The following is a 72089-nucleotide window of genomic DNA, read 5'->3' as shown; positions in this document are numbered from 1 at the left end:
CTTTAACTGTAGACATGCAGGTTCAATATTCAAATTAATTCATTAACACTCGAAAGGGAGTGGGAAGAATAAAATTTATTTTTATCCCACCTCTGTTTCTCATCAATAACTTTTGATTTTTCAGGCTTCCCCGTCTTAACATTTAAACCAGAACAATGAACAAAAGACCTATATCAAATTATAATAAAATTATTTTACAGTATTTTCATTTTATAACCACAATGTGTGTGAAATTAGGAACAATGTATATTGTCACCACGGGTGACAGTTAACTGTTAACTTACATTTATAATACATACCATCAATGGTAAGGACAACAATACCAGTCATATATCTTTGGAAGTAGATCTCCTTACAGACTATCAAAGTACTTGTAGGTGTTCTGAAGAACTGCTTCACTTCGTTTGTTCAACCCCTTCGACTGTGATCATGGTGCCTCTCTTTGATACATAGAAATACAATTAAGTGCTCAGAAAAAAACATTATAAATGTAAGACAGTGACAGCAGTTAGAAAGTCTTAATCCTGCTTTTATATATGTCCCACGTTTTTTTTCTCCAGTTGTGACTGCCACATGAAAGCATCCCTCCTAATAAAGCAAATGAATGGCACGTTTACGCACAGTAGATCTCTGGTTTGTTGTTGGCGTTTTATTTCCTTCTTTATTAATTTTCTTGTCTTTACCCTTTTTTTGACTAACAACATCCAGAAAGGAGTAACTGTAAAGTGAAAGCACTGAAGTAAGAAAATCTAGCTTTGAAACTTTGACACTTTAGACTTTTAAAATGGAAAGGGATTCATTAAAGGAGCCATTTTTAATTAAAAGAATTGAAATCATGACTTTTCACACCTTCTCATCTTGCAGCTTTTGTGCAAACCAACATAAATGAGGTCAAACATGAGTGGCTCACCTTTTACCGTCAGCAGAGGACATCGAGGTGAGGTGGACCCGTCTGGGAGCCACAGCTCGCCTCACTACAAAGGGACACTCCAGTTTCATAGAGTCAGCAGAGGTCAGCCGGAGTGGGGCGGGGTCAAGCGGTCCCGCAGGACACAAAGCTCCTCTGTAAGCGGTCGCTGACTCTACCAAAGGTGCAGGGGCAAACAGAGTTCAACATTTGACTTGATATTAAAAAATAATCGTAATAAAAGACTTCTGTTTCATCCGCCCGTCACGGCCAGGATGAAGTTATGTGACGAGTCAGGTGGGCCACTCATTCATCATTCATCCACCCTCTTTCTTCTCCATTCTCCGTTGTTTCACATCATTTCAGATTATTGTACTCTCCCCTAAAACAAACTGACAAAGCCTCTTTTATTAATGCAGTGCTGTCTTGGCTGGTTTCTGCGTTTTGAGGTTCAACTTTCCCAACAATTTAACCTAAATATAGTGCAGCACTTTTTAAACACATACTTTTTTTTAAAAAACAGCTATTTTTATTAGTTAAAGTAGGAACTGCTACTGAGGAGCTGTCGCAGAAGGAAATGGTTCTGCTGTGGCGCATTTTCCTTGCTATTGCCCTTGCTAGAGAACATTAGTGACAAAGCTGGATGCAGCAGTCCTCCAGCAGACGAGGCCCCTGCTCTGGCTGCAGAGCTTCAGGTATCCACGGCAGTGCTCCACGAGGATGTCAGGAATCATCAACCTGAAGAGGAAGCTGTGGATGGAGGTGACCCCAGCCTTACAGGACCGACGAAGCACATGGGTTGAGATTGAATGGTTGCCACAAGGTGGAAGACCCGGGTGATGCATCACAAGTCAACTGCAAGAGAATGTCCTTCAAAGTCAGACTGATTTACAGGAGGAGACCGAAGAGGAGGGGGAGAGGATAAATGAGAAGAAAGAACAGTCTCAGAACTTTCTTAAAGTCTTTGCATGTTTTAAGTCTTTACCGTTGCTCAGAGATGGCAGCAGTCTTTCCTATTTGGTGAAAATCTGAACTCGCCTTCAGTTTGCATCTGCAGCCTACGATACCACTGGTATTCAAATAAAAGTATGTGTTTTAAAACGATGTTTGGGCTCACGGGTCAGCCGGAGGACGGCCACTCTGATGTCCCAGATCAGTGTTTAGTCAGAGCACCTGCTGGTGCTGCCAGAGCCCTGAAGACGGAGCCGGCCGACATCCTGAGCTGCCTGATCGTAACCGGCACGGAGGAGCTGCTCACATCAAAGTTCAGGACGGGGCCAGATTCCCGCTCCCTGTGAGTTTTCCTCCACATGCAGCATCGCAGCAGCTCCAGGGACCTTGCTGTGAAGATGGTAAAGGAGGAGAGGAGGGTGAGCCACATCACCCCCCTAACAACAGAGGATGCGTACAGGGGCCAGAAGGTAAGGATGTTTGAAAATATCTTTTACCACTTATTTTTCATCATTTGTTGTCCATTTTCCCTTTTTCTTTTAGTCGTTTTAATCCAGACCCTGTCAAAATGGCATAGGTTAAAAAACTATACTATTCACAGAACATGCTTTAAATATAAATTCATATTTTCAGACATCTGTATGCTTTAAGGCTTTGGAAATCAGTTCATCGGTTTATTTGAGGGTAATGTGATTCACATTTTATAAATTATGTCTGGGAGGAAAGTCTTGAGAAATGAAGTCATAAATGTTGGATCACAGATACAGAAAGTGATACTTCGGTTATCTATCTAGATACAAAATCTAGCCTTTAATAAGCCACCCGACATCCGTGTAAAGTTGGCTAAAACAAAAACCTTTATTCCTCAAAATATCCACAGAATTGGCTCGGTTAATTGAAAACTGAACAAAACTGAACCTGGTATAAAAACCTTGTGTCTCTTTTAAAGCTACACAAACTCATTTTAAAACAGTGAAATAGCCTTTTCAAAACATAAAAGATTAACAGATGTCCAGATTCAATGACAGCATACTTTTCCATAAGGATTGGGCCATTAAGAATGTAAAGTCTACAGTATAGAAGGTATAACAACATTAGGAGAAATGAGTAAATGTGTACGCTCTACCTGGCCTCCTACAATAACAGATCATCTGGTTCTTGACAGTTCGTAACATTATGCAGAAACAGGTACAAGCTACACCCAAAGCTTGAGCTGTGGCCCAGATTTGAATATATATATATATATATATATATATATATATATATATATATATATATATATACAGAGCCGCCGCAAGGGATGTGCGAACCGTGCGATCGCACGGGGCCTCGCGCTATGGGCCATTTTTGAAAAAAAAAAAAATTTTTTTTTTTTTTTTTTTCTCGTTTTTTTTTTCGTTTTTTCCCTTATAAATATCAACAGTCACGTTCCATTACAGACCTAAATGTGTACTAGTCTGTGCATATCAATAAAATATATGTGCAATGATGCGCGTGTCTGTTGTTCAATACAACTGCGTCTGACCAAGCGCAGACACAAGCTGCTCTGATCCAGACGGTGGAGTTGGAACAAACTGTCACACAATGTCGAGAGAACGAGACAGAATCAGGAAATTTCCATCAGGGGATGAAAAAAGAAAAAAACTAAAGAAAATGGAAGAGTTTAATGCCTCTCTGAAAGGCTCGTTTGATAAATTTGTTAGAAAAATCACCAATCCGACCGGGTCTCAAGCAGCCGTGGGGCCCCGCGTCGAGGCAATTCAAATGATGATGAAGCAGGGGAAGGTGTCCAGTATTTTGCTAATTGGAGAGTTAAAATTGCGCATTTAGACACCCGATCCGACCCGAAAAAACCAAAAATTTCGCGCGCGCTCACTACGCTCACGCGCGAGGGGCCCCCCCCAGGCAATTTCGCACAGGGCCTCGCAAAACTCCCAGACGGCTCTGTATATATATATATATATATATATATATATATATATATATATATATATATATATATATATATATATATATATATATATATATATATATATATATATATATATATATAGTACATGGCAGAATATTTGGGTTTTAAAAGGAGTAACCCAGGGGTCATATTTGGGTTTTTAAAAACCGGAATATGAGCAAATTCGGGTTATTCAAAGGGGTTATTGGTGTTTACATGACCGTGCAAAACCGGGTTATTGCTAATATTCCGGTTTTAAAAGGGTTATTGACTGCATGGAAACGCAGTCAGTGATTCATTCCACATTCATGCACAATCCATGAGCAATAAATCCATCCTGATTGAAGATCACATCAGGCAGAAAGGACTGGACTTAATGTGCCTAACTGAAACCCGGCATCAGCCAGAGGTTTACTCTGCCCTCAATTAAGCTTGCCCCCCTGGTTACAGTTACCTGGAGGCTGCACGCAGCACTGGCCGTGGTGGTGGCAAAGTTGGAGGAAAAGTTGAGGAAAAGTTGAGGACCATAGCCAAAATGATGGTCCTAAAGGAGAGGGATGTCCGGAGAAATAAAAACCTGCAGCTTACTGAGGAAAACAAAGCCATGGTGAAAAAGTTGTTCGTTTCTGCACACGAAACTAAAGAGGTGAAGTTTGATCTCAAAAAAGCAAACAAGGAGATTGAGATGAGAGATGACAAGATCAGATGTCTTCGTCATCGCCTGTTTGATCTTGAGGAAAAGCGGGCTGAGGGGGTGGGCTCTCGTCGGCAGAGCCGCTTCGGCCGCAATCAGACTGAGACTGAGAGGGCGGGGAACATCACTGAGTCCGGCAGCCTCAGAGACGCAGAGTAAAGGTGGAAGGATAAAGTTTTTCAAATGGAAGAGCTGCTCCGTGGAAAAGAGCGAGAGATAAGCAGGGCCCTAGCAAAGAGGCGTAGACGCACACAAGCTCATATTGACACCTTGTACCAGCTGAACAAGACGGAGGCAGCCCTGAAAAAGAGTGAACTGGCTTACAAAGGCCTCACAGAGAGCCTTCAGAAGAAGCAGGCTGAGACAGAGGGGTGCTGTCAAAAAGAGCTCAAGATGAAAGAGCAGACATCCCAGATGGAGCGCTCAGCGGGATCCCACCATACCGGGAGGGAGCTTTCCGTGCATGAAACAGCACAGCAGCTGGAAGAAGAAAAGAGAGGACTAAAAGAGATACTCCTGGCCAAAGAGAAGTGCTGCCTCCATGAGGAAGGTGAGCCAAATCAGAAGGTCCCCCGAGCATCAAGGTGCAAAAGCTCCTGCTTCAGGTATTCTGCCACTGCCTTGCTGATTCAAAGTTAAATTTGACTTTAAACCTCAAGATGTGAAAAATGTATCTTTTCTTTTTTTTTACTCAATCTGAAAATGGAGTGAAAGGAGAAAAAGTGCTTCTTTAGGAAGACACTGTTGAAGAACCAAGACAGCTTGTCTGCCGGTCAGCCAGTTTAGGGCGGGAAACGTTTGCTCATCGGTCAAACCTCCCACCTGAAAGTCCCTTTTTATTGTGTAATAGTTCTTCAATAAATTTCATTTGCTTGCATTGATTCTGCATCTTGGATTGTTTTTTTTTGTTTGTTTTTTTGATGAGTAATGACGTGTCAGATGTCCTGGGGCCTTTACCCAGTTGGACATGTGGAAAACACCTCCCCACAGAGGTTTCAGGAGGCACCTTAGTCTGATTCTCAAACCATCTCAACTGGCTTCTCTAAATGTGATGAGCAGCAGCTCTGCTCCAAGTGTCCCCAGATGAAGAATTTCCACCCTCTCTCTACGAGAGACTTCAGCCACGCGGAGGAAACTCATTTCAACCACTTGTATCCGCAACTCTGTTGTTTGACCAGAAGTAAGAGTGGGAACATATCGAACAGAGAGCCGTTCCTTCTGGCCCAGCTCCCTCCTCACCACAACAGGCTGGTACAGAGTCTGCTTTACTGCAGATGCCACACCAATACGCCTACTCATCTCCCACCGTGGTCTTCCCAAGGAAGTTCCTAAGAACTCCACTTGAAGAAGCACCTGACTCCCAACAAGGTGAGGCGATTCCACCCTTTCCCGACTGAGAACCATGACCTCAGGTTTGGAGATGCTGGAGATGTCTAGAAATTCTGTCCTTAAAATTTCGGAACAGAATCAATGACAGGGCCGATGGAGTCAAATTCCCCACCTGAGACGAAACTGACCGATTACTGGGAAGACAAACCAAACTTTATTGTGTCTGCTTCTGGACAGAATGGCCGGTAGTAACATACCCAGTATCTCCTACTGCCGGAAGAGTACCACAATTGACATGCTCAAATGTCTTCTCCAACTCCATAAAACATAAGCAGGTTAGTCGGTCCTTCAGGAGCCAGCAGGGTTCAGTGTCCCACAGCCAGGACAGAACCTGCACTGCTCCTCTTGAGCTGACACCTAATCGTGGTGAAGTGTATGCCCAAATGATCCCAGGAGCTATGTTGTTATATTGCCCCCAAGTAGATAATATAAGGCATATTGGTCCTGCAGAACGAGCCAGACGAATGGCGGGTTAGAACAAGGAGAGCCTATAACGCCTCACCATGAAGACCAAAAGGAATAAATAAATAAAACCTCTCGAAATAAAGAAAAACTGTGAGCATGTACAGTCATGTGACAGTGACAGCAACACAATCAACCCGATGGAGAAAACTGTGAATCTAGGATCATATCTTTTCCAAGACTTTTCTAAGACTTACCTGCAATCAAAGTGAACTTATTTGCGGTTAAATAGCCGTCTTCACAGTCTGTGTTTGACATTTAATATCATCTTCATGACGTGAATGTGCAACTTCATGCACCAGCAGCAGGGGGCAGTCTTGTGCTTCACAAAAAGAGTTGAACCTGGAGTGGCACTTGATGCTCATCACATATTCAGCTCTGGAGCCAGACCATCATTTCTACTCTCCACTGCCCGCCAATAATGTTGTAAGAGACTTTCATTTGTCTATTGAGGCCATTGTTCTGTTCAATTGTCCTAAATTCAAAGTGTCTGTGTAGGTCAATAAACGTCTTTATTAGGTCTGAGTGCGCTTCTCATGAAGTGGAGAGGATGCTTTGTGTGAGATGGATCTATAAAACACCTGCAAAAGGGTGTATAGGCAGTGGGGGAGGACACTGGAACTTTGATTGTCTGGCTTTAACACATCCACAAACACACACACATACAGGCACGTGTCTCTTTCCACGTTCTGCATTCAGCCCATGTGTGTAAGCAGGACTCTGGGGGGTGAAAGTCACGCGGTCTCCCCTTTTTCTCTCTCTAACAGGCTTTGGCTCAGTGAAGCAGAGGCTTTTTTACAATTCGTCCCAGCAAGCTTACTTAAGCACCTGCATTATTTAACAGTCTTTCCTCACAGGGAGCTCCAGATCTGAGTCTCGGATCTCTGTGTGTTTGACGTGAGCATTTGCAGGGAGAAGGAGCCAAAAACCAAGCGAACAGAAGTCCTATCAGTCCTTTCAGAAAGTAAGCTGGTCAAAAACTGTAGGTTTGCACTGGTGACATAAGACCAGGTGAGTCTTTTAAGATCAAGTAGCCAACCGATACCGGCAGTGGCAGAGTAGAAGGTTATGTAACCTTCTGTGTAGAGAGTAAGATTTTTGCTGATGTGCATAATTTAGCTTGTTTATATTTAGCCACATGATCAAATGAAAAATGAAGTTTCTTGCCAGCTCCACATCAATAGCAACCTGCAAAAAGGAGATGCATGTTCACGTAGGCGTTCTGCACGTTTCCTTCTTGCGCGACCTTTGCAGAATGCAGACCGAACTGCAAACGAAAGTTCCCCACTAACGCTAAAGTAGAGAAAGTAAAAAAGAAAAGCTGTGCAAGATTTAAGGAATTGTTTAACATTCTAGCAAAATTTTTTTGTTTTGTTTTTAAGAGTCATATCGGAACTTTGATGTTACTTTTATGGCTGTGACTGTGTTCGATTACTTCCAAGTAAAAGACCTTTGAGACATGGAAATATCATTTCAGAGAATACCAAATCCTGTTCCTTAAAAAAAGGGGCAACACACTGATAAATCATGAAATTCAGATGCAAAAAAATCATTTGTTAGAACTTGAGAGTGTGAAATAGCAGAAAGACTTTTATTAAAAGTATTCAGATCATTTGCAGAAACATTTTTGTTCGTGAGGTAGTTCCTGTGTTTCCTGCAGCAGACGGTGGTCACAGCCCTCTCAGTCTGGAGAATCAACAACTCTGATGCAGAAGCGGGCTAATGGTTGAATCAAAACTGCAGAAAAATTATTTTCAGCATCAGAAGGGACTCCACCCACACACACACACACACACACACACACACACACACACACACACACACACACACACACACACACACGACACACACACACACACACACACACACACACACACACACACACACACACACACACACACACACACACACACACACACAGCCACTTAGTCACATGCATATACACAAACATACACAGCCACACAAACATATACATACACACACACACACACACACACACACACACACACACACACACACACACACACACACACACACACACACACACACACACACACACACACACACACACACACAGACACACGCATGATCATATACACACACACACACACACACACACACACACACACACACACACACACACACACATAGACATACACACTGGCTTGTTCACCTGCATGCTGGCTCTCTAGTTTTTGGGGTTAGGTAGCGGTAGCGGTAGCTTAGCTCAGACTACGATCAGATCTCAAGATTTAGGTCGATTGCTGTTATTGTTTTGGTTGGCTCCGTGCCGGTTTCGTGCTTTGTTTGTGGCTTTTTGTTGCAGATTTCCAGTGCTTGACGTGTGTTTCCGTGTGTTCCTGCTTCCTGGATTGGCAGTGGATGTCGTCACCCCCCCCCCAAAAAAAAAAAAAAATCACTGGGTTTGTATGTGTATATTTATGTATGTGTATGCATATGTATGCGTATATATATGTATATATATTAATTATAGTAATAATGCACTTATATATGCTTTTGGTTTCTACCGTCATGGTATCAATCATTAATATGTGTGCAGACAAGGGAAAAAAAAAAAAAAAAAAAAAAAAAGAAGGGACTCCACCCTCATACGGTGTGAACGCTGTGTCATGGACTTTCTCACCACATCACCTTCATGTCACACTGGTATGTGGACCGGGTCGGCGTGAGTTAGTGATTCAGTGACCATGCTGGAACACAGACATAGTGGTCATGTTGGGGGGCTCGCTCCGAAAGAGAGAACAATGAATCAAAATGTCTGACTTTGCATCAAATTAAACATATTAAATACATATTTAGAGCCTGGTTCAAAACAACCATTATAGTATCCATGGCCTGAGTTCACATCCAATACAGTTGTAATGGGGCAGGAAGGTTTTATTTGTTTTTTTTTTACCACATCAGGTAAAATTGTATAAAGCAACAAATGTATGTAGAAGTTAGGGAGTAGACTTTAGACTGACAGCCTGCACAACCTGGCTCACTGTCATCACTGTGGTTACATTCACTATATGGACTTCTGCACATACTGTAGCCTCTGAGCTGTAAAAAAAAAAAAAGACAGAGAATAAGCTTCATTTTATTAGTGTGGGTTGGTCTTGCGTTGTTGAAGGACAAAGCTTAGCTTAGAGCAGACGGCTTGTGCTAACTGGGCATCAGCAACAATGCTGCCGTCTTTTCTGATTTTGAAGCTGAAATGATCTTTGGTCCTGTCGCAAATATTCATTCTCAGTTCCACAGCTGGTATTGCGTGCACTTGCTGGAGAAGCTACGGTAGTTCATTTCATGGTCTTTCCATGTGCGAGTTCAAGTCTGCTAGCACCGGCTGCGTGTCAGGCTGCAGTGTCTGTGGGCGTTGCTGACTACCACGGTTGTAACGCCTGCAGCTGCAAGCCAAGTGACTGTGAATCCCTGCAGGGCTCTGCTCAGTCCTTGTTGCAGCTCACGCAGCACTCGTTTTAAGGTCTACACCAGAAATCAAGATGTTTGGACATATTTGCTAAGAATCAATGTAAATCAATTGCAATCCAAAACTTGTAGCACTCCATATGTCGGAGGTATCGTAGGTTAGCATGCTAAGCCAGCCAAGCTATAATAGCTAAATATGACTGAAATAAGGTGGATGTGCTCCAGCCAGCTTCCCAGGGCAGCTCATTCTGCCAATCTGTAACACATCACTGCACAAAAGAAAGGCTTCAAAAGCACCCATGAGTGATGTAGTGGGGGCTTGTCCAGTTCTTCTTACACAGTGTGTGGCAGTAACAGAAGTGTGGCCTTTATAAAGCTCTGCCAGACTGTTATTTTACCAGGTCCTTCCCATTTGTTATTGTGTAGGCTACGTGTGCTGGCCTAAATGTGCGGATACCTGCAGTCGTCTACTTTCTGAAACCCTGGTCTCATTTGTGTGTTTTGGTTCTCCAAGATGCCCAGGTTTACCAGGTGTGCGTGTGTGCGTGTGTATTTGTGTATTAGGTGTGTGTTAGGAGTCGTTATGTTGACAGCGGCTGCACACCCAGCCTCATAAAGCAGTCTTGACTTCTCAGGACAGGCCACATTTATTGCAATCTAACCTTGTCACACTCCATATGCTGGAGGCCAACTGCGGCCACCCAGTCTTCATTATCGCTCCGAAAGATAACGTCTGCTGCCGCTCCTGTCTGAAGGCATCACAGTCAAAACTAGTCTTTCACATCTACTGAATTAGGAGCATCATTTCCCTCCAATGTGATTAGCATCATGCAGTTTGATTATGTATTAGTTCTAATCAAAACACTATATTAACTTCAAAATAAACATCCTATTGCTTGAATACATTCAACAGTGACAAATATTCTTTAATATATAGTATTTTTTTTTATAACTAATAGTTTAAGCTATAAGTATAGAAAAGTAAATGAAAACAGAAATGTTAGACTACATCCTTGCCAGAGTGGACAGATGCCCTGAAGCTCAAAGTCTCCAATGCGTCCCCGTGTGATGGAGGGGACCCGCGTGATAATGTCGTTTTATTACTTCAGTTATATTTTGGACTTTCATGAGATTACCCAGAACTCATTTATGAGCAAACCCCGAGGCCAGGTGTGGCGGCAGCTGGCATTTACGCCTGAGCCAAGGTGGGGCCGGTGTGAGTTATGGTTCCAGTTCCATGGGTCTGTCTGTCAGCAAACCCCGGCAGAAGCCACCGAGCCGGCTCTCGTGGACCTCGGCGGGACACAGCAGGTGCTAGCTGACATCTGCTGGTGCTGCTGATTGACATTAGACCAAAGTTAGGACTTTAATCTACTCTGTCACAGAGTTCTGAAAAGTTGAGTGCGACACCTCAATGGTCATTAGGCACTTACTCAGAAAACATCTCTGGCTTCGGCAGAAACCCATCAGCTTCTCTCATGAAACACTGGGCCGGTATGGGTTTGGCTCAGCGACGGAGCAGATGTCCACCAGCTGGACGACTGATCCCAGCGTTCCGTGTTGAAAGGTCTCGAGCATCGTTCCCTTGTGTGTGTGAGAGGGTGCGATTGAAAATTTGTTCTCTGTGTATTCGATTCAACCTATTTATAAATGTACCATTTTTTCATCATAACATGCTTTGACAGCTAAATTTAAAAAGATGCCCATGTATGTGTACATGTGATTAATTTATGAGATATTTTCACTCCTTCTTATCAACATACTTCAACTTCAACTACTTTCCATAATTCAAGCTCCATGATAGGATATTTTCAGATTCAGATTCAGATTCAGATTACTTTATTAATCCCTTTGGGAGGTTCCCTCGGGGAAATTTACTTCTCCATCTCACTGTCGAAATAAAACCCCAAAAACCAACACCCATATAAAAGATGAAAAGATATAAATAGAATTAAAGCTGTAAGCAGCAATGAACGGGCCCTCGCACCCTTGTGCACATTCAGGCGTGCTCCAGTGGAAGCGCTTGTATGACTTGCATGTAGATGTCGACCAATCAGATGAAGGGGCGGGGCTTATTTGCAGCAATTATGTTCAAGGACTCAAAACTGAGTCCGATGACACTGCACCACGACTCTTTATGTCAAACCATTCAAAAGTTATGGCAGAAAGTAGGAACTATCAGATATCAACCAATCAGATGAAGGGGCGGGGCTAATTCATGCCAATTATGTTCAAGGACTCAAAACCGAGTCTGATGACACCACCCACGACTATTTATGTCAAACATTTCAAAAGTTATGGCAGAAAGTAGGAACTATCAAATATGGACCAATCAGATGAAGGGGGGGCATGCTTTTTGACGTCTATCGTCGCCACGGTAACGCTTTTGACTGAGAAAAGTAATGCCTATCGTCGCAGGATCGAGACGCACATTTTGATGTATAACACACCTGGATGCACATTACGGTTCGGGAGAAGAAGATATCAAATTTTTCACTAGGCCTGGCTTGCGTGCAAAATTTGATGCCTTTTGGGGCACGTTTAGGGGGGCAAAAAGGCCCTCATTTCGTCGGAAAAATAACGAGGAAAAAAACGAGAAAAAAGAGGAAAAAAAAACGAGAAAAATTCCTACAGATACAATAGGGCCTTCGCACTGTCAGTGCTCGGCCCCTAATTATATGAATAGAAAAGAAAATAAATTTTAAAAAATAGAATAAAAATATATGTGCATATACGCGTGTGCGTGTACCGGAAACATGTATATTATGACATATACATATATACTTATATATAGAATATGTATGTATGTATGATAGTAAATATATATATGATATATACAATATATAACAATAAAATATATAAGTAATACAAAAGCCAAAAGGACAGATTGTATGATAGTAAAGTAATAATTGCAATATACAATTTACTCAGACTGCTATAGTTATATAATAGTAGTATAATATAATATGATACATGTTTTCTGTACACCACGATATCTGTTATTATTTTATCTGACTAAATTCCCATCGGGCAGTGCACCTCCTCAGATCTCTGTGTTTGGGAGCAGCTCGCTCTCACAGAACGGTAAACATGCATGTGCTGTAGCTCAGTGCAAACCCTGCAGGAAAGAGCAGCTACCCAAAATCAAGGGCCCAGGTTTTTGGTCCAGTTCTGTATGCTTTCTCCCCAAGAACCCCAGCCGAATCTTCCAGATGGTTCCGGTCAAGACTACCTCGTTGTTTTGCTCCGCAGCCTCATGCAAACACTGTATTTAAACCCGATTAAAGAAACAGACTCAAGTTCATTTTAAAGAGACTAGAATCTTTAAACTTTATTTTCATCGCCTGGGATTCAAGCAATCGTAGCTAGATCCTTCAGCGGCCTTCATGCGTTTTCACCAGGTTTATCTTGTGTACTTTCTATTTTAGTACATTTAACCAGTTTAAGTGACAACCTCACATTCACACCGGCCACAAACCAGTTAATAGTTGCTGATAAAGATCACGCATATCTAAATAGCTCAAGAACAAATGGACCTCAAGGTCAGAAAAAAATATTTCCAGTTTAAACTAATCAATCAGCCTTGTGTGAAGAAATAAAAATATATAAAAATGATCAAGGTCGACATTATCATCTAACAATTCAACTTTGTGCTGACCAACTCAATTTCATATAATGGGAGCAATAAAAAATAAGACAGGATGCAAAATCTCACATTAGAGATTTTTTATTCATTACCAAACCATTTGTGTCCTTTTTAGGAAACATTTCCACGTGTTTAGGTACATTTCCTCATGCAAACTGCTGCAGAAAAGACACATAAATGGTGCATAAATGGTCGAAAATATTCTTTATTTCTTTTCTGTGTCAATACATAATTAGACATTTATATTTTCATAGAAATAGTATATATATATATATATATATATATATATATATATATATATATATATATGTATATATATTTATATATGGATACCATGGGTGTGATCGTTAGCAGAGTCATGCTAGCCCTCATGAACAGGTTTTAACCCTTGAACATCAACATGGTTCAACACAGACATTGTGATTGCACACAAAACACTGACTCAGGTATTCTGTTGCAAATCCATGCTTCTTGGTTATTTGCTTCAAGATTAAGTACAAATATATGCCATAAATAAACCACTCCATTCTTCACTATTCTATCTAGGGGCTTTGAGGAGATTTTTCAAGGTTCTCATTATTTGCTCGTCCACAAGTGCAGCCATACCGGTGGGGATTTGGCCGTGTGATCGACCCCCGCTGATACATGAGGTTTAGTGCAAGCTGGAGTTTGGTTTATGATCCGTGGTACTTGTGGTGTTTTACTAGAACTAACTGCATGACAGGGGAAATGAGAGGACTTAAACCACATAGTTGTATCAGTACAGAGGGCTTAAAACATCCATAACATCTTACTGAGGACCATGTGATAGTGAGGACCACCTGGTTGAGTCCCCTGGAGCAGAGCGTGAACGGCCACAAAGTGGAACCATGACACGATGGCTGATTAGATACAATTATATCACCTTTATAATTCATCACATCTTTATTATGCAAATTAGCTTTTCTTGGAAGGGTTGCTGTTAATATATTCTTTTTATGGGCACTAATAACGACACCCACATGCCACACCAGACATTCAGACATCACACTGCGACTGCATTGAACTCGGAGATTTGGACACTGCAAACCTCCCCCTGGGTGCAATGATCATCTCTGCCACTCTGTGTCTGCCACTCTCAACTCTGCTGCCCCCGAATCCCTGATTTCGTTTCCCACTCTGCCGCGTCCGTCTGTCTCCTTGTCTGCCTTGAGGTCTCTCTTCCCGTCTCAGGCGATTTGCACACGCTTCACTGGACGTTCACCTTGAGCGGCTGTTCGGTCGCCTCCTGCATCCTCAGATAGACGGAGAGCGAGCCTGAGCTGACTGTCTGGGCCCAGCCCTGCCTTCTGCTGCTCCCCCTAATGTGTCACCTTGGACCGCGGCCAAACGGGGGAATGGACTTGGCGGTTGAGTGAGTGTTAAACTATGTGTGTATGTGTGCTTGAATTAGAGCGATACAGGAAAATTACCACTTGAGGCTCAGTGGAGTTACAGTCACTGGGTTCGTTTGTGCTTTTATCACCTTCTACGTCCAGAAAGTTAACTCGCCGTGTGCACGAAGAAGAAAAACGTTACTAATGTTTGCTTCTTCCAGTTCAAACAAAACAAAGAGAGGATTCTCCTGATTACATTCATGTGAATGAGGGTTAAATGCAACTGGAATCATTCATGAGATAAGCAAATTATCATCAATTCAAACATTTGCTCTTGAAATGGTTAGCCTGAGCATCATTAGGTGGTTTTAGTTCAATCATGCATTGGACGAGGCATTTTGCTCATTTAAAGTATCAATATTTATCCATTTTTATATTACGTGATTAGTACCGAGCCAAGAGCGGTTGAAAGTATAAGATGCAGGGCGTGAAAAGGGAAGTCCTTTTTTCAAACGGATCACCAAAAAGACCAGAAGGGAAAACTCTGTTTACAAAGCTCATACGATCTTACTGTTTTGAGGTTTAGAAAATATCTCCATACTTCTCACTCAGTAAGTCAATGGTCTCAAACCCTAATTTCACTCCAGTAACTACTGACTCCACCAGCGCTCTTCAGATGAGCGGTGACATCATACAGAGATCAGAGTACATCCAGCTTACCCATCTTTATCTTAACCCAACTTCACATCATCCTACATTTGCTGCACTTTGGAAGTAGATCACAACAAGCTCTAGTTAGGATTACGGGCAGACCTCATGGAGGACATGCAAGTGAAGAAGAGTGAAACGACTGACTCCGCCCCCTTTACCTGGCTGCTGCAAACGGAGGTTAAAGGTCATGGTCACAAAGGGTGTTTTGTGAAAAGGGTGTTTTGACCAAAGCATGCCACAGACACGTGCACCTCAGGAAATGGTGTCAGCTGCTGGGGAAAAAAAACACAAAGATATCTCATTTAAGAGTAGATTGTGGGATAAGGGGAATACCCTGGTGATTTGTGATTATTGGTTTGAACTGCTTGGATCTGTTTAGTGTCTGAGTTCTCCGAGTGACCCACCTCTCGCTCGCATGCAGCTTCAAGCTCTTGGTGCATTTCGAACCCCCAAAGAACCAGCACTGAAATGGCTATGACGTTAAACTTGAGACTTTGGGACAGTGATGCACACAGCAGTGACTGACGTCACATACCCTTGAGCGCTACGATCTATATTTTACTATGCCACATAAAAGTAAAAGGATCGGTTGTCATACTGTGGGAGTCAGAAAAATCTGAAAAAATGCATAAGTTCCAGTTTCAGACTGGTCGACTTACAAACAGCTTTTGTGGCTTCATCATTCTCAGCTATTCGTCAGACTTAGGCTGATTCTGTGTCTGAAATCCCCCCCACACACACATTACTCCATAGTTACTAGGTAGAGGACTATGAAGTGAGCTCATCAGCAGAATGAACATTTGGACGCCGCCAGCATCATTTAGTTGACGTTCACTGCATCAGTACAGATGACAATACATCACTGCTGGCTAATGCAGTACCCAACTTTTCAATGATGTATTGTGGGACATAATGAGTGCATTATGTAGGATATAACAATTCTCACTATTTGGCAGACAAAGTGCGCTATGATTCTGGCCAGAACAGGGAAATCAGCTAGTTTGTCCCAGCAAACAGACACTGAGGTCAGAGTGCTTTGTTGTCCACGATAGTTCAATAAACCTCTGGACCTTAAGATAGTATCAACAAAATAAATGCAGGTTACTTTTCGATACTGCTATAAATGATGAAGAAATGGACACAAATGTAGACCTGTATGCTAAGTGTGTCGCTAACATCTGCACCACAGCAGTCCGGCTCTCGTCCCGCCCTCCTTTTCAAGGTGAAGCAGTTTTTAAAACAGGACAGCGATTTAAAAATATCTCCAGATACGCTGACTTGAGGCCCGACACCCGCCTCCCCAGTGACATGTTTGGCCTGTAACTCAGCTGGTTTACAGAGGTGGCAACAACCCCGCGTCTGTCTTCGCTGCAAGTATCATATGCTTTGGGGGAAGTCACACCCCTGCCATTCCCATTTTCTCTTCAAATCCAATGCTGGTGGATATACCATAAGTACTCTTGATGATACTACACAGGTATGTGCTTATTAACAGTGTAAAAAAGTGCCTCTTTTTCTTCACCACTTTCCCTGTCATTCCTCTAAAGTCATCCTTTTTCACGGATTCCTGAAGTCGACCTCACCCTCTGATCCCATTTTTGCTTACGTCTTTACCCGGGAAAGTGTTCGTCGTGGCCGGTCTGAGACAAAGAGGCGATAAGTGAGCGGAGGAAGTGAGGGATGGGCAGTGTGCCGGAGCACATTAACAGAACGAGCATGTGACGAGGAGCAGAAAAAGGTGGCTAACAAGGAGTTTGGGAGAGGATGAAGTGAGAGTCGGAGGAGCCGGGTGGGAGGGTGGATAAGACTGGTGAAGGAGAGAAAGGATGGACAGATATATGAGAGGGAAACTGAGGGCACAGCCGTGAAAGGGAAAATGAATGAAGACGAGGGTGGCTGGAGATAGAAGAAGAAATAGGAAGGCTGATAAAAAGAGGAAGAGCGTGAAGAATGGATGGCAGGGGAATATGTGTTTGCAGAGCTGCTGAGGAAAATGAAAACCATAAGTCTGTCTATCGGCACAAGGTAGTATCTAAATACTCAAGGCCCTAAATACATCCCGAGTGTGCGTGTATTTATGTGTCTGCGCTGATGATTAGCGGTGGTCTCGACCAGTGAGGTACTGAGGCGTTCACTCATTATCGCTAATAAAGGAACAGCTCTGCTGAGCTCAGCCTCGCAGCAACTTCTGTCTGACGTTTTTGACTGAACTCAGCTGGTTGTTGGGGGCACAACTTAATTGAACGGGAAGCCCAAAAAAAGATAATGAAGCCTTATCTTTAGCTAAGCAATTCTGACAAAGCTTTCGCTCCTTCGTGTAAAAGCCCCGATGAAGTGGCAACTGAATAAGTGGCGGGCTTTTAGGCACTCAAGGTTTTCCAAGAGTGCTTAATGGTGCAAGAAATACAGAAATACAGATTTTTCCCCTTTAAATGGACAGTCATTCTTGCGTTTAAGAACTGGGGTGTTGTCTTTAGATATTTTTCCCCCGAAAAAAGAGAGTGGAACCACTAATCTGCTCCCCAGTCTGCTTATCGAGCTTGTTTGTCCCACATCTGTTCCTGACGTAGACCTTCAAAACTGCCAAATGTGTCCAGCTTTTACAAATGATCTCCATCTTTATCACACAGCTGCGCACTGCAGTTTTTAAAGGAATATTCAGGAATATACGGTGCATTTATATGGGGACTGTTTTCAGGGGAGGAATAATCCTTGTTTTACGAAGCAGTGGGTTTTTACAGCAGCGGGATGCTTTGGGAATAGCTCTGGCTGTATGATAGTCCCCACGTTTGTCGTAACACGGCAACGCGTCGCTCTGTGTAGCCATGAGGCTCACTGCTGTTTTAATAATAGCTTTTATGCGGTAATGCTCGGAGGGCTAGGCAACAGTAATTTGACATACAATGGTATGAAAAAGTGCACGAACCCCCTGGAATTAATCGGTTTTAGGCGGCAATGAGGACATTTTCTGTGACTCTGGATCAGACCTGTACAATGTTCAGGGGGGATTCTGTTGGGTATCTGCTGTGAATGGCTTTCTTGGTTAAGGCAGATTTTCTTGTTGTTAAGTGTTTGGATTTACTTCCGTGCTCAGGGTCATTGTCCTGCTGCGTCAGCTGAACAGGACACTTCCCTCAATGACGAGAAGTGTGGTAGTGAAGCTAATTATGATGCTTTCTCCACCACACTCCACCATCGGGATGATGCTTCGATGTCGCTAAGCTGTGCCCTTCTTGCGCCGTACATACATCCAAATATATCATTCTGACTATTCTTCCTGAGTAATTAAATTTTTACTTCATTTTCTCAGTAGTGCTGCAGATTCCCACGGAGCTTTTTGGCAAACTCCAGGTTTGCATGAGTCCTATGAACAATGTTTGCTAGTTCCTGTGATGCCTTCAGGCCTTGACCTGTTTCTCGCGGGTTCTTCTATACGTCAGTGAGGATTCTGCGCCGTGTAACTTAGGAGACATCCTTGCTGGGTGCCCACTTCTACAAGTGCAGCCACAGTACTACACTGTCTTAATTTATATGCATGTATAACGGATGGACGCCAAAACAGAGGTTACTTTGCATAAGACTACTTTCAGCGAGGCCTCAATAACAGCAAACTTAAAATATTCAAGTGTCTTTTATTAGTCAAGATAGCTCTAAACCTCCACCCATGTCATTCATTGGATTCGAGCTCTGCAAACTACATACTCAACTACTTTCTCCTCCAACGCGGTCAATCTTTAATGGGCGTGTTCAATAAAGACATAACCTTTTTTTCTTTATCTTTTAAATGCATTATTGGCTTCCACGCACTGTGTGTGTGACCAGTTACTTCAAAGGGATTCACGCCGTTTTTCTTCCCACCTTGGCTTGACCATACTTGTTGAGAGGATATATTTCTGGTTTCAGTGTTTTTATAGCTTTTTTTTCTCAACAGAAACAGTTAATAATCCTTTCCTGTCGGCCTTCAGCCAAACAACAAATGGAGGCCAGCCAAATTCTGCCTGCTGTATACAGTATGCTGCACCGAGAAAGATGCTCCACATTCCCTGTGCATCCTGTCCCAGAGCAATAATGGAGTATAATACGCTGTGAAAAACACAGTGGGCCAATGGGATCCTAAATCTTGCCGTGCCATTCTTTCAAAAGCTGGTTCTCATGATTATGGTTACCGTTGAGATGTGAACGCTGGAAGTTTGGATGACACTGCTGGTCAGTCTGCACGGAGCCTACCTGCGACCAATTATCATCACCCCCACAAGCTATGGGTGGCTTTAGAGCAGCACGCCCGGTTTTATCCCTGAACTGATAAGAGTTTAACATTAAAATCAGGCAAGAGAAAACCAGAAGCATTGTTTAACGTGAGACAAAGAGAGAGAGAGAGAACAGCAGAAGACAAAAGTCATTGTGCAATACAATCACAGGAGGAGGAGCACCAAACAACAATGTGCTTATAGAGACACCGGCACAGAGAGACGGGGGGGGGGGGGGTGAGCTGCTACACAGAGGGCTGTAATAAAGAAAGAGCAAAGTAATGAGGATGAACCAGTAGAAAAGGAGAAAGTCCTGGTTTAAAACAGAGCTCCGCTTGTTTTGTTGTGTGGTGAGCAACTCCTGGACCAGCTAGTTTCGCGTGGCTGCCCAAGTTCCCGCCGTCTCTGGTCAGCCATCCAGATGTGGAGTTGACATTCATGTTGCAAGATCAACTCCTGGGATTTCATGCCACAAGGAAGCATAAATAAACTGCATGAATCAAGCCATTCCCATCGAGAAGAAACTGATGGGCAGCCGTTTTATGTCTCGTCTCTACAGTGTCTGTTAAGAAGGCTACATTCCAGTTTTGGTTGAAATAAAAAGAGAACGCAGTTTCATCATCTGCCATTTCCTGTTGGACTGTTTCGTAGCCTTTGATTTTACAAGTTCAGGGTTGTCCACGCTGTGTTTGCAGTTGTCCAATGTGTTGAGGATTTCTCTAACGGTTCATCTCTTCACCAGTATTTTTTTCAGTGGATGGCTTTCTGTTGGTCTCAGGCTCTGAAAGAAACACAGTTAATGTACAGGTAGGTGAAAGAAAGACGAGGGGACGTTACGGCCATGAGCTAGGGCCCAATTAAGGGGCTGCGTTTGACCGTGATGCAGTCTGTCCCATTTCAAAGACTCCTCTGTAAATCTCAGGAAGGTTGATCCTTCATGGCCGAGCTTATTCCAAGATGTCACTTACCTGGCGGACACGCCCGATGTGCAGCGTTCCTCTCTTCACCGCAGATAAAGCATCTGCATTTCCTCTAATAAACTCTCTTACAAAAAAACAGATGTGATGAGAGTTTATGGCTGTACTTAAGAGCCAGATGAGAAACGTGTCAGAAGGACAAACCGCCTTTTTTTACAGAAAAACTGGGCTCAGTGTTGTTGGCCTTCTGGGACCATGTACTTCGAAGACGGCAGCCCCTGAATGTGGGCGTAGCTATGGCAGCACTGGTTTTGTCTGATTTCCTCTCCCGGTTTCCTACTGACCGCTCGCTGAGCAACTGTTGCCACATCTGTCAAGCGTTACATCATAATACTTAAAAATGCACTTGAAAGGTGTATACATTACAATACAGTCAAGCAGCTAAAGCTACAAGCAAAATCTTCTCATTCTCACCAGCTGATGAAACGTGCAGGACTTGAAAATATGGTCAAGTCTATTGTTGGTAAATTAAATATGTCAAAAATAACGTCTCAAATATAACACGGCATCTCCACTTTGGCTAGTAACTGTACTGTATGTGCTAATATTTCCATGTCATGCAGCAGAAACCAAAAACCCAAAATGCTCTTCATCTTTTTACACTAATTACACATGCAGGCCAAATAATGATAAAAAACGACAAGCTTCCCTCTGACTATCCAAAATTCAGCTGAGAAACCCACCCAGGCTTTATACGCCTGATTCCTTATGCGGTCAGTTTGTTCGAAACCGTAAATAGAATTAAGGTCAAAAAAATTAAAATAAAACAATAACTGGGTATGGGTAGATGGTAGAGAGAATGTCTCACCTGTCCTGAGGTCTTAGGTTAGTTATTGCAGAAGGCGATGCAGGGTTGTTCTTAGACGTTGCTGCGCAGTAGCCCCCCCTGTGGGTGTTCAGGAGTACTGCACTCTGAGGAGTTCTTGGCTTTGTCCTTGTTGTTGTTGGGCTCATTGTCTTTGATGATGTCATACTGGCGGCAAAACAAGGCGATCACTCCTGAAAGATGGAACAACGCTGACATTAAAAAAGCTACGACTTGAACGTGGCAAAGCCGGTGGAGATGGTGGTGGACTTCAGGAGGAACAAGCTCCCTGCCCCCTCCTGTCAGCATCTGTGGGACAGATGTGGATTTAGTGGACTCCTACAAGTACCTGGGTGTAACACTAGACCAGGGGTCGGCAACCCAAAATGTTGAAAGAGCCATATTGGACCAAAAACACAAAAAACAAATATGTCTGGAGGCGCACAAAATGAAAAGTTTTGTATAAGCCTTAGAATGAAGGCAAATGGCGAAAGGCGGAATGCAGAGAAAAAAGTAGAAATGTCGAGAAAAAAGTCAAAATTTTGAGAAAAAAGTCAAAATGTCAAGGAAAAAGTCAAAATGTCGAGGAAATAGTCAAAATTTCGAGAAAAAAGTCGAAATTTCAAAAAAAAAGTTGAAATGTCGAGAAAAAAGTCGAAATGTCAAGATTAATGTTGAAGTACAATCTCGAGAAAAAAGACGAAATGTTGAGAAAAAAGTCGAAATGTTAAGAAAAAGTAAACATTTTGAGGAAAAAAGTCGAAATGTCAAGAAAATAGTCAAAATTTTGAGAAAAAAGTCGAAATTTCGAGAGAAACAAGTCGAAATGTCAAGAAAAAAGTCGAAATGTCGAGAAAAAAGTAGAAATGTTAAGAAAAAAGTCAAAATTTTGAGGAAAAAAGTCAAAATGTCGAAAAAAAAGTCGAAATGTCGAGATTAAAAAGGAAAGGAAAAAGGAAGAAAAAAGAGGAAAAAAAGAAGGAAAAGAAAAAAAAGAAGAAAAAAGAAAAAAAAAAGAAAAAAAGAGGAAAAAGAAGGAAAAAAAAAAGTCAAACATTTTTGAAAAAGCTCCAGGGAGCCACTAGGGCGGCGCTAAAGAGCCGCATGCAGCTCTAGAGCCGCGGGTTGCCGACCCCTGCACTAGACAATAAACTAGACTGGTGTACCAACACAGAGGCCGTCTACAAGAAGGGTCTGAGCTGTTTTACTTCCTGAGGAGGTTCTTTCATGTCTGCTACAAGATGCTGCAGATGTTCTCTCAGTCTGTTGTGGCGAGCACCATCTTCTTTGCTGCGGCGTTCTCTGGGGGATCAAGGCAAAGGACGCCAACACACTGAACAAACTCATCAGTAGGGCAGAGTCTGTTGTTGTCTCTAAGTTTCTCCCCGTGGAGGAGAGGATGCTGGTAACACTGCTCCCCATCATGGACAAGCCCTCTCATCCCCTCCACAAAACACTGGAGAAGCTGAAGAGCAGCTTCAGCAACAGACTCATCCATCCTCGCTGCTCTGAGGAACGATGCAGGAAATCCTTCCTACCTACTGCAATTAAACTATACTCTCCAACTCATCCACCTGTCAGAGCCACGATCACACACCGGGACTGAATCTGCCAGTCACCTTGCACTCTGACTCTTGCCAAGGCAGCGTAGCTATTTATTTATCTTGTGTTTTTCAAGTGTCCTTTCTTTTCTACCTCAGGTTTTTTTTCTATTGCATGGATGGATGTATGGATGGATGGATGTATGGATGGATGGATGGATGGATTGATGGATGTATGGATGGATGGATGTATGGATGGATGTATGGATGGATGGATGTATGGATGGATGGATGGATTGATGGATGGATGGATGGATGGATGGATGGATGGATGGATGGATGGATGGATGGATGGATGGATGGATGGATGGATGGATGGATGGATGGATGGATGGATGGATGGATGGATTCCTCCTTGAATCAGTCTCACCAAGTACAAAATGTATACACCAAAACCAAGCAACTACAGTGTGACTCTCGTTCTAACTTCCTTATTCATGTGTCTAAATGAATTGTATTGATTTGACACAGAAACATGCTTCTAGTCAATTTCAGCCGCAGGACGGTAGATGTTTTCTTCTAATGGGTCGATAAATATGAACAGATGAACGGTGTGAAATGAGCAGATGGGATTTGGGTTGAGCCTTGCGGAGCCTGTCTCATGTCACGAAGATTAAAAACACTGCGGAGGAGTTATAGATGAGAGAGCAGATAGACGGCAAGCTCAGAGGAATGAGAGATGGAATAATTCACGACGGTGCAGGGGCATGTGACAGGATGAATCCAGGCGCCAGTGGGCTTCAGCATTTCTGCTTATGTCAGCCTCTGCTTATCTTATCATCGCAATAACAAAGTGCAAGATGGGATATCTCCCTGTGACATTCACCAGCATGCCCCACAGCCCCAATTAAAAGCTGGGAAAGACAATCCATTCACTTTAAGGTTTTTGTCACCTTCCTGGCCGGCTTAGTTTTTCACTCTTTTCCCACATGGCTCTTTCATTAAATCTCTTTGAATCCCCCTCTATTTCTTTTTCATGGTCCTCCCACTGGTGATTTTCAAGGAAGAGCAACTGTTGGTGTCTCTCTGTACTGTATCTACCATATACAGTATTTGGGCCATAGTTGTATCTCATTAAACCTAGTGAAGTAGGTTAGGAAGGAATATTTATAGCTGCTCGTATCTGCAAAACTGTGCTGGCAAGCATTATACGGAACCTTATGCCATAAAGTGTACACTTTTTTTAACTTTTATTTTCAAAAGGTCAAAACAGCGGAGTAGTTATGAAAGGCTTGTTATTCATTGGTCAAAATACCACAGATACACAGTAGAAAAAGCCCCATTTTTAACCATGTCATTTATGCTGTGTGCTCTGTTCATAGCAGCTGGTTTTATGGGGTGGAGTCAGCCACTCAACTCCACCCACCTCTTCTGCAGGATGTCCTTCTTAAATTGATGTTCCACTTCAAAGGTACAAAAATCGCAGCATTTTATGAGCTGGGTAGAAATAGAAAAGGAAAGGTGGATAATTTTACTCTAATCTGGGTTTGTGATGGCACAGCACACTGCAAATATGAATCACTAACTAAATTGGATTTTTTCAGGTGCCAGGGTTGCGTTAAGAACAGGCAAATACCAAAATAAAGGCTTTCAACGTCCAATCTAAATGACTTAGTTCCACTGTGATTGTTACAGACTGAAGGACTGAACCATAAATGGGTCACTTTATTAACCGGCAACGCTACGCTTGAGTATACTTATGGTGGATGTTGGTCTCCGTATTTCAGATCAAAGTTCCAAGCAAAATGTTTCCATAAAACATGCCAAAGTCAATGTTAATGTCAAAGAATATTTGGGTACAAAGTCTTCCATGCAACCTCGGCAAAACCAATTAACGGATCAAGTTCATAAAGTCATTTGATGTACTGAGAATGTCATGGTTCGGTTTAGTTAGGACCCAAGTGCAGGAGAGCAGGAGCCAGGAGTTGCAACAAAAAAGGATTTATTCCACCAAAAACCAAGAACTAAAAGCGCTGCTTAGCAGGATCTAAAAAGGCAGACCAAAAACCAGAACTTAAACAGGATCAAACTTGACATGCCACATGGAGGGAGGAAACAGTACGATCCGACAGGGGACAAAGGAATGACAAGACAAGATATACTGAGGGGATAACGAGACATGACGAGACACAGGTGCAGACACAATCAGGGCAGATGGGACACAGGCGGGGCAAGACAGAAACTGAAGGCTGGGGGGAATGTCAACCTTGACAGAGAAGACTGTTTCACCCCTTTCCTCTGTCTATCCACCTGTCTATCCATCCATCCATCCATCCATCCCCTTCTTGCCGACCACCTCCTCCAGCACATCTGGGGAGATACTGAGATGCTCCCAAGTCATTCAAGAGACAGTTTGTCCTGGGTTTTCCCTGGACCTCCACCCAGTTGGACACCCTAACCACAGTTAGCCTAAGTGAAGGCAGAACAATAAAGTGACCAGTGAATAAGGAGCCTTCCCTTTTGACTGAGCTCTCTTCACCTCAACAGACCAGTACAGAGTCTACATTACTGCAACACTCATCTGTTCAAATCCTGCTTCTTTCCCCACTCATGGACTCCACTTGAGGCAGCAGGTCACCTTAAACCTGGAAAGTGTATTCCACCCCTTCTGACTGAGAATCATGTACTGTATGTCTCTTCAAAGTCGCCTATGCTGGAAGTGGAGCCAGTCAGAGCTGGAGATTAGAGCCTGTTGACCATAACAGGATCACATCATCCACAAAAGGAAGAGATAAAGAGCATCAACCCTCTCTGTCCTCTGGCTGTGAACAGAACTGGTGGCAAACGGCAGCGCTACTCTAGCTCCCAGCTGGAACAAATCTGACTTACTAGAGGCAACAAGAACCAAACACTTGCTCTATTTGCATAGGAGATGAATGACCCATAGAAACGGGCTATGTGGGTGGTGGATGGGCAATTTTTTGATTTTTGGTCTAAAACGATAAAGAATTGCATTTATTTCCTAATTCCCATCGGGGTGATATACCAGAGGGCAAAATTAGACTGAAACAATATTTAGAATGTCAGAAAGTGTTGAATCTGCTTGACGACTTGACATTGCGACTAAACTGAGAGCACATCCTTGATGGAGAATGGATGTCAGTTTGTCAAATAACTGACAGAAAATCAATAGCTGAACCATCATCTTAAAAGTCAGTTTATGTTTTAAACTCATTAGAGAAGCCCAACATTCAATTATTACTTAAACTTAGTATTTTAGCTTTTAAATAATTCGAGGAAAAAAGAATGAAAAGACATTTGACCAGAATTAATCAGCGTTGTAATGATACTGGTTTGTATTATTGACTCCAGTATTTTCTGCAGTATTTCTTTCTTGTCTTTGCTGGAGTCGCTTTGCTGCTTCAGGCCATCATTTTTATATTGTTCACACCTCTCCGTTCAAACAACTTGCTCCTCTTACGAGCAAAGTGTCAGGAAATCAGTACTATTGTGCAGGAGAAGCATTAAATGAAATGCTCCCTTTTATGTGAATGTCAAAGAGCCTGAAAAGAAAAGCATCACTTAACAAAGAGAAATCATACGCTCTGAGCAGAGTTTTAAGTTTTGCCAAATCATCACCACAAACCAGAAGTTTGAAGCGACACTGGAAAGTGCTGCCATACATTAAAAACTGCTCATGAATGAATCACACACAGTAAAGTTGCTGCTACTGTGAGCATATGCCTTCAGCTTGTTCAGGTACCAGGAAAAGCCTTTTTGAAAAGAAGCATTTTGAGATGAGATTTTGAGTTAGAAAGAGACTGTATTATCATGAATGTCTTTGTGGGAGAAAGTACCAGAGTTGAGGGACAGGGAAGTTCATTAACAATAAAGGTTAATATGTCCTTTAAAAGGTGAAATGATGTATGCAGCTGAATTTCAACCTCAATTCAAAATTGCCATTTTCTTTCTTCTTTATCAGTAAAATAATCCTTTCTTGACCCAGACATTCCACCAAATTTTAGACCAATTTCCAGCTGTCTGTTTATATCTAAAACTTCGGAAAATGTAGTTGCAAGCGAGTTATGTGAGCACCTGTATATAAATTATCTATTTGAACTTCACAGGATTAAAGTTGAGCTTTCCCCATTTGTTTGGTGTGTTTACCTATATTGTATCATACTTTATGTTTTGCTGAAACGGTTTGAATGATCTCTGTCAGCCAGAATCAATTTTTATGAACAGGTTGAGCATCTGTGAGCAGTGCTCTGAGTCGAACATTAAAAGTTAAGGTGAGTACTATTGTGGAGTATACAAACCCAAAACACATTAGTTGTCCATCTAAGGATTATGTGGCGTTAAGGATGATGCTCAGGCGTTTAAACTGGTGTGGAAAACATAAAGGGGTTGTCAAAAGTCAAGTTGAGGGAGAGAAGATTTAGGCCTCATAAAGGGAATCGCTGTTTTAGCACTATTTAGTTTGAGAGTTAGTTACATTAATAACAGGATTTGAACTGACTGTGGCCTGAAGGATGTAATCTGATCTAGGTCAGAGGGGTGCCAATTATTTCTAAACGGAAGCCAGTCTGCCAAGAAGAATATTATGTAAGACGCTGCTAAATGTGAACACTGATCAAGATGAGTCAATGGCTCAAAGTCAGCATTCCTCAGTTTGGATCAGTGATGTTGCTGTTACTGTGGAAGGGTCCTGCCTCCAAACCACACTGGCAGAAAAAAACCTTCCTGGGGTCTGCAGCGGGATTGTCAAGGACGAGAGTTGAATTTGCTGTTTGAAGTGATGGAGAGACAAAAGCAGAATTCTGGGAGGAAAGTATGACACATTAGAAGAGCAAAACTTTTAACAAATGAGCTGGTAAAAGGCCCATCTGGCAGGCAGGAGCTGTAGATTTTTGAATGAGGCTCGAGGCACCAAAGACAGTTGGAAGTCTCAAAGATGAAGAAGCAGATCAAAATAGAGGAATGTGAATTATGGGGCAAGTCGGCAGTGGATATTTTATGCATTGAAAAAGTGAAGGGATCGAAACGGGAGGTGAAAAACTCCATAAAAGGTTTTTTGCCTGAGCAAAGCAAGTTTGCATGAACTATTTAGCAGTTTTAGCAGAGTGTAATGTCTCTTTCTGCTGGTGAATGTAGTCATCATATATATCCTTTGAATGAATATGTAATGGTATAGAGAAATCCCAAACACTGGATTCAGGATTTAGTTAGGATGATCCCATGCTCTTGATCTGTCCTTTTCAAAGATCTACCTCTCAAGGAGAAGATGCATCCTGTCAAGCACTGCCCAGGGTTTTCTACAACATGCAAACTCCGAACATTTTTGATTGACGTTTCTGTCATAATTGTGGTTCTGTGTCCATGATGCTGTCTTTTTGGTCCAATGAGTTGTATTCTATGGCTTCCTCTTGAAACAATCGCTCACTTTTTTTGTAAAATTGAGCTGGGAACTTACGCTTGAGAAAGAGTGACAAGCTTTCTATACAACAAGCAGTAGGATGCGTTTTAAACAATGTGTAGGGGGGAACTGTGATTCATATTGTTACTCTGCTTGAATGGATCGCCATATATTTTGTTGCATTCTGCAAAAGTGCACACTCAAATCATGCTATAACCACTGCAGGGAACAAAACTCTCATCTCAAATAGATGAGGCACCAGCCAGTGTTTGTCCGTTAATAGGAACTTGGTCAAAGAGTTTATTTGGTCCAAAGAGAGGCTTCCTGTGAAGTATGCTGTGATAAATGTGCAATACTGAGGAGGAATATTACCTGCCCACATGACGAGCACCACAACAATGATGATGAGTTCTCCGGCCCTCAGCTGGGCAGCCGCTCCATACTCCTCCATCATCACCTCGTCTAGAGGGAGAGAAAACGCACATAAACACAAACGCAGAGTCAACAAAGTGCTGCCAAAGACACTGAAACTCATTGGCCTGGGGTGTGAGTGTGAAACTGCCATCACCTTGAAAACCTGCAAGGAAAGATAAGAGAGTCCAACGGGGGGACATGAGGGTGGAGAGGTTGGCTGATGTAAATTCTCCACTCGGGTTTGCGTTATTAAAGTTAAGTGAGAGCAGAGGTCGGCGGAGACGGGGAGAGCCAGTTCTGGACCCAATCACTCACTGGGCTTCTCCTGCTGACAGCACTTTGGCAGATGCAGCATTAAACCACTCACTGTCTTGAAGGACTGTACACAGTCTTAACTAAAGCCTCCCGCTCTCTGACGCCTGCAAAAGGCTTTGTGCTACTCTCCACAACCCCCTGGAGAAGATGTCTTGCTTATCCAGCCAGGGTATGTCTCCCTTGCTTTGCATATTATCCATCTAAAAAGGAATAAAGAGATCACTGTCACTGCTTCGTCTGTGATTGCATCTTGCACCTTCTCTCACAAGAAGTGCCGACCTCATTCTGACCAAAGAAAGTCGATCTTAAGTGTTTACCGCTATACTGTGTATACAGCTTCATTGCTAATATTTATGTAATTGTTTATTTATGCAGTCGCCAAACAAAACAAGTTGTTATTAGTGTTGTTATAGTTATTATAATAACTATAATATAATATAATGTAGGTGTCAAATTAGCTTTCTTTCTTCCATCCCCACGCCCCAGCGTCCTGAACCTTTATCAGGATGAGACACGTTTGGATGGATGGATGGATGGATGGATGGATGGGTTTCCCTTCTTAGTGGGAAGTTTCTGAGAAATGACAAAGGCAGGAAGAACACTTTATGGCAGTACCCTCAGAAAAATACCACTGATGTACCTTTAACCACTAACTTCAAAAACTATATACATGCTTTTTTTTTTTTTTACAAGCAACTGTGACAGACAATTGTTGAATGGCTTACAGCCATTTATGCAATGGTTATGTGCAAAAACAAAAATCATCATCTGATTGTATCGTGTTTAGTATGAAGCAGATTTACCCTCAGATGAACAAATACAGATACTTTTTTTTCTGTGCCATTATTAAATTAACAAAACTGAAGCCAAAAAGGGAGAGAAAAAATATATAATCCGTGAATACTATGCACCGCTATGACTCAACCACTGTACATCCACTCTCAGCAGCAATTAGGGGAAACAGTTGTTTCCTGGGTTCCTCAGTCTCTCAGTGTTGAGAGGGAATGTTGGTCCATTCCTCGTTGAACAGCTTCAATATGGACAACCGGAGAACCACAAAACATTACAATAGGGAACAAGGAGAACAAGGAGGTTAGCAGACGTGAGCATTTCCGGTTTCACCTTAGAAAATTCAAGAGAAGACGACTTGAATACCAGTTTACCAATAGTATTAGATAATCAAAGAGAGAGTTAGAGGACATTATGCGGCGAATGGGATTATATACTTGTGGGAGAAAAGACAAGAGTTGGTGGAATTTCTTGCAGCTGCAGAGCGGAGCTATGAAGCCCTGGAAGATGAAGTCTTACCGCATACATACGGTAACCTGGTTCCTGAATGTTTTTAGCTTGCTTGACAGACACAAATACATCTGGAATGCCCATCTGCTGCATTTGATTGCGATTCATGTGAAACCCACACCGATTCAATGGAGAACAGGTCTTCCCGCTGACTTTTGTTGGGCCACCGCCCACTCACACATGAATTCATGTGTGATTAGGAACTCACGGTGTGATTATGGATTCATGGGGTGATTATGAATTTATATGAACTCATATGAAATGTGTGATTATGTAAGGGACCACGCTCTGATTGGATACGACCCCAAATTGCCGGAGGGGCCGCATTGACTTCCTGGACCCCACTATAAAAGAACAAGGCCCCGCTCTCTCGGGCTCTCTCTCTTCTCTGCCTTTTCCTCTCCCCTACAGGTCTCGGCTGCCTCGAAGCGACCAGCCAAGGACCGACCTTTCTCCAGGATCGTGACCGAAGGAGCGTCCGTTTTGCAGCGCTGCACGAGTGACCCACGAGGTTCCGAGCACCAGAAAGCCGAACCAGGGACCCTGCATTGCCTCGACGTGAATGCCTTCGGACCGACCCAAAGCTGAAGGAGGCCAAGCTGCTGTGCCCAGCTGTTATCCCCTCATCCGCAGCACGGATAACAGGAGGGAGTGGGAGCCGCTTTATCAGGATCACCTGCCGAGCGTAACCACCTAGCTGTTCACCAAGGAACGCTGACCGGCCAGACCAAACCACCTTTTTTCTTCAACTACAAAGATCCACGTAAGAGGCTGTTTTGCGTCTGGGCAGAGAAAACAACTGTGTTTATTAGCTTAAGTGTTTTTGTTTATCTTCTTGTTTGTCTACTGCTGCATCCAAATTGCTGGATCGTGATGACATGTTCCTCCACAACAGAAAACAAAGCCCTTCCTCATATCCCAATCGAATGACCAGAGCGCACGTGTGAAGTTTAGTTTCACAGTGGTGCATTTCAGTGTGGGAAAGATCAGAAGGTCTTGGGCTTCTGGTAGCGAGAATTTTTTTAAGTGTGTCTGTTTATTTTATTTGTCTTCTCTATTTCTCTTTTCCTCTCCTACTAATCCCCACACACAGATACCGACTCTTATCTCGGTCATAAATTCCCGAGCTATTCTGAGCTACCGACACACACCACCACACACACACACACACACACACACACACACACACACACACACACACACACACACACACACACACACACACACACACACACACACACACACACACACACACACACACACACACACACACATGATCGGAAGGTTTGCATTATATGATTTTGTGGCAGGGTGGAGGAGCAGACACTCAGCCGAGTGGGTACAGGTGTGCCCAATCAACCTCTCCACCCTGCCTGCCTTCATAAGGAGCAGCACTCCAGAGAGAAGGTTGGGAGAAGGTTGTGCTTGTTCACGTGTGGCGTGTGAGAGAATAAAGAGTTCCTGCACTAAACCCTATGTCCTCTGTCCTGTCGGTCGGCCCCAGTGGCAACGAGCTTGCTACAGATTTCTTGTCCCTGTTAATGTAGTGAGCCATCAGAATTTATCTGAAGTGTTGTTTTACCATCTGCTTGACACTGGTGTAAATAAATTCTGATTAAAAGAAGTCGTCCTTGTTTATTTTGCGCACGTTTGCCGCTAATGTCGGTTGCCGGAGCCTGTGTTCGGATTCCATCCTTCAAGAATTATTCTGTAGAATAATTAATCTTGAGACTTTTGCTGTAGTTATCATTTTCCTGATAACGATCAGGTGGTGCCCCATCTTGATTAAGTTATTTTGATAATTCAATTTGATAAATAATCTACCTTATTAATTATTAATAATTGTTGAAGGACAATTATTAATAACTCTCTTGATAACTGAAACAGCATCTCATGTGGCACAACACTTTGCTCACCTATTGTGGTCAGATTCAGCTCCATTGCAATCTTCCAGGCCTTTATAGCTCCACTTTGCAGCCACAACACAATCCACAAACTTTTTTTTCTTTGAACAAGTATATAATCCCATTTGCGGTCCAAGTTCCCCAAACACTCTCCTTGACTTTTCTGAAGGCCATGTCGATCATTAAACTTGTATTCATCTCTTTTTCCTCTCTTCAGTTTCTGAGTTTGAAGACCGGAAACTCCCAGGTCTGCAAAGCTCCTGTGCCCTCGTGGACTTTGATTAGACCATTCTCAAATCTTGGTTCTTTCCTTCTCAGCTACCTTGATGCATTCTGATGTTGCCCCCCCCCCCCCCCCCCCCCCAGAAATCTTATAGTTTGTAGTTGAGATGCAATTTTGTGAACCACATTTGACCATTTTCGGTTAAAAACAGACCTTTAAATCAATCCAGACTGAGATTTGCATGTCAACACTTTTTCAGGAGAAGATCTAAATCCATGTTATACTTTCGTAAATGCATATGATGCAGCCGTTCAGGCCCACTGGACATGCGCATGTGAGTGAAAAAAGGCTGGAAACTTTGCTGTAAATAGCCTTTGTTGCAGATTGCTCTTAGAATGGCTTTCCTCGTGCACACATAGATTTATGAAGTATAGACTTTGGCTGCATGGCAGCTAATACCAAAGAAAATCAAGATAATTGGTTGATTCTCTTGCTGTTGCTTGTTTGTCCTCATTAAACTGCAAAAATTGTGTTGACAAACTTGAACAGGGTCTCCTGTTCTGAGGAGTATGAACGTGAGATATAACCTTAACATACGTTTTATTATCTAAAATTAAAACATTAACGTGAGATTTTCCAGCTGGCACCTCCTTACTCGGGGCTGCTGTGCACATCTGCTCCTGATTTGCTCATCAATCCCTGTAGCATATTAACGCTGACCTTCCCTATTCACCAGCAGATTGTCTCAGTCAACTACTCATTAGTCTCTGTCTGACCACAGTAACACCTGGTTGAAAACCTTTGAGTATCCTGTCTGGGCAACTCTATGTCTCTGTGTTGAAATGCTTCCCGCGCCAGAATGTGGGGGACCAACCTTGGTGAAATATCTGCTGCCCCCACCGTTTTTAATCCTATCCCGCGGACAGAACCTCTGGAACTTGCAGTGCACTCAACACCTGAAGCCGAGACCACTGAAAAACTGTTTTATTATGACTCTCTTAAAGCGTCTTCTGCTCTCTGTGCTTTGTAATCTGGCTCTGATCTTAAGTAGAAACCCAAACAAAGTTCAAAGCCTGTGATTTTTAAGTAGCGACGGGTAATTAGAGCATTAAGAGAATTAAGGGCTGTGAATGTTATCCGCCGTTTAGAGATATGATCAGTTTCAGGCGGAGCATGTGTAGATGGAGCCTCGGGGAGGGGAGAAACTTTCCATAACCTCAGCTGTCCTCAGATGCAGCTTCTTCTGGATGAGTCGAGGATGAGGTTTAGGACACTGCTTTGGTCGGCCTCTCTTTCAAGTCTCCTGTAACCATGGGCAATCCCTCTGAACTCCAACTAAAGCCGCGGGCTTCAAAGAAGTTCAAGAAGTTTTGTAACAAGGGATAACATACTTCTACTGTCAGGGCACACCTCTGGCGCTGTCAGTGGAGTTCTACGGATGCAAGACCCAATGTCAGGTTTGAGGATGTATCCTGTGGAGACGTAAGCTGTAACTGTACTTACTAAATAGAGACAGCTTATTTGTCAAAATCATCACTTTGCTTTCATCGTGCGTAAAAATCTTGAAAGGAAATGAGGAGTAATTACGTAACACAGTCTTTAAAGGAGCTTGAGGCTCCTTTTAAGAAATTAGACTCTCTAGCGCCACCCTTCACCACGACGGCCGTTGGGGGTACTGCAGCCAACAGTGAAGCTGGCACGGGAGAACGGGGAGAATGCACATGCAGCGTCACATCCGCAGCCCAGCGCGGGAAATTCGGGACCGAATTGCATTTTGCAGCAACAGCCTGTTCAAGGCAAAGCAGAGATACACTAGAGGGCTCATTCTTTTGGGTTTGGAACGCTTCATCTGACATTATTACTAGAAAACTTAAAATGTATTGGAGCTTAACAAGCGAATTTCGGGAGCAGGACCACGCCTCAACCACGCCTCTTCCGGCAAACCTTCAAATACCAGCCTAACCCTCAGATCATCTTCGCTCTCGTCTCTGCACCCCTCCCCCCGACCCCTTTTCTCTTCTCCTTCTTCCCTCTCTTTCTCTACCTCATAGATTCCTAGGGGGTTCGTCGTTGCCCGGGCGCTGCGGCGGAAAAGGTCACACAGCGAGAAAAAGACACGCCTCCAAAAATACCACCATGAAAAAAGAAAAGAAAAAACATAGAGACAAAGATCTAAAATTTTGGAGACATATTGAATACGGAGAAAAAAAAGTGAACTGTTTGGTCATAGTAACCATTTTTAATAACCAGTTTGGAAGAAAGAGGGGGAACCTCAGAACACCATCCCAACCGAGAAGTATGGAGGTGCCTGGAAGGACTGGTGCGCTTCACTAAACTGGCAACATGTGGAAAGAACATTATTTCCATAAACTGAGGCAAAATCTCAAAATGATGCCAAAAAAGTTCAAGTTAGGGTATGGCAATTTCTTGAACAATGACACCAAGCATACCCCAAAATTAGCTGTGAAGCAGCTAAAGGACAATAAAATTGAGGTAATGGAGTTGCATTTGCAAACCTCAATCCTACAGAATATTTGTGGGTGGCACTTAAAAGGCATGTGCCCTGACTCAGCTCCACAAACTTGAGCTCCACCAGTTCTGCCAGAAGAAAGAGCCAAACTTCCAGCAGGATGAAGGAAAAAGTTTTTTTTCTTTGAAATGCTTGAACAACCCAGCCACAACACTCAACGTCTGTAGTGGGAAGCTGTGGGGAAATCCTCCATGCTGCATGAAAATGAAGGCATGGGCATATCTGCATCTACAGAGTAACAGTGCACAGTGGACCGGCGGAGACCAATTACAGGTTTAAACAGCTCAGAGAGGAAAGAGGCTTGTAAAATGTTAGTGCTCTAAAAAGTGATTTATAAAACATCCAACTTTTGCAGCTCCCTGCATCATGTTATCACCAACATAAAGGCGCCGCACCTCCTCTGATGTTTTTACCGCATTTCAGACACACTGGTGCATTCAGACGCACTGACAGAGACACAGACGGGCTTCTGTGTGGCGTTGTGTTGCAGCTGCAGATACAAAGTCGTGTCAGGCTGATTAATACTCGCTTACAGGGGGAGGAGATCAGTAATGGCCTGGAGATTTAATCAGGACACCTAATGAATGCTTCAACCAACACACACCAGGTGCATCTATTACAGTCAGAGTCCCTCAGCATTAAGACACATTCTCCCACTAACCACCTGCATCACATCACCACACAAACAGAACTCTAAAACAAGAAGCGAAAGCACTGACAAAAACATTTGATGCTATTAATATTTGGAAACTCAATCTTCCTCGCTGTTTTCACTTGCTAATCCATTCCCATGCTGGCTGAGTTACCCGATTGTTCAACTCTTAAAGGGAAAGTTCGGTTTTTTACAACCTGGACCTTATTTCTGGCATTTTTAATGGTTGTATACTCACCCAGAGGTGTTTGGTGTCATTTGGAGTCCTTCTCCATATAACGGTAGCGCATGAGGGCACGGCGGGACACAGACGATGCAGCGTCTAAATAACACATGATTGCCGCGAAACTCTTCATTTCTTTTATGAATCACTAGATCTGCTTCCAGGACCTGTTGTAACATTGCGGGGCTTTGTGTGTATTAAATAAATCCGTTTGTAAACAAGACCTCTGAACCCATGACGTCATCTCTGTGCGCGCACTCTGTCCTCCGTTCAGTGAGCTCTTCAGCCGTATACTCCGGCTCAAAATGGTAAGGACGTCCATCATATTCAAAGTCGTCGTCCACAACATCAGAATTTGACAAATATTCAGACATGTTTCAAATAACTATCAGTAAACTAACAGTAGCGAACTCCAGCTGTACACGGAGCTGTGTCTGGGACGCGCGCACAGAGATGACGTCATGAGTTCAGAGGTCTTGTTTACAAACTGATTTATTTAATACACAGACAGCGCCACAATGTTAAAACAGGTCCTGGAAGCAGATCTAGTGATTCATAAAAGAAATGAAGAGTTTCGCGGCAATCATGTGTTATTTAGACGCTGCATCGTCTGTGTCCCGCGAGTGCCCTCATGCGCTACCGTTATATGGAGAAGCGGCTCGCAAAAAACTCCTAATATCTTCCGAAGGACTCCAAATGACACCAAACACCTCTGGGTGAGTATACAACCATAAAAATGCCAGAAATAAGGTCCAGGTTGTAAAAAAATGAACTTTCCCTTTAACTCAAATCTGACAAAATCATTAAAAAAAAAACAACCTACTGAGTGGATACCACACTCTTAGCTACTGATGGGGCCAATAACGACAAGTTCACTGATCAAAAGAATTCAATTCAACCTCGACCCTTTAAATTAGAACTCTTGCAACAGCTGATTTATGCTGTTTGGGATTTTTATTACATTTTGTTCACCGACACTTTTTGCACTTTTATTTTAAATATTCAATTTGAAGACAACAAAACACCACCTTCGACAGTGAAACCGGTGTCGGTTAGCAGGAAGTATACAGTCTACGGGGATTGAATCAGCACTCAAAAAGAGGTGCATCTGTGCTTCTCTCATTTTTATGACCTGATTATACAAAAAGCCTGAAAATCGAGCAATTTGTTTTTGCAGGCAAGCGGTGGAGGGAATGCATTCGTTTTATTCCAACACTTCACAGAGGACCATTTTACAAAACAAATCCCAGGATGCAACATTTTTGTGCAAGCATGGCTAAAATGATCAGAGTTGTCCGGTCTCACACCTTCATCCTCTCACACAACAACTGTGACTGTTGGCAACTATGGAATGAAAAGTGGTTTGTAGTGGCAGTGGAACGACGACACGGCAAATGCACGTTGTAATTAAAACTTAAGTGTGTGACTATTCTTGTTTTTGGACAGGCGCTTTAGTATTTACTGAGCAGAGATGTAAGTAATGTTTCCTGTTGTGGTTTGTCACGCTGTCTACTGGAAACTATGTTTTCCAAGACATGCAGTTCTTTCTTATTGTATAAAGATCTACAGAACATAAACACTTCAAATGATTTTTAGTCTTTGTTGTTCAGAAATAATAAGAGCCCTGTCAAGTTATGGAGGGAGCAGAACTGCTCCGGGGGTGGAGATCATTAGTTGGCTGAAAATGAGCATAATAATGTTACTTGAAATTTCAAGACATTGCAGTTATTTTCTGTTATTATTTGTTTGGAAAGGCTACTTGGAAACTGTGTTTTCCATCTAAAAAGAACGTAAAGTAAAGTTGCATCGGAACAACGGCGAGACGATGTTCCCGCGGCACTCTAAAGCAAGTTAAAGACTTTTAGCTATAATGAACAGCACTTTGTTTGGCACAAATTAAAGATGGCATATCTGCAAAAAAACAACTGCCGAGCGTTGCCACACGGCTTTGAAACTGAAGAGGGGAAAAATGACAGAAAGTGGACAGCTTATTTTCATTCTGAGTGCAGTAATAGTCCTCGACACATGTAGCTCTAACGGCGCCCTTGAGAAGCTTCAGCACGATGTTTCTAGGGAAAGCTCCCAGAAGTCCCTTCTCTCCTCTTTTCCCCCCTTACTGCTGATGAGCTTTTAGCATTAAGCAGTGTCCCTCCAAAGCAGCTGCTTTTGGCAACATAACTGGGTCGGACATGATAAATTTGCTATTGCGAGCAACTCCAGATAACACATATCCTGTGCTTGTGATAAGAACAATAGGCTGATGGGATGCGAGGAGTTCTCAGAACTTTTGCTCTGGAGAAGTATAAACAGAAGTATAAACAGAAAATTAGCACTATTTTCAATGTTATTATGTGTGTGACTAGAAGCTCATTTTAAAATCTGTGTATGCCTGTACATGTATTTATGAGTTTGAGCGTAAACACTTTCGTTTGTCGTCCGGGGAGCAGCAGAAACATCATGTTTGTTTTCTCTGCCTCTTTGTTGATGCACTGATGAATAGACTGTGTGCACTCACCTGTATTTGTGTCCTCAGGTATGCACTGAATTGTAATAATCTCCGACAAACAGAGAGATTTGCCAAATGTTTTGTTCCTTTTGCTACTTTGTTTAAATTGGCGGTTGTATCGTGTGTGTTTTTAGCAGGAGCTCTGTGTAAGGAGTTTGAAGATGGTTTTAAGTGAAAGCGGTCTAAGATGAGGTATGAAAGTAGTGTTACAGCGTTGTAATACACGTTTCCAAAGTACACTCAAGTCGCCTTGATGTGAAGCTGAGTGAAGATAAGGATGTGGAGGCTGGACGGGGTCTGTGATGTCACAGTTCCCTGCAAATCTGACCAGTTTTTTAGTATTACAATCAGACTTGGGGGCCCCCAATGAAGTGAGACGGCCCTGTTTTGTCAGCTCTGTTGATGCTGTGGCTATTTTAGACAACAGAGTCATTCGCTCTCAATCACATGGAAAGACTTTTCTTTTATTTTCTATTACGAGGAATATTTGGTGTTTTTCCCATAAAATGTTCCGCGACTTGAAAAAACAAGATCAGTTAAAAAAATGAAAATGTGCGTTAAGAATGCCGACAAAGTCCTTCATTCTCGGGATAAAAAAAACTCACCGGGACTCTTGGACGCCATCTTTTCGGACTCTTTGGGTGTTCTGAAGAGCACCGGCTGACTCGGGGGGCTGCTGCCCACCATGCTGATGCTCTGCACGTGGACGATGTACTCGGTGTCCTCATCCAGATCCCACAACGCACAGGAACGCGTTGTGGTGTTCACCTCCTGGATGAACCTCAGCATGCGCACGTCCTTCTTCTACAGCAACACAGACAAAAAAAAACCGCATTTAAATTGGTTTGATTTGACTTTTTTTTCCAATGTGCCAACAAAATTCTTTGGAAAGTGCTTATTATAGGCATTTGACACAAAAATGCTGAAGTTGCAGCATAAAATCGGTACAAAGCAGCAGAAGGTGCTGTTTAACTTTGACTAACAGACAGACAGGTTTATAACTACAGTTTCCTCTCTCCCAGGACAACCCTTTCTTTTTATTGTTAGTTAAACTTTACTGCATACAAGTTTGATCAATTACAGATTATAGGTGGAAAGTCCAATTTTCTTAGTTACTGCCCAATTTGTGCCAATGCATACACTTTTGTCCTGGCTAACAGCTGGGGAAAAACTTAAAAAAAGCCTGCTGGGATTTTTCGACTCCACAATGCAATTTAGCTTAAAGAAAGAGATCTCCTCTCTGGCTGTGCATACTCATCTAGAACTGCTCATTATCACCTTGCGAGGGCTGCTTGCTCAGGTCAATTGCTTCCTGCTAGATTAAAGAGCAAAGCTCCTTGGGGCCACTTTTATTTACCACACACTTATAAAGAAGGAACATTCTCACACAGTTAAAACTTCAGATTGATGTTGACCAAATGTGTATGAGATGTACATCTGATGCTTAATTAGGGCCCGAGCACTTACAGTGCGAAGGCCTTATTGTATCTGTAGGAATTTTTTTTTCTTTATTTTTCTTCTGATGAAAGGAGGGCCTTTTTGCCCCCCTAAACGTGCCCAAAAAGTCACCAAATTTTGCACGCAAGCCAGGCCTGGCGAAAAATTTGATATTTAATGGTTTGCATTAATGGGCGTGGCAAAATGGCTCAACAGCGCCCCCCGTAAAACTTTGTGCCTCAAGCCCCACAATACAGTTTGACGTACATGCACGAAAATTGGTACACACCTGTATCATGTCGCAACTTAAAGAAAAGTCTCTTGGCGCCATGGCCGAAACGGAACAGGAAGTCGGCCATTTTGAACATTCTGAATTAAATCTCGTAATTTTGGAGCAATTTATGCCATTCCTTCGAGAGTTAATTCAGCCCGAACCGTAACGTGCACCCAGGTGTGTTATACATCAAAATATGCGTCTCCATCCTGTGACTACGCGCATTACTTTTCTCTTTCAAAAGTGATAGTTCCCCAAAAGTCACCAAATTTTGCATGCAAGCCAGGCCTGGCGATACATTTGATATTTCATGGTTTGCATGAATGGGCGTGGCCTAACGGCTCCACAGCGCCCCCTAGAATACTTTTCTCTGCCATAACTTTTGAATGGTTTGACATAAAGAGTCGTGGGTGGTGTCATCGGACTCGGTATTGGGTCCTGGACCATAATTGGTGAAACTTTTCAATGGTTTGACATAGAGAGTTGTGGTTGTGGGTGGTGTCATCGGACTCTGTATTGAGTCCTTGACCTTATTTGGCCTGAATTAGCCCCGCCCCTCCTTCTGATTCGTTGTCCCTATTTTCTGCCATAACTTTTGAATGGTTTGACATAGAGAGTCGTGGGTGGTGTCATTTCTGATATGCTTATGGAGGGCGGTGGCCATGAGTGCGAGGGCCCGTTCATCGCTGCTTGCAGCTTTAATTACTAATTATAATATCATATCACGATTTTTGAAAAATAAAATCATTTTGATTTTATCACGATCTTAAATTGAAAAAAGAAAAACAGACAATTGGAAAAGTATTTATGGCTGGGCAGCCCGTACCGTATGTCAGCTACTTTAAGCAGGCGTTTCAACCCCTCATTTTCCTCGTTTTGAACGGTACCATGTCCTTTGTGAGATAAAAAGGTAACAGCCTCTGTTACCTCTTTCAACTGTTGCTTGACTTGTCAAATGTGCCTTTGTGCCTTTTTCAAATGCCTGTGTTTGTGTTTAAGCTTGCGTGAGCTCGATCACTTGCACTAGCATTTCTGTTGGTTCTGAATTTGAAGTTGCACAATTTAAAAGCAGTGTTTCAGAATACATTTTTATTTTTGATACTTAGAAAAAATGTTTTTTTTTAATGTTTCAGGAAATGTTAAGTTTAAAATAATTTCACTTATTTTTATTGGAAAATTTAACCAACAGTTAACTAGTTTGCATAATATGTAAATAAATGTCAATTATTCTCATAAAAGAAACAAATTGGTTGTTTTTAATCAAGTAATCTGTTATTTTCTATTGTATATTTATAATTGGGCTTTAATAAAGCAAAAGTAAGTTTTATCCGATTACTCGATTAATCGATGGAATATTTCTAAGAATAATCGATCACTAAAATATTCGACAGCTGCAGCCCTACATATAATTGAGATGGAATTTTTTTTGCGACCAACTCCGTTTGGCTTTCAGCCATCGCTCTCCATGCACTACCGCTACACACACAAACAAGGAGGCGGGGAGGAAAGCCTGTAATTCACTATGATTGGTCGGTCGGGTTGACAACGTCAATACGTCTGGTGAGTTAGTGCATCAACATAGAACTGCAATTTATAGTATGTGTCCTAGACGATCCCACGATCTCTGCAGTTTGAAAGATCGTCTTCACGTTGTAATCCTTTTATCTAATATCATCATATCCCCCACCCCTAATACCCAACTGTCGCTGGATTACATTGGCAGAAGGAAGCATTTTGGTTTTGAAAGAAATTTCAATACCATGATGGTTTTCAGGCTCGTTCTGAAGTCACAAAGAACATATTTTTCTATGGCTTGGGGCATTTCATGGGTTATATTCATTATGCGTGTCAAAAACACCAAATGGCGAGTCATAACAAAAATATCACTGTTGGCTTTGTACATGTTTATGTGCACGGTTAATTCCTGTTTTAATAAAGTTCATTTTGTTTATGGATTTACAATTTAATTTGCTATTTCTTTTTGTCTGACAAATACATTTTAGGTTTTTCTTCTTTCTTGTGACTCTGATGAAGGTGAAAGGATCACCGAAACGTGTCGGTAATTACATTTTATTCCTGTTTTTTTTAACATGTTCCTAATTTTTTTTAACAGGCCTGCTAATGGGGGATGACGGATGGGTTTGGTGAGCATGGGTGGTGCACGGTTTCACATATCTGCAGCGAGTTATAACTGGAAGGGACGGCACCCTGTTGTTCTCCAAGCTGTTGTTGACCACAGCTGCGGGTAAGGATCCCACCAAGTGTTATTTGTGCGTTTCTAACAGCGGTGGTGGTGTATATGATGGACTATAACCTTGTGTTTCTTCTCCCGACAGCTTCACACACCTTTTCCTCACAGCCGAGTGCCTCATCTATACAAAGGCCCAGGGTTCAGGACAGTTCTCTCCTTCCTTGTTAGGCAAGGTCATCGAGCCACATGACAGGAGCAGTATGGATGCTTACACAACGATAATTAGCATTTTAGGAGTATTTCAGAGTAAGAAAGTATTATATGTGTATTATCTTTGTACATAAAAATGACAGACGCAAGTAAAATCATCTCTAGAAATCTGACTTTCAATGGAGTTGAAATCCCTGTGCACATGAATGAAATACCCTCTTAGAAAATGGCTCAGGAAGGAATACCCCTGCCAACATGCACTCTCAAGACCAAAAGGAACTTTAAGTTTCTGTTTGAGCTCTGTGAGAACGGTGCCGGAAAAGGCATTTGGCCACCGGAAAGGTCATTGGGGGCGTTCGGCCAAGAGAAATGACATTTCATTTGGAGTTTCAGCATGGTTGTGGTGACCTTTCGTGCAGCTTCACTTCATTGGAGGACACTGGTGATGCACCAAATCCAAAACAGCTTATGGGGGTCATCCTCAGTAATGACTCTCAGTTTCCTCCCAGTGATGTCTAAGACGTTTGTCAGTCTTTTAAAAACTTGACAGCAACTGTGACTAAAAGCAAAGTCGTCACAGAATAATTGCATTAGCCGTCTGCAATTGGTCCGCTGTGTTCACGTTTGTTTTCACTCGAGATTAAGAGAAGGGTACGTGCCTAGATGTAAGACAGAGGTACCTGTTGGGTGATGGCGAATCCAATGACGGGGTCTCCCTCGAGGATTTCCCACGTCACCACTGCGGAGTTGACCTCGAGCTCTCGGATGGTCACATTGAGTGGAGCTGACAGCAGAGAGTCTGATGTAACAGCACAGTCAAAGGAGACCAATTAAATAAGGGCAGAGTACAATATTCTTGTCAAAAACCTTGCAATGGATACAACACATGCGACAATGGAGACGTGAACACTCATCCATCACTCTTTTCTCTCTGAACGCTGTTCTCTTGCTCTATCAGTCCACCCTCTTATAGTTGATATCTTCAACTCCCACAAATTAATCCTTTTTCTTTCTTTGATAGCAGGTCTAATTAACCACACATAAGTCTCTTTTCTCCTGAGCCCCCCCTCCCCTCACCTGTCTTTCCTTCTGTTTCTCTCTTCCAGAGTTTCCCCTGCTTTCTTTCCCCACATCTCTTCTCTTTCTCCCACACGTTTCATTAAAATGTGGCTCACGGGGGCTGCATTTTTGCTTCTGCCAATTGATATTAATGTTTCAGCTAAAAAAAGAAAAAGAAAAATGATCACATAACAGAATGTAATGCTTTGTTGATCAGGAGATTAACTATGATGGATCGAATTAATGTCTTGCTAAGCTTCCTTGACTGCAAGAGAAACACCGAGTGGAGTGTGTGTGTGTGTGTGTGTGTGTGTGTGTGTGTGTGTGTGTGTGTGTGTGTGTGTGTGTGTGTGTGTGTGTGTGTGTGTGTGTGTGTGTGTGTGTGTGTGTGTGTGTGTGTGTGTGTGTGTGTGTGTGCCTGTTTTAGGCGTGTGAGGGAGCGTATACTGTATGTGAGTGAAGACCAAGTGAAGGTCTTGTACAATCAGCATCAGACATGTATTTCCCATGAGCCTAACTTGAAAAAGCTACATCAGAGACAGACCTTGACATTGTCCTAGAATGCACATATGGCACAAACACACGCACAAGCTTGCAGAGCTGTTCTTACAATGAACTCCTACTGACGTCTGTTGGGAATGTATTTAGCCTTTGCACGGTATTACGAAGAACTAGAACACAGAAAGCTCTAAACATCAGTTGGAATTTGTGACCTTGCTCCAATGAAACTCTTAATCACTTAAAGTTAGTTGCCTTACTGCGAGAACGGCCTTAAAGAGGAGTACAAAGTGAAGTCCACGATGTTTGGGGAACGAAAGAAGACAGAGGGCCGAGCAACTGGGACCAATCAAGGCTTCACTGTGGTGAGGGTGGAGTAACAATGGCTCTTCTCCATCAGTTTAGCCAATTATTTTGTCACATATCTACATATTTGCAGAGGTGGACAGAGTACTCGACCCCAGTACTTGAGTAAGACTACAAATACTACTGGTCAAAATTTACTCCGTTACAAGTAAAAGTAGCTCAGTTAAAATATTACTCGAGTAAGAGTAGAAAAGTACTTGCTTTTAAAGGTACTTAAGTATCCAAAAGTAAATGCTTTTAAATTTACTTTAAGTAAAAGTAAGAGTAAGAGTAAATTTCTTATTTTCCACATCAGTAAATTACTATATTTTTTCTAAATTAATTTAAGGATCTTTTAACTCTTGTTTCTGAGAATTCGATGTTGAGTTGTTGAAAGCAGAGAGGTAGTTCTGCTTCGGCAGACACAATAAACATTTGAAAATAAAAGTCTGTGGTTTGTCTGTGCCCTCGTTTTTTACTCGGTCGAACTCAAACATTGAGTTAAGATACGGCCAAGGATTTTGTGAAAGTCCCTGCTCCGAGTCCGGCTCATTATCAGACTCAGACGACTCAGCGGATTGTCTTTCTTCTCCTGACGCAGGCGTAGCCGTTGTTGCGGCTCTGTCTTGACAAACGCAGGCTACTTTGGCGGTATCGTTTTGAGGAGGCTTGACGTATTTCCGCTTTACGTACATCCCAGTGGAGAGCGTGCACTGTGATAGGTCTCCTCCTTTGACAAAAACAACTTGTGTCCAATAGGATTTTAGGGAAGAAGAAAAAAGAGCAGACCTGAAAGTAACGAGTACTTTTCAGCCTTCCTAGAAATTTACTCGAGTAAAAGTAAAAGTATTTGTCTTGGAAATGTATTCAAGTAAGAGTAATAAGTACCAAAGAAATCTAATACTCAAGTAAAGTACAAATCCTCTGGATATGTACTTAAGTACAGTACTCAAGTAAATTTACTCCGTTACTGTCCACCACTGCATATTTGTCGGTAGAAAGCCTCCATGCACATTCTAAAAATCATCTTTTTCTAGATTGTCAGCGGTTGTCAGCTGAACCGAAAAGGTTTCTTTGAGTCTCCAATAACTTTAACTGAGTGAATAGGGGTAGGATTAAATAAGTTTACACTTCTTCCTACTCCTTTTTGCACATGTAAATTAAGATATCAAGTGTTAAAGTATGAAATTCTTTGTTTTGTTGTTTTGTTTTCTTATCTTATCTTGAATTGTTGTTTTTTACATGTACAAAATAAATCAAATCAAATCAAACTGTCTCAAATCGAGCATAAACCTAACCCTACCCGCAGGTTTCAAAAACCCAGCACTTCCATTCGGTGTGTACACCCAGATCCTGACTTTAACCTAACCTCAGCTCACATCTTTAGCCTCTACCAGGACCTGCGATTCCAGCTCCTGTCTCATTAGCACAGGGATTAGACCAGGACATGAAAACACACAAACACTGAAACGTCAATTTGCTTGTGCTATAAATGGTCTATGTAAACAATCAAATTCACAAAATGAGCCCATCACAAAGCAGTTTCTTCTCCCTTATTACAGCGATCTCTCCCTCGGCCCTCCCTACACTTCTTTGGGAATGTAGCAATATTTATCTATCCATCATATATTTGTTATACCCGTTTGATTTAGTGTTTCAGCAGGTTTGAGGCTCTCGCAGCTGTCTGGGCGAAAAGCACCACACAGAGACAAATGAGGCGGATTGCCTTGCTCAGTCACACTCACTCCTACTGACAATTTCAAACAACCAGTCAACCAAACATGGATGTTGCCAGACTGTGGAAGAGCAGCTAGACAACCTGGGAAAAATGTTTGCTAATCACCACCTGAAGTATTCAACATATTTTTGTTTTTATTTTGCATTTTGGCATTCTTCAAACACTCGGTGTTGGTAGCAATCTGCTCTCATCTGTTCACACCTAATGAGCAAAATAGCAATAGTTAAACTCACAATTTTTCTTAAAGATCATATCCCAATAAGAGAATTAAAGTTATTGATCAGGGGCAGTTGGTGTTTTTAAGATCAAGCAGTGCATTATGAAAAAATGGCTGTTTTTCTGCTTACAGGAACACTAAAGAGTGAGCATAAAGGCAAGTTTATTTGTATAGCACAATTCAGCAAAATAATCAGTTTTGAGTGAGACTTGTTACGTAAGCATTTGCAGCAAAGCGGCTATAACACTGGCTAACATCAGTTAGTAGTAATTAAAGTTACCACTGGACATTCGAGCTGCTGTGTGTTAAAATACATTTCTATGTTCAGCCTCTGATTGGACAAAAAAAAAGCTTCCATTTTAAGTGACTGTGCAAGTAGGATCCTGCAGACACACTGAAGTAAATTCAACTTTGCAAGAGTACAGAAAGTATGTAAAAAGTACCGTTTGTGCAGGTATCTCCTACCATGCCATGAACGTATCACAATATGGTAGAACTGAAATGCACATCGTGACTCAGTTGTAACCGTAAAACAAGGTTTAATACAGGCAGGGGTCGGTACGCGGGTAAGCAAGCAGAATAGCAAAGGTATCCAAAAACGTGAGGCAAGGTAAAAAAAAAACAAGCAAGATTCAAAAATCCAAAAGGCAATGACTATGACAAGAATGCTGGTAAGTGAACTGTGAAGAACAACGAACTGGCAACAAGACAAGACACAGAGGGGAATATATACACAGACTGATTGGACCCAGGTGTTGGAGACACAAACAGGGATCAGGTGCACACAGACCAGGAGCGGGCAGGGCAGACAGGAACATAAGACAGAGACACAGGTGAGTACTACAACATAAAACAGGAAGACCAGGGCCGCTCGGTGGCGCAGTGGGTTAAGCAGCGGCTCATATACTGAGGCTACAGTCCTCCTGCAGCGGTCGCAGGTTTGAATCCCGGCCTGCGCACCTTTGCTGCGTGTCGTCCCCATTCTCTCTCTCTACCCCTTTCCAGTCTGCGTATTCAATAAAGGGCCACTAGAGCCCAAAAAAATCTTTAAAAAAAAACAAAAAAAAAAAAACAGGAAGACCAGACATAAAACATTAGGGGCAAAATAGAGTACTAAACCCAAAACATGACAAACCAGCTGCCAAAACTTTGCAATAATTCCCTAAAAAGAGACGTGTCACGCAAACTACTGTCAACAGATGCAAAAGTAGGAGAGTTCATAGCCTCTGCTTTCATAGAAGTGGTTCAGCACTTTTGGAGTTCCAAAAAAGGTGGTTTATTATGCCAAAACAAAACTAAAGGTGCTGCAAAGCAGGGGTAACAAAAAAACACAAGAGTGTACCAGAAACCTGACAGGATACATGGAGGGTCAAACGGACCAGTAGGGAGCAAGGGAAAGACAAGGCCAGATATACACATACCCCTTTTACACCAAGCTGGTGCTAGTGCTGCTGCTAGAGCCGGTTCGCGGTTGGTTCTAAGTAAGAACCGTTTGCTTTTACACAAGCTGGTGCTAGCCTGCAGCTGGCCAGAGAGCCACGTCATCACGTCACCACGCCCCCTCGTTTTCATCCCTACCCTGATCAGGAAGCTGAGAGCCAAAATCTGTTTTAATTTCAGCTGTAGCGCTGTTAATATGGCACTTTATTAAGTTTTAATATTTTTTCAGGCTTAAAAGTAACCTTTAAGATCCCCTACCTGGGCTCAGTTTATCCAAATAACGCCTGTTAAGAAATTTGACTCGAGAGCCGGCAGCCCCGGGAACAGCAGCTCCTCAGCCGGCTCAACCTGCGCCGTCTTCCCGGGGGAGAAACCTGCAGCTCTGTTGAGAATTACGCTGGATGAAATAAATCATTTAGGAAGATAAATATTGGTTTAATAGATGAAATCTATCAGTTGTTGCTACGCCTGTTAAGAAATTACGGCGTACGGCGCACGTCGCCGCATACATCGACGCAGAGCCTACGGCGTAGCCTCTGTGTTGGTGTAACGCGGAACCAGAACCGCGGGCTGGGACGCGTCCCCGCGGGCCGGGAACCCGCCGATCGAGCGGCAGCCTCGCGTCCAAGCCCACGGGGAAGCAACACAGGGCTGGAACGCTTCCCTGCGGGCTCGGACGAGGCTGTCGCTCCATCGGCGGGCACGGAGCCCGCCAACGTTACTGTTGATGTATTGTACCGTAGACCACTGCTGCTTCTGTGTTACATCCATTATTAAATAAATGGATGTAATAATAAAAGAGTCTGCTAACTTAACCGCCGTCTTCAACGCTCCGTTGTTTAAAAACGGCGCTCTTCCGTGTTTACTCTGCTTTGGTTGTTCAGTAACACCGTCCCCAGCTCCGCCCCCAGCCCTCGACGTAAAGCGGTTCTTACCCTGGCCCAGCAAAGACCTGGGGCTACAGTAGCACCAGTTTTGAGAGCCAGGAGCCGGTGCTTAGGCTGTGTAAAACCAAAGAACTGGTGCTAAGTCTGGCTCTAGCCCAGAACCAGTCCTGGAACCAGCTTGGTGTAAAAGGGGTAATGGAGAGGTGAGGCAGTAGTTCAGGGACCAGCGCCAGGAGTACCTGAACCGGCTGCATCCACTTATCCAATCAGCTGTATTTCTGCTTATGCAGGCTGGGACCAAGGGCAAACCCGACACCAGGGCTGCAGCAGCAACTACCTGGTATTTAAACACACCGTGAACTAAACAGGTCTTGCTGCACACCAGGAAAGTGTTTTACTGCTGGAGAGCCCCCTGAGTAGCTGGAGTTTGCTACACCTTTGTGGTATCTAACTTAAAATACGTGATTCAAGATTCAAGTGGATTTGTTTATGTTTGCCATTTTTAAATAAACAGCTCCAGGAAGAAAGTTTGTATTATTTGCTAATATTAGAGAAAGTCGGCTGCATACATATTAAAAATTTTAACCTGATCCAGCATGGTCAATACAGAGACAGATATCCGATATGTTCATATGTTTATATATATATATATATATATATATATATATATATATATATATATATATATATATATATATATATATATATATATATATACATTTTTTATGTTTATATTTAATATCTTCAATAATATGCAGTTTGTGCTCCCGGCAGATGGAAAATATCCAGGCAAAGTAATAAAAAACAACCATTTCCGTAATTCTGGCCAAACTATAAGAGCAAACAAAAGTCCAGACTCATAAAATGATAATATATGTTTTGTGAGTAAGGCAGCACAATACTTCTTAAACAATAAACAACTTGTAGAAGCACTTGGAATGGTTCATATGAAACGAAGTCCCAAATCTGCCGTGGCTGTACACACTGAACTCGCATTAGTGTTGGTGTTGTGGCTTTATTATAGCGCTTTCGTTAATTAAATGAATAAAGTGAAACTTAACCAGTAATGATAAAATAATCCTTTGCTGAAAGAGTCCAAAGCTTAATGTTGTTCACAAATCGAGGACATAACGTTCATTAATACCCCTCCAGGCTGTTGTAATTTTTAAGAGAATCAATGGACGAAGGAAAAGAAGGAAGGTTGATCAGGTAGTTATTGGATATTGGAGGTCTGGCAGCTCTGTTGCAGCTTCAATGCTTTTAAAAAGTCCTCCTGGAGCTTTCTAAGGTTCAGTAATATTGGGTCTTTAAAGTTTAGTAACACATTTGTCAATATCCTTTGGGTTTTAATGCGCTGTAAACTCTGACGCTTGGGAGTTCATAATTACACCCTGACTGTTGTCCTCTTTCCTGCCACAGTGGCGCTGTAAACAAAGCAGGTCACGTGGGGTCTGGAGCGCACGCATAATTCTTAAATGGCTCTTAATTAGCTCTCAGCTAGGGATGCTGCGATCCAACCTTTTCACTTGCGATCCGATACCGATACCACAGCCTTAGTACCGATCCGATACCAATACTGATACGATACCAGCACATATTTCTATCTCTCTTTTCTGACCAATAGGTTCACTTTTTTTAGTACTTATTTTGTAGTGTGGAATAATAGAAAAGGCTTGATAAAGTGACTAGTACTTCCTGGAAGTACTTCCTGAGATGAATAGTCCAGGACAGTAGGTTATTATGACAAAACTTGAGCCATTTATTAGATATTAAATTTTTTTTACATAAAATAAGCAGTAGCATTAGATAAAATAAATAACATCTTAACATGAAAAAGCCTATATAAAAAAATCAAGCAAATTTAAATTTAAAAATCAAACCAATTTAAAAACAAATTTACTAAAAGTAGGCTTTGTTTGACATCTCTTACCATAAATAAAAGTCATGACTTCCAAAGTCAGATAGATTCTACTGCCAGTGTCAACCTGTGCTGCTGTGTGGTTAGAACAGAACTAGAAATAACGTAGCGAGGCTCGAGTTGTTGAATTTAGCGTTGAAATTCCACATTTCTCACGACTGACAAGGGCTGGTCATCAAGCACAATAAACTGCGCAATCTTGTCTGCGGACCGCTCTGCTGCCGAGCTCGAGCGGAGTGCTGCGGCGTTTGCGCCGCGCCTACCTGAATTGAACCTTTTTAATTTCACCGCGCCACGCTGTGACGCGGCGGTGGGCGCGTCGCAAACCGCGCTCTATGTGAGAGCAGCTTGAGACTTGTGCTTCACACGTTTTGCACTCTGCTTTTCATGTTTTTCATCCTTTACATTAAAGTATTGCCACACGGCTGACATGTTAAACCTGAATTATGGTTCCGCGTTAAACTGACGCAGAGCCTACGCCGTAGGGAACGCCGTACGTGCGCGTCACCGCGTACCCTACGGCGTAGACTTTGCTTTGGTGTAACACGGAACCATAAATCAGCCTTTATGCTCCCCCTCCCCTCTCCTTTCTTCCTCGCGTGTGAGAAGCAAGTGCTGGATGGAAAAGCTGGAGCGGACTTTTGGAATGGAATGATAGTATCGCAGTGCTAGGATCGCAGTTTTCCCCTGAACTGCGATCCGATCCGTGTTTCTTGGCTGGATCGCAGCATATTTTCGATCCGCGGATCGGATCGCAGCATCCCTACTCTCAGCTTTTACATTTTGCTTGAAGTTGTTTAAATGATGTGCTAATTAAAAATAAAAGTCAAGAAAGATTGACTCGTCATTCAAAAATACTTCTGTTTATTAACTTTGCTGCCAGTCTTCGCACTCTTCGGTGCACCGGGTTATAAGGCGCGTGATAAAACTTAAAGCGAAACAAAACATAATTCAGGAAATATTTCAGTTGTAACTAATTCAGAAAAATACACTCATTTTAAATCATTCGTCTTCAACCAATCCACAGATAAAAAGTGGTGGAGGTTAGCGCCGTACGACCTACTGTTCTCTGATTGGTTCATTGTTGCCAGTGATTGGTTGGAACAATGGCGTATTCCAACATTTGATTATAATTTGATTAACATTTATGTAGATGTAGAAAATTGTGTTTATGCCAAAAACCTAACGTGAGCTTGACGTCTAATTATAGTAAGGTAACATTGACTATGTTCGATGATGTCAGCACTACCTAATTAGTTATCTAACGTTGTCTGACGTTGCAACCCATATTCAACCGAGGACCGGCTTTAATGTGTCAGCAGGGCGGTCCGACCATCAATCAAGCAGAGCGGCTTTGTCGCTACCAAAGTCGCACTAAAACATTTTGACAGATTTTTGACCGCAGTGTACCACATGGTTAGGGGTCAGTAAGCACAACAAAATTATTACATAAGGCGCCCCGGATTATAGGGCGCAACGCCAATTTTTGAGACAAATTAAGAAATTTAAGTGTGCCTTATAGTGTGGAAAATACGGTACAATTGTGGCTTAATGCTATTGCACATATGCGATTCTCAGTAGAGATAAAAAGGAAGGGAGATGCATCACTCTGTTGAAATCGTATTTTTTGCCGACAATAAGCAACAATTAAATTTGTTGGTGACTAATTTTATTATACCACAACGTTGACTAATCATTGCACCCCTGCATTCCACATTCAATTTTCTAACGGTTTTGAGTGGGGCCATCGGGTAAACAGGAAACAGGAAGCTTTGGCCAAATGCTTTAACCATGAAACTATCTGTGTGTTTGTCAGATTAGATCAATCAATCAATTAGGGCTGGGCGATATGGCCTTTTATTAATATCTTGATATTTTGCCTTAGTCTTGAATTAACACTTTGATGCATACAATCACACCAGTATGATGATTCTATATGTCTACATTAAAACATTCTTGTTCATACTGCATTAATGCTAATTTTAAACTTTCATGCAAAAAAGGGGAATAAGTCAAATTTACCAGAACTGTATTTATAAAAGTTACTAAGCAGTGAGTGGCACAAACATAACAGAAAGAGCACGTTGCATCTCTCTGACTCCCCGTCTGCTAAGAACATCTTCTGGTCCACGATTTTACCTGGATGAGCTGCTCTGAGCAGGAGGGGCCTTTAGAGCACCTTTATATTAAGACTAATTGTAGGTGTAGGGACTGCAATGTTTCATCCTCTCCTCCTTTACTTTGCATCACTTTCACTTACTTTTAGAAATATGACGTCATATAGTCTTGTTTGACTTTGTTTCGATGATAGAGATTGATTTCATGAGGCCACATTTAAGCAACACTAGGTGACGTTTCTCAGCTCTGGAAGAGAAGGGCTCGGCTGCGCGCGGACGCGTTTCGCACTGAGCGGCTCCTCGGCTCTCCGGAGAGCCATGCGCGTCGTGCGAGGAAAAAACATCCCCTCCCGTCTTTACTAAACCGTCCCAGTGTGGTTTGAAAAGAGTCCCTCGCACGTACCAGCTACACGGATGAGCTCACGGCGCAAACAGGCCGCGTTTGGGAAAGTTAGGTGGAACTGACCGGCGGACCGTACAGCAGTGCCGAGACCTGCTGCCGCTACCTTTCTGCTGGGCGTATGACGATGCACGCACGTGACTGACGTATGTACAGTAACCAGGTGCACTAGTTTTATCTCTCTGAGAAGGAGAGACGAGACGAGACGAGAGAGTGAGAAAAGCCTGTAATTTAATGCCTGCAGCTAAAAGCAAATGCGTGACAATGTAGACTATACTCTAATATTCACGATATAGTCATTTTGTACATCGCACAGAGTAGAAGCCGAGATACATCGAGTATACTCGATATATCACCCAGCCCTACAATCAATCATTATTTGTGTAGCGTTTTTCCCCCAACTTGTGCAGAACAAAGTGCTTCACAAGCAACATAACTAGTTTAAAAAAAAAAAAAAAAAACATCCCCGCTTTTAACACCAAGACACATTCAAATAAGAACAAATTACATGGACAAATACAGAAGTCATACGCACACACACACACACACACCTAGACCCATGACAAAAATAGGAATAAATGACACTAAAATGAAGGAAACGCCTTCCCTAGTCTAAGAAAAACACTGATTATTGTCAATTAAAACACATAAAAACACAGTAAGCTTTTATGTGATTTAAGTTTAAGCTATTCAATATTATTTGCTGAATGTAGGGTATTAATCAATTAAAAGAATAATAGAATAAAACAGAAACACTAAAATAAATAAATGACCTAAAAGCTCAATTAAAAGCTAAATTACAATGGTGGATATCGAGTTTCCTTTTAAAAGTGTGCACACTCTCAGCTGCCCTCGGGTCTTCTGGTAGATCCTTCCACAAACCTGGGCTGTAGAAGTAGAAATAGGCCTCATCACATGTTTCTGTTCTCACTCTGGGAATAATTAAAAATCTGCAACGAGAAGACCTGAGGGTCCAAGGAGGTTCGTAAAATTCTAGCAACTCCAACAAATAAGGAGAACCAAAACCGTGAAGAGTTTTATAAACCAGTGCAGGGATTTCAGAAGTGATCCTGAAGGAAACGGGCAGCCGGTATAAATACTTAAAAACCGGAAAGATAACACACATCACACCAGTTTTAGTTTGCACACAGGCCGAGTTTTAAGTAAATGTGAAATATTTATCTTAGGCGGGGCAGAAAGGAGAGCAAATACAATAATACATGTAATTAAAGCATGGATCAGTGTCGAGAAAGAAGCGATCCTATTCTGGAATTGTTTATTCAGGTGATGAAATGCATTTTTACTGACACTCAAAATGAAGGTCTGAGTCCAGGATGACTGAAGTTTTTTATACTTGATTTTAGACTCAGTCCCAGTGCTTGCTGATCTTCAGCCACAATTATCACTATTATTATATAACCAAGAGAAACTGGTGTTTGTAACTTGATGGGTCACCTCTGCAAATATTGAACTTACAGCCCAAGACTTGAACTCAAAACATCATGCTCTACTAATAGCATGTACTGATTGTACCAAAATGCAGTATGCAGTGTGATGTTTGAGAAGAACTGAAAAATTCCCAGCATGCAACTGACCAGTCTACTTTATACACTGAAAGATGCAACATACTACTGCAGGTGCTGGCCATAGCAGTCATGCAGGTGGATTCAAAAAGCAGAAGCAAGGAGATGTCATGCTACTTACTAATGCTGATCATTATAGCATGCAGTGCAGACTGGTAGAGATCATGTAATGTACGACTCCAACCCAGTATGTAGTACATACTGCTGCATACTGGGTTGTACTGTATGTGCATTGTAAAGCATGCACTTTATCTTTTTCCTGTGTTTAATACCAAAACAATTATCAGAATACCACCTAGTGTTCCACAGTGTTGGTGAAATACTGTCTGATCCTTTGACCAGACGAGCATTGTTTTTCTAGTGCTCACACACGTACAAGAAAGAATACACAGGAGGGAAGGATTCCCATTCAGCCTTAAGTCGCTTGCTGTCAAATGAACCAAAAGAATTACAAAATTCCCTCTTAAAACGACACTCATCTCCATCCTCAGAGAGCCAAACAGTGAATCTCTGCAAGCTACGATAAAACCCACATGATCTTATCACCAAGAGTCGGGCTTTTCAAAGGACGCACTATCATCACTCAGCTTATCACCAGGACACAACGTAGCCAAGATCTTACAACTGGAGTAAAAAAAAAACCCCTCTTAAGCTTGGATGATATATTAGGATAACAGAAGCTTTACATTGGGATAACTCATTTTCTGCCCGTTCAAGACACATGATTGATGAAGCTAAAGAACTCATGCAGAGCCTACAATTAAAGATTACATGTATTCAAAACAAGATGACCATGAAAACGGAAAGAAGTCACCTTTTTTCCAGCCAGTCTAGTTTGTTTCACATCTTTTGTTTCAATGAAACAACATCATACAAATAAATGCAACCAAAAATGTTACGTGAAAATCTTCATTGAGTCATGTTTTAATCAGGTTATGGTTATCAGGTCATCTAAGTTTTGCATTTTTATTTTCTTAAATTCTACTTGTGTGTGTGTGTGTGTGTGTGTGTGTGTGTGTGTGTGTGTGTGTGTGTGTGTGTGTGTGTGTGTGTGTGTGTGTGTGTGTGTGCTTTCCCCTCTACTGCAGCAACACACCTGAGCCACTACAAGTGACAAAATGCCATTTATTTCCAGAATGACTCCCCAAGCTGCGCTCAAAGTCAAGTCTTGATGCTGTATGATTTTATCTTGAGTCATCCATTTTTTTGGCATCACACATCTGTTGTCTAAGTAAGAAAACATCAAAGTGCATGCAAAGACATGCATGTGTCGCGTCACAGCTCCACTACGACGCAGCGCATCCACGGCATGAGGCGGCAGCGGTCCAAACACACGGGTACCGGGGCATCGCAGCGGGGCTGCATCCCCGATCAGCCCCGATCAGCCCCGATCAGCCCCCGATCAGCCCCCGATCAGCCCCAGATCATCAACCTGTGGTTCCACTCACCCGCATCAACGGAGGAGAGGAAGCCCATCAGGACCAGCAGCACCGCCGCAGACGAACCGGGTCGAGCCATCCTCCTGCTTCTTCTAGCGACGCTTCACATCCTGAGCGGCCCATTTACTAGATCGCCCGGAACACGAGGAGGAGAGCATCCCTATGGTGGTACCGGAGGAAAGGACTCCTGCCGGAGACGAGGCTCCCCCCCTCTCTCTCTCTCTCTCTCTCTGGTACTTGTAATCTGCAGCAACAGAGGCGCAACAACAGCTAGAGGAGGAGGAGGAGGAGGAGAGGGGGGGACAGGAGAGGGGGGGGGGGGGGGGGGGGGGCGGGTCCAGTCTGAACAATACACTGGACCTCGAGGCTCGGACCACCACAAAACTAGAGTCTGGTCCAGGGGTCGGCAACCCAACATGATGAAAGAGCCATATTGGACCAAAAACACACACAAAAAAAATATATATGTCTGGAGCCGCAAAAAATGAAAAGTCTTGTATAAGCCTTACAATGATGGCAAATGGCGATAGGCGAAATGTCGAGAAAAAAGTCGAAATGTCGAGAAAAAAGTCGAAATGTTGAGGAAAAAAGTCAAAATTTCAAGAAAAAAGTTGAAATGTTGAGGAAATAGTCAAAATGTCGAGAAAAAAGTCGAAATGTTGAGAAAAAAGATGAAATGTTGAGGAAATAGTCAAAATTTCGATAAAAAAGTCAAAATGTCGAGAAAAAAGTCGAAATGTCGAGAAAAAAGTTGAAATGTCGAGATTAATGTTGAAGTACAATCTTGAGAAAAAAATCGAAATATTGAGAAAAAAGTCGAAATGTCGAGAAAAAAGTTGAAATGTTGAGAAGCAAGTCAAAATGTTGAGAAAAAAGTCGAAATGTCGAGAAAAAAAGTCGAAATGACGAGAAAAAAGTTGAAATGTCGAGATTAATGTTGAAGTACAATCTCGAGAAAAAAATCGAAATATTTAGAAAAAAGTCGAAATGTGGAGAAAAAAGTCGAAATGTTGAGAAAAAAATCGAAATGTGGAGAAAAAAGTCGAAATATCAAGATTAAAAAGGAAAGGAAAAAGGAAGAAAAAAGAGAAAAAAAAACAAACAAAAAAGAAGAAAAAAAGGAAAAAAAAGGTCGAACATTTTTGAAAAAGCTCCAGGGAAGAAAGTCAAAATGGCGAGAAAATGTTGAGATTAGTGTTGAAGTACAATCTCGAGAAAAAAGTCAAAATGTTGAGAAAAAAGGGGCCGCTCGGTGGCCCAGTGGGTTAAGCGGCGGCTCATATACTGAGGCTACAGTCCTCCTCCTGCAGCGGTCGCGGGTTCGAATCCAGCCCGCGCACCTTTGCTGCGTGTCTTCCCCATTCTCTCTCTCTACCCCTTTCCAGTCTGCATCTCAATAAAAGGGCCACTAGAGCCCAAAAAAATCTTTAAAAAAAAAAAATAAAATGTTGAGAAAAAAGTCAAAATGTCGAGAAAAAAGTCAAAATGTCGAGAATAAAAAGGAAAGGAAAAAGGAAGAAAAAAAGAGAAAAAAAGAAGAAAAAAGGAAAAAAATGTCAAACATTTTTGAAAAAGCTCCAGGAGCCACTAGGGTGGCGCTAAAGAGCCGCATGCGGCTCTAGAGCCGCGGCTTGCCGACCCCTGGTCTGGAGTAATGGTTCCAACTCTGACAGAAGACATCCGTGCCCCCCAAAAAAACACAGGGCCATTTCTACAACGGAGTATTAGCGCCAAACTAAGACAAAAAAAAAAAATTGTTATGAAAATAAAAATAAAAATTGTTATATTACGAGAATAAAGTCGTAATTTATGAGAACTCTAACAGGAAGAGCAGTCTTCTCCCTGTGTTAAAATGAGGAATATTGAGCATCTTGTGAAGTTATATCTTGGTATCGGTTTCACAAATAAGGAAATCTTTTGGCACATCAGCATCGAATTATTATCAGTGTAAGGACGATTGTGGAAACCACTGTGTCTATTTCGAAGAAGGAACCACAAAGACTTGGAAGAAATTGCGTCTTTTGTGGAAGAGAAAAAATCTTTATGATCATCCTCCTTGTTTCCTGAGAAACAACAAAACCTCTTTGAATGGCAGCAGATGTAAACACCGCTAGCCTTGCAGTCGACCACTACTATACTATACTATACTATACTATACTATACTATACTATACTATACTATACTATACTATACTATACTATACTATACTATACCAGACAGCTCCTCTTCCACAAAAGACGTATGTGCTCTTCCTGTTAGAGTTCTCAGAAATTACGACTTTATTCCCGTAATATTACGACTTTATTCATGTAATTTCCCCTTTTTTTTTTTGTCTTAGTTTGGCCCTAATACTCCGTCGTACATTTCTAATTTTTGAGGGCCATAGATGCAATATCCTGTCTAGGGCCCCCTGTTTTGTGAAACTATAAGCTATTTATGAGAGCAGGTTCAACCCCTTCAGGGTGATCTATTGGCCACGGTTACATTATGTTTTTTAATTCCGAATTAATTATTCCGAATTAAACTATTTTCCTTTGAGTTTACATGGAAATACTAATTCTGAATTGAGGTTTACGTGGAAAACACTTTTGATCGTCTTTATCCAGTTCTTTTAATTATTTCCAGGTCCTCCAAGCTATTTATTAAATAAATCATCTCTGCTCTTGACCACTGTTTACTGTGTGCTGCCATCTTGAAACTTTGTTTCGAAAACAAGCCCAGCGCGGAATATAATGCGCTTCATGGCGACAGACGGGCAAGGGAACAAGCAGCGCAGAAAAAAACGGAATTCATTTAAAGCGGAATTAATGTAGCCATGATCGCGCAATTATTCTATTCAGATTTAAAATCAGAATAAACCAGCCACTTACTTCGGAATTAAGTTTAATTTGGAAATGCCATTTTCATTCGGAATTAGGTGTTTCTAGGTGCTGACTACTACACTGCTTTAGAAGGTCAGACCTTCAAGCCCTTTGATGGTCCTACTTTTGATGCCTACAATGGTGATGTTGACCCAGATCAAAATTTCTTTTCCACATTTAACATTTCTAACCTTTGTAATTATTATGTCGAATCTCAATTCAATGAGTTATGTTCTTCTATGCAAGCAAACATGTTTTCTTCTTTTCATCTTAATATAAGAAGTCTATCATGCAACTATGATAACTTTATTCATTATTTATCTTTACTTGAGCATGACTTTTCAGCTATAGCCCTAACGGAAACATGGCTGTCAGAAGACTCTAAAGAAACATTTAAACTTCCCAATTATAATTCAGTCCATTATGTAAGAGAGAATAGAATTGGAGGTGGAGTTTCTCTGTTTATTCATTCTGACTTTGATTTCAAAATAAGAGATGATCTTTCTCTGGAAACAGACATGTCTGATGTTGAGTCTGTTTTTGTTGAGCTTCCTGTCACTAGTGGAAAGAGTATTATTGTTGGAGCTGTATACCGCCCCCCAGATTCTGTCATCAAAGACTTTAATGAAGGTTTGTTTTGTTTACTTGACCGTGTTAACAGTGAGAACAAATATTGTTTTATTCTAGGTGACTTTAACTTAAATCTCCTGAAACATAAGTCAGATAATCTTGTTGAGGACTACCTTAATGTTCTGTACTCTAATTATTTTTTTCCTCTTATTCATAAAGCAACACGAGTTAAAGAGACATCAGCAACTCTTATTGACAACATCCTCTCAAACTCTCTGACTGATTGTATGCAATCTGGCGTATTGTACCTTGACCTGTCAGATCATCTCGCTATTTTTCAGTTTTCCAAAATCAAAACAAACAAAGCTGGAAATACTAATGGAAAAATATCTAAAAGAATAATGAATGAGAAAAATATTTCAAAGTTTAAAAACAGGCTAGAAACCATATCCTGGGATAACCTATTTGAGGAGAATGATGTTGAATTAGCATATCAAAAATTCATGGATGTATTTAGCTCTTGTTTTGAGGAATGTTTTCCTGTCACAAATCTTACAAAGAAACGTCATTCAGATTTTAATAAACCATGGTTTTCACCTGATTTGCTGAAAATGCTGAAGAAAAAGACCAAACTATATAAAAGATATGTCAACAATCCCACCCCTCTTAACCACAGTGCATATAAATCCAGCAGAAATACATACAATTATGCAATTAGATCCGCAAAACAAAAGTATTTTAGTGATGAATTTAGAAGGTGTTCAAACGATATTAAATCCACCTGGAAAGTCATTAATAAATTGTTACAAAGAGAGAAGGCTACCAATAGATTGCCTTCTGTTTTTCAAAATGGTGAAGCATCTCTAAACAACCCATTCGATATTGCCGAAAAGTTCAATGATTTCTTTGTAAACATTGGTCAGAAATTAGCGAATAATATCCCTCCCTGTGATGGAAACCCGCTGGATTCCATAAAAGGGACTTTTCCTGTTATTTCCAGCTTTGAACTTCCCGACACCCAGGAAATAAGTGACATAATTGACCAGCTGAAGTCGTCTGCAGCAGGCCATGACAATATTTCAGCATCTCTTGTCAAACAGGTGAAGCAATCAATTTTGCAACCTCTTCACTATATTTTTTCCCTGTCTCTAAAGACAGGAGTTGTTCCATATGACTTAAAAATCGCAAAAGTTATTCCTTTGTTTAAAGCAGACAATCCTTGCTGTTTCAACAACTATAGGCCAATTTCTATTTTGCCATGCTTTTCAAGGATTTTAGAAAAAATTGTTTACAAAAGGATTATTTTTCATTTAAATTCCAATGTAATTCTTTTTAAACATCAGTACGGCTTCCGAAAAAATCATTCCACTTCTATGGCTCTAATTCACCTGGTTGACAAGATTATATCAGCACTAGAAAAGGGTGAGTTTGCTTGTAGTGTCTTCCTAGACTTTTCAAAAGCCTTCGATACCATAAATTATGGTATCTTATTGGCCAAGCTACACAAATATGGCTTCCATAAAGATACTCATCAATGGTTGTCAAACTATGTTTCAAACAGAACACAGTTTGTCTCTGTAAATGGCTGCCATTCCAACAGATTACAACTTCATTGTGGAGTTCCTCAAGGATCCATCCTTGGTCCACTATTATTCCTCATTTATATAAATGATTTGTGTTACATCTCAAACGTTCTTTCCCCAATTATGTTTGCAGATGACACAACGCTGGTTCTCTCAAACTCAAACTTTAATTCTTTAATAAGTAATGTGAATGCTGGCTTAGATGCCTTTTTCACATGGTTTAAAATTAACAAGTTATCTCTGAATATAAAAAAATCTAATTTTATTATCTTTAGTGGCAAAAAAACATACAACAAGGATTTATCTAAAATTACAATTGAGTCTACAGAGATGCCCCAAGTATCATCTACAAGATTTCTAGGAATAATTATTGATGAGCGTTTGTGTTGGAGAGAACAGGTTTTTTGTGTGAGTAAGAAAATAAACAAATCTATTGGCATAATAAGGAAAGTTAGACACTTTGTCTCTAAGCAGTGTCTACTTACTCTTTATTATAGTTTAATTTATCCTCACCTTTCATATTGCAATATTGTTTGGGGGAGTACATTTACAACTACTCTCCATAAAATCTTAATTCTCCAGAACCGTTTTGTAAGACTTGCATCTGGATCTGTCTGGGATGCTACTGCTGTTCCTTTATTTAAAAATCTACAGATTCTTACTATTTATGACATCAACAGTTACCAAATATGCATTTTTATTTACAAAATATTTTCCTCAGAAGGAAATGTTCCTGAGCACTTTAGTTCATACTTTGCCACTAACTCTCAAATTCATTCTTACTCAACTCGGCAGGCCCTAGCCCTACATCCGCCTAAATGTCTGGAATCAAGAAGCCAATTTTTGTTTAGATACAGAGGTGTCAAAGTCTGGAATAGTTGGTACCAGATTGCAAAAAATTGTAGGTCCCTATCCACTTTCAAAAGTCGCTCAAGAGAGCATTTAATTCAACAGTGTAGTCAAGAAAGCTCTTAATGTTCTTTTGCACTTTATATTCTGTGTTGCCATTTGTTCAGCTTAATACTCATATTTTCATGATCATGTGTTCAGTAATTTTCTTTTTTTTATCTCTTTTTTTTTAATTATTTTTTTTATTTTATTTTCATTCATGTTTTACATGCAATTTTTTATGATTTATTTTTATTTTTATGATTTTGTATCCTTATAAGTATTTTGTTAAATGTTATTAGGTGGGGGCTCCTCATAAGCCTACTGGCTTGCTCGCTCCTCCCTGCACAGTTTCTTTTAACTGAACTTACTTGTGTTATGTTATTTTTTTTATGTTATGTGCTAAATAAACTAAACTAAACTAAACTAAACTTTACATGGTAATTCTTACTCATTTTAAATCGGATTTAATTTTAATTCTGAATTAAAGAGCATTAAACTGCCCATGTAAACGCACTGATTAATCGGTTACACGAAAAAAATAGGCAGGAGGTGGTTACCCAAGTTAATTTTTATTTATTTATTTATTTATTTATTTATTTATTTATTTATTTATTTATTTATTTATTTATTTATTTATTTATTTATTAAGGATCCCCATTAGCTGGTGCCATAGCAGCCAGCTAATCTTCCTGGGGTCCCCAACACATACAGTACAATCACAATTAAAAAGCACAAAAAACAAAAATCAAAACATAAAAGCCAAAACAATACATACAATAGATAAGATAAGTTAATTTGTACCTTTTTCAGAAAGAAGAAAAATTGTGCTGAGGTGGTCTATCAGAAGGTGTCCAAAATACTGAAGCGAGCACGGCCCACCACTTGCCAGCCCCCCTCGTATGATTGGTTGTAATCCATCAAAACATGTGGATTATGACTCACAGCAGAGTATTTAGCATGTTGTGACTGCCTGCTGCGGTAATTTCAATATTCTGTACAAGTCGCGGTGCTATATATATCACAAACGATCCTTCAGGAAAGCAACATCTTTAGAAATGGAGATGTCAGGAAACTAGGATGATAACAAAATCAAGGAACTGCTGGCCGCTCTTGCCCAGGGAGAATTTGCAGATTAGTGATGCTAATATAGTCATCTCCAAAACAAAACAAAAACATTGAGAAGTTCTGGGCCCTGCAAGAAGAAATGCTGATCCATGGTGCGGCACTGTACCAGATCCTTTTGCCCAAAGAGAGCTGGGAGAGGCTCCAGCAGGTCCCTGTGACCCTGAATAGGAATAAGCTGCATGGATAGTGGTTGGATGTTGCGTTTTCACCCTGGCACCATTTAGCTTGGCCCAAAGAGTGGGTCAACGAGAACAAGTAAAACACACTGCGGTTTCTGCAGTTTCTATATATATATATATATATATATATATATAAATAATTTTGGAGATGAATAACTAATAACTAGCAAGAGCTGTTAACTTTAAATCTCTGCATCCCTATCTACTTAAGAAGGTAATAGCTTAAAACTTGGGCTGTACCCCAGAAAATGTTCAAAACTTTTTAGATTTTTCCGCTAACAAACAGACAATTAAACAAGCAAAATATCTCAACCTACAACTTCTTTTATGGAGGTAATAATTCAGCAGAGAATAATCTAATTTCTCCTTTGTACTATCTAATCACCTGAAAGTGCGGGTCTGCCGTTGCTGAGCTACTCTAGTCTCCTGTATCAGTAGCAGCCATGGGGGAAATCCTAACCATTACATACAACATCCCTCAGATTTAGGGACTACTTTCATCACCAAAATGCTTTTTGAGGCTGATTCTTAAAGTTTCTAGTGATACAGCCCCTTTTAGTGTGAGTCATGTCTCAGTCAATTAAAAGCTGCTTTTACTCAAAGGACGTTTTTTTGTGAATGACATTTTCCTCTGTTGCCTCAGTTTGGACTTTTGTGGGTTTCTTTAAATTTATTGAGTTTTTATTTGCAAATTTAAGAATGTGACCCTTATTGAGTGGATCACTGATGCAACAAAATGTGATGTGATGTGGGGTCCCCCCAAGGATCGGTGCTCGGTCCAACCCTTTTTATCCTCTACATCCTTCCTCTTGGTCACATCATTAGGAAGCACGGACTCTCTTTTCATTGTTATGCCGATGACACACAACTGTACGTTAAAACTGGTTCCACCTCCTCTGAAACTACACCCTCACCATCTGCACTCTCCATCTGCCTGGAGGAGATAAAGGCGTGGATGAACCACAACTATCTACAGCTAAATAGCTCTAAAACTGAAGCCATTCTCATCGTTACTCCCCACCAGCTACTCTCATCATCCATAACCAGCATCTCCTTCTCTGGCCAAACCATCCCACTTTCCAAAACAGTCACCAATCTGGGTGTCAAGTTCGACCCCCATCTGGCATTTGAATCCCACATCAAACACCTCTGCAAAACCTCCTTTTACCATCTACGAAACCTCGCCAAGCTACGCCCATTTCTGACTCTCCAAGACGCAGAAAAATTGGTCCACGCCTTTGTCTCCTCCAGGCTCGACTACTGCAATGCACTCCTCATCGGGATTCCTGGCAAGAGCCTTCAAAAGCTCCAGCTTATTCAAAACAGCGCTGCCAGGATCCTGATGAGGGTGCGAAAACATGAACACATCACACCCATCCTCCGTTCCCTCCACTGGCTTCCCATCCATCACCGAATTGAATATAAAATCTCCCTGCTCACCTACCATGGTTCATGGAAATGCACCCGCCTACCTGAAGGACCTCATCTCACCCCAAATCTCCCAAAGAACCCTCCGCTCAGCTGACAAACACTACCTCCACCCCCCCAGAACAAAGCTCAAAAAAATGGGAGATCGGTCATTCCAGGCAGTTGCCCCAAGGCTTTGGAACGCCCTGCCTGACCACCTGAGGGCCCCCCAGACCACAGACTGTTTTAAAAGAAACTTAAAAACGTTATTCTTTAAGAAAGCCTATCCCTGATGTCCTGGTCTTTTAGAATGTCCTTGTGCTTTTTTGCTAATTTAGCTTTTTTTATTCTATTTTTTTATTTTTATTTCTCTTTTATTTTTATTTTCTATTTTTTTTTTTTTTTCTTCTAATCTTTATTGTAAGCGCTTTGAGACTTGTTCTTCAGGTGAAAATGCGCTCTATAAATACAATTTATTATTATTATTATTATTATGTTACACGATTCTGATTATTGAACGTTAGAGTTTTATAGCTTTATCTGAAGGGAGAAGGGGATTTGAAGCCTTAAATAATACAATTGCTATATTGTGAGGAAAGATTCCTATTTTTGTGAGAAAAATGCTATAAAGTCATATTATGAGAATAAAGTTCAGTACAAGACCCGGGGCGCTGGGGATTGAAAGACTTCAAGAATAAAGTTGTAATATAAAAAATAGGAAAATAAAACTTTTATGAGAAAGAATAAAAAAAAAAAAAAAAATTATAATGAGGCACTGTGCTGATTGGCTGCCTGAATGACGCGATACACCGCTACGAAAAAATTGAGTTACCGTGTCCTAACAGCATGCGATGCGAGCGAGCATTAGCAGGCAAAATCAATTCCATTGCTTTATTTTCTATTGGACTGTCCTAGCTGGCCGCGAGCGACGCAGCGCTGCGCAGCACAACGCAGCGCTGCACAGCATGACGCGCCGCGCCGTTTTGAGCTGAACATTTGTTGGACGCCCTGCTTCTTTTTTCTTCCTGTTGCTCGCGTTGAAAGCCGGTTGAAAGCGCCGTAGGAAACAGTCCTGGATGAGGAACGGCTGATCCAGTTAGTTGAAATGAGAAGTTATCTCTATGATTCCTCCTCATTTCACTACAAAAACCTCAATAAAGTGGCAGCTGGCTGGAGGGAGATGGACAGAGAGTGTCGGATGTCACGCAGTGCGATGCGATAGTCGGACGCTCGCATGCAGTTACACGGTTTTATAGTTGTGGGCGTGGATGCATTTTGGTTACGTAACTAAAATGTGCAGAATCTGAACGGCTCGTAGAAGCCACATCACACTGGATGGCTCATCCAGGCGGCTGTACAGACGCTGGAGAATTTGGTTGCTTTCCTCCTTCTCTGAGTTGGCAGGCTGAGGGGAGACCACTTTATATATGTTAAAGCAAGAAAAAACGTCTTTTTCATAAAAGGTCCCCTTTAAGTTTCAGGCCAGATTCTAACACTTCAAGAATAAGATTGTAAATCAAGACAAAGTAGACATAATATTATGCATAAAGAAGTTGTATTTTTGCCAGAAAAAGGTCATAGTTCTACAATGACAAAATCTGCAATTAAGAGGGAAAATGTTGCAAAAAATTTTCCTATTTCTCATCAGCCCTGATCGTCTGCACCTGTGTCTCGTTAACCCTTGTGTATATCTGGTCTTGTTGTTCCTAACTTCCCTTCCCCTGCTGGTCCGTACTGTTTCCTCCCTCCGTGTTTTCCCGAGTCTTCTAAGGTTTTGTAGTTTTTGGTTGTTGTCAGAGCCGGATTATATAAATGGACTACACTAGGCAGACTGTGTGTGTTAAATGCTATTAAATTATCCTTATCTTATCGATTGCGAGTATCATTGTTAAGGTATTAGTACCTTGGTAGTTAATCACCAATTAACAGGTGTCAGCATTGCTATGTAAACAGAGTAAAATAAGATAAATGTTTTTGTTTTTTGCATTTTGCATTTTGCAGAAAATCTTAATTAAATGTGTTGATTAAATTGAATAGTTAAATAGGAAGTCAAATCTACAAAGACCAATAAAATTTGCAGTAAGACAAAGTGTGCTGTAGTATGTATGTCTGTATGTGTATATGTATGTATGTGTATGCGTATCTGTATGCGTATATATATGTATGTATACTAAATATAGTAATAATGCACATATATACATATATATATATATGCCTTAGGTTTTTGCCGGCATGCATGGTATCAACCATTAATATGTGCGCAGACCAAAAAAAAAAAAAAAAAATTTTTTTTTTTTGTCCTTCTGTCTGGGCCCCTTCCCTGTCAATCGGGCCCTAGACACATGCCTAGTTTGCCTTTGCGTTAATCTGGCTCTGGTTGTTGTTGCAGTTCTGGCTTTTTGTATTCCTGCTCAGCAGCGCTTTTTGTTAAATAAATCATTGTTTTTTGAGAACTCCTGCCTCCTGCTCTCCTACATCTGGGTCCGAACAACTAACGTTTCCTAACAAAAATATGTGCTATGGATGCTAATGGATGTAGAGACCTCAGCGTTTACATGATTTTAGGATTCCCAAACGAGGAAATACTTAATCATTTCATTTATCACCATCAGAGTATTTTAAGTTTAAGGAATTCAATAAGAATATGCAAGAAACTGTTTAGTTTTGGAAGCATTGTGCCCAGTGATATTTGCTTGGTTTCTTGGAAATAACGACTTTAAACTAAAAATAAACTAAAACTAAAAATATGTTTTCCTCCTGTTGAACAAAACTTTGGTCGCAGTCAGGACTGTTACTGCAGCTAAGGCCTCTTTCCTAGACTCTAATAAAACATGGAATCTATAAAAATTAAAACTCAAAAATAGTGCCACTGATGTCCAAAGAAAGGCACTGGAGTAAGCCAGAGTTTATTGAGGAACACAGCCGAATAAACCTGAGTACGGTTTTGGAGCAGACTGAAACTAAACCATTTGACATCCTATTTTACGTCCTCAGTTTTCGGTGGTTCCAGTCTTACTTCCTGAAATAAAACATACAGTACCTTTTCCTGTCCTGCAAATGTTAGCATGTGTGGCCTCTTCCGTCATTGGTTGGCTTCCAACCATAGCTCCACCCACTGCATTTTCTTTCTGGTGAGATTCTGACTGGCCAACACTTGCTGCGTAGGTGCAATTTGATTGGCTGGCACTTGAGTTGAAGCGTCAAAAGCTGACATTTTCCAGGTTTTGATGGCAGCGACACTTCCGCCACATAGAACACAGAATTCAGCCCGGCAACGCTTATGTCACCACACCACAAGTGAACAGATAGGACACTTCCGTGTCATACATATGCGCGAACGGAAACAGTGTTTGTGGGTATCATATAAAAATATTTCGCATTATGGGACCCTAGCTTTATTATATCATAATATAAATTAAGCTACCATACCGTAGATTTGTAATATATGTTTTAATACTTCTAATTTGGCTACTATACATCTTAAAATTGTTTAAAAATGACAAGTGGATATTCAGTGGTTAAAATAAGAAAACAGTAAAAACCTATATGTGCTCCATGTCATCTAAACTGTTATATAACCTAAAAGCAAGGGAGAACCCTTCATGATCTATAAATACAAAGGTTAGTATTTGACTGGGACTTAGATCCCACAAATGGTCAGTGAAATAAAACAAATGGTTTATAACTTGCGTAAGCAGTAAATGTGGAACTTACAGTATATAGTCCTTTAACGGGAGACAGGAGCAATACAATAAACAGGAGGTAAATAAGGGTTGTACAGTGCATGTGTGGCTTGTTAAAAAAAAAAAAAAAAAAAAATCAGGACATTGTTTGTTTTGCAATGCCACACAACGGGTTCTGTTGCTCACGTGCAAGGGGAGCAAGGGATTCGACTGGGCCTTTAAACTACACAAATCAATACATGAATTAACATTCTTAACAGAAACCTCTTAATGGCTCTCTCATTTCAATGAGAGGAGACCAAGGTGCCTCTTTTTTCTTCTCCTCCGCATTGCTTTCCACCATCTATAAAGGTTACAGGAACGACTTTAGACGACAGTCGTTTTTCTTTGTTCTGCCTCAGACAGTTTTATTACTCGACTTAGGATCAGATGAGCAAAATCTCCCTCGTGGGGCTATGATTTAGGTTCGAAGAAAAAAAAAAACCTTGAATTTTTATCCGTTTTTTTTATCGGTCCTGTAGGTTATTTTCATAGCACACGATGGAAAGAGAGACTTTTGGTTTTGGAAACCTGATGCAATGTTCAGAGTTGACGCCTAACATCAGCTTTGTGTAACTGAATATATCGCTCAGTTGGTTTAGCCATTAATTATTCTCAGGGGGCAGACTATCCTCAACATCTCTGCACTTATGATGTTTTAAACTGTATTAATTACTTGCAATCGAGTTGCATATAAATATATATTGAAGTCTGAGGGTGTGAATCACAATCATCCAAAACTGTCACCAGCTCATAAAAAGAGGAATGTGTGTTCAGAATAAAAACATGTTTATTAGGTGTGTTAAAAAATAAATCACCATGCTCAATACTGGTCAAAGGAAAAGACAAAGGAGCTCCAAATTGACGGTTTAAGATTGATAGGCTGCTGTCCAATTTGTTTTAAATGGGAAACTCTCCGTCTAAAAAGTGTGCCCTGCGTGGAACTGCAGAGGTGCCTGATGGGATACAAAATAGGTCTGACGTGGCCTTAATCCATCTGTAACTGTAGAGGAATGAAGAAGTCTTCCGCTGCTTTGAAGTGGCATTATCACTCGCTTTTCTCTCCTCTGCTAACCTCCAAACTGCCCCTGCAGTAGTTTCATTACGCTCTATTATCACATGTGTGTTGGGCGGAAGAATATTTATGTTGGAGTCTTACAAAAGACGATGCAGGAAGATCACAAGTGAACTACCCAAAAAAAATCGTAGAAGCAAATTGGAAAAGAAAAATTTAGCGAATTGGGAGGGGACAGACATTTAAAAGGCCTTACTGAAGTCCCATTGATGCCAAATTGCATCTGTTTAACTTGGCATGGAGGTGCCTCTGCAGTGTCGGATATGCCCTTGTAGGTCTATGTCGCCCACTCATGCTGCCGTCCTAAAAAGAAAAAAAAAATACTTTGCCAAACAGCTGCTGAGATCATCAGATCTCTTCACATCCATGATCACTTGGCTCTTTTCTCTTTGGCAATGCAGTTTAATTTTAAGGCTCATGGGGCTAAAGAGAGTCACTTCTCTCGTCTCATCATCTCCTTCTCATATGTTGACACAGGTGAACAAGCAGGCAGCAAAACAGAATACCACATGCCTATTTTAATACTTTGGTTGAATGTAGAATCAAATAATGACAGATAAACAAAGTTATCAAATTTTGACACCTTCCTATTTTTATTTATTTTTTAACCTTGTATATTAAAATGGTTTTTAAATATCCAATTTACATCAAGGAAAGGCAAGAACATTGAAAATGGATGTGCACGAGCTGCAGCCAGTGGCACTGATGTCAGTGATTGCGTGTGAAGTGAAACAGACAAAATTGAACAAATGGAGGAATGTCACTGATTAGGATTCCCTTTGTCATAAAAATGTTCATCATACAAATTAACAATACCCTACAATACCCACAGATTGAATCCAAAAAGGGTTTTTTCAACAAAAGCCACTTTGTAACTTTGTATTTTCTTACATCCATCTGTCTATCTACATACTTATACAGACACCTCAGATAAATCCACGAGTGACAGACATTTAAACGCCATGCTGGATTAACAAAGTCCACATCAGTTGTTGGGGAACCATGGTAGAGTGATGAAAAATGGACTACTGGAATAAGACATGCATGGACTAAAGAGGACAATATGCTGGAAATGCTACTTTGCAAGCATCCCAGGTGAGAGAGGTTATAGGTGCGGGGGTTTCAGGTAAACCTGCTAGAAAAGAAACTCTAACCTCCTCAGTCCCTTCAGCCAGCGTGTCGCTATCACGCCACACACAGACCTCTGACCAGACAAATAACACTGCTGACCAGGTGATGGCAGTGGTAGAGATTGAGATGAAAAGAAACCCACCGCTGATCCCCTTCATTGCCATAATATGCAGACAAGCCCATGGACATTAATTGAGTTGGAGGAGAAGAGATCAGAGTGAGGAGAGGTGTTTCACAAATGAGACCCCCAGCAGTGTAGACCTATAGATGCATAGCTAAGGCCTATTTCAGGGAACCTGGGCCATCCCCACAATATTTATCAAAAAGGAAGATTTTGAGTTTAATCTTAATAGAGAGGGTGTCTGCTTCCTGAACAAAAACTGGTAGCATGTTCCAGAGGAGAGGAACCTGGTAACTGAAGGTTCAACCTCCCATTCTACCTTTAGAAACTCTAGGAATGTCACGTAAATGCTGCTCCGCTTGGAAAATATGGAACTATGAGCTCTTTCAGATATACTGAAGGTTGGTCATTAAGAGCTTTATACATAAGGAAAATAATTTTAAATTATGTTCTGGATTTCATTTGTAGCAGATGAAGAAAAGCTAAAACTGGAGAAACATGATCTCTCCTGCTCCTGCTCTCATCAGAACCCCAGCTCCAGCATTTTAGGATGAGCTGGAGGTTTTACAGAGATTTCTTTGGACAACCTAATAATTAAGAATTACAATAGTTCAATATTGAGGTAAAAAATGCATGGATCGTTTTTTCTGTATCAGTCTGAGATATAATGTTTGTAATTTTCACAATATTATGAAGGTAAAAAAAAAGAAAGGTGATCCTAGAAACCAGTTTAATATGTGAATCGAAGGACAGATTCTGGGCAAAATTGCCTCCCAGGTTCCTAACTGTAGTAGTACAGCCCAAAGTAAGAGTAATCACATAGCTAGACAATATGTCCTTGAAGCGCTCAGGTTCACATACAACAACTTCAGTTTCATCTGAATTTAGAAAGTTTTGACTCATTCAGGTCTTTATGTCTTTAAGACATGTTAGTAGTCTGACCAACTGGTTAAATTCCCCTGATTTCATTAACAGAGTATCATCAGCATAGCAATGGAAATTAATGACATACCATCTTATAATGAATCCCAAACGAAACAAATTTAAAGTGAAAAAAGGATGAGTCCAAACACTGAACCTGGCCTGGGATGTGAGGAAGACTCTTCATATAGGTTAACAAATTG

General features: G+C 41.5%; 1 protein-coding gene across 1 annotated transcript; it reads right to left on the bottom strand.

Annotated features, from left to right (window-relative positions):
• Window positions 1-19033: 19033 nt before the first annotated feature.
• On the bottom strand, window positions 19034-56519 carry fndc5b (fibronectin type III domain containing 5b). Its single transcript, XM_061741081.1, has 6 exons — window positions 56310-56519; window positions 43340-43458; window positions 39153-39351; window positions 28854-28943; window positions 21528-21718; window positions 19034-20523 (listed from the first exon to the last, which is right to left on the bottom strand). The coding sequence occupies exons 1-5, from the start codon at window positions 56377-56379 to the stop codon at window positions 21579-21581; spliced, it is 618 nt and encodes a 205-aa protein (XP_061597065.1). The 5' UTR covers window positions 56380-56519; the 3' UTR covers window positions 19034-20523; window positions 21528-21578.
• Window positions 56520-72089: the final 15570 nt, after the last annotated feature.

The sequence above is a fragment of the Cololabis saira genome, chromosome 15, assembly GCF_033807715.1.
Source record: "Cololabis saira isolate AMF1-May2022 chromosome 15, fColSai1.1, whole genome shotgun sequence".
Taxonomy (NCBI): Eukaryota; Metazoa; Chordata; class Actinopteri; order Beloniformes; family Belonidae; genus Cololabis; species Cololabis saira.
The sequence above is the reverse complement of the archived record's forward strand: the minus strand, read 5'-3'. Positions and strand labels throughout refer to the sequence as shown.

What these genes read in the sequence shown, in the direction of transcription:
- fndc5b (XM_061741081.1), bottom strand. Translation starts at nt 56,379, where the DNA reads ATGGCTCGACCCGGTTCGTCTGCGGCGGTGCTGCTGGTCCTGATGGGC. An exon ending in CCTCTCCTCCGTTGATGCGG is followed by an intron (nt 43,459 to 56,309) that starts GTGAGTGGAACC and finishes CTGTTACATCAG; the next exon opens with ACTCTCTGCTGTCAGCTCCA. An exon ending in GATGGCGTCCAAGAGTCCCG is followed by an intron (nt 28,944 to 39,152) that starts GTGAGTTTTTTT and finishes CTCTCCCTCTAG; the next exon opens with ACGAGGTGATGATGGAGGAG.